Here is a 72,089-nt window from a genome sequence, read left to right on the forward strand (position 1 = left end):
TAAATAATGCCTATATAATGAATTCCCCCCCTTTTTGGAAATTGGCCTCCTGCAATTTTGTTTGACTATTGCATGTTCGCTATAATGAAGTTCAGTTGAGTTAACTTGCCTTGATCTATTATACTGTATGTGTGTTTCTGCTTTGAAAGAGCGCGAAGTTAAGACAGATGACAAACCAAGGAGGAAAGGTAACAAACATCACCGTACAATGCCTATGTACTTGTTAAAAAAACCCACCATTATTAATTCCCTACTTGATGTTTTCTAGCTATTCCCAGAATTGCGGAGCTAATGGGTGGCGAGGAGAGAGGTGTCAGGCGGGTGAGGAAAATTCCCAGCCTTCTACGAAGCCCTGTGGCTAAAGGTACGGATGTTTTTCAGTCAGTTCAGTACAATTTTAGTCTATATCATCGCGGTTCCCAATGCCATTGAATAGCATGTTGAAATGTCATGAACAAACATACACTGTTACAGTGAACTCTTTATTTCCGACTGCATGGAATCCTAAATTGCCCACGTCCAGGTTAAACTTAGTCCCAAAAGTTAAAGGATCTGGTGCTGAAGATAAAAGTGTGCAGAGACCCCAAATTTATCACATTTTCAGCCCAAACTAATATTCGGTATTCACAAAAATAGCCAGAACCGTCCTTTGTGTGGATGTGTCGCATTTATTGCTTTGGCTCTGATTCCGTTGGTTCAACCGAGTAGTTTTACAAGGGTATTTTGCCTGTGTAGATACAGGCGCAAGTAGCCAAGAAGCCACAAAAGTCTGGGACTTTGGTGAGATCAATGAGATAGTTATCCTTTCAAAATGAAATGCCTGCATTAATCTGGGCCTTTGATAAGATAGGATAACACTTTATGAATACCTGGAGGGAGAGTCAGGCGTTTTCAGGGATTAATAAAGTATGCCAAAAACAACATACATTGACGTATATTGACAAATACACACACATATAAACTCTGTGTGTATATATATATATATATATTTATATATATATGCAGTATATGGACCCTATCTATCTGCACAAAGTTAACATGGCACTCCTAACTAGTGAAGTGCCCAAGTTATTATGTACTTAGTCAACAGTAAGTACATGTTACAGTGTTGGACAGTATTAAAAAAAAAAAAAGTTTCAGTTTCAGATTTTCTTTTGTCAAATGTATAACATACAGAAAGTGTCATGTTAGCGATGAAATGCTTACTCTTCATGCCAATTCTCAACAGTACAAGATAAACATGTTCAAGTGACTTAGTGGAAGTGACTCAAATAAGGTTAAGAAGAAAACATGTAGGAAAAGTAAGCAGAGGAAAAATGACACAATTTAGGGCAAAATAAGCAAATTGGTATAAGATGAATTACTTTCAGGTCTTCGAAGTTTACTTGTTTGTAGTTTTACATGACATCATCAAACTTCATAGACTTTGCATTGACTTCAACTGTTGAATCAAACATCTTTTTTATATGAGCAAGACTGAAGACGGAAAGGTCATAACTAAATTAAATCTAATTAAATCTTTCAATTCACTGGAAAGGAATATTAGAAACACGAAAGGCCAGTTAAAACACATCTCAAAAACACAGAATTTAAATAATTTCAACAATTTAGTTATTATAATCAACAAAGAGACAGTGGGCAGAAATGTGTTCCAGAAATGTGTTTATTTTCTTTTCTTCCTTTCCTCTATAAGCAAAAGCCAAGAAAATGGAAAGAACAAAGACCCCTAAAAAAGGTAAGTCTTATACATTGTCATGTAAAAGTACTTGTACTCCTCGCTTAACAACCTACCTGTTTGACGACGGTTCGGACTTAGGACCAGCTCTCTGACCAGCCTGTATTGTACACTGTGTACAATACCGCGGCATCTCAGGGTCATATACTGTATACACTATATATACTATATGTACTATGTATACTACATACACTATATATACTATATACACTATATACACTATATACAGTATACTATGTATACTTTATAAACTATATACACTATATATACTATATACACTATATATACTATCTATACTATATACACTATATACAATATATACACTATATACACTATATATACTATATACACCATATATACTATGTATACTCTATACACTATATACACTATATATGCTATATATAGTATATACTATATACACTATATATCCTATATACACTATATATACTATATATACTATATACACTGTATACATCTCATCTCATCATTGTTCTCAGTTTGTTATCGACTCGCTTATCAACCAATTCACGTAACAACCTGGTCCTAGGAACGGAACTCGTTACGTGAGGAGTACCTGTAGTGCATCTATACAAGTTAAGGGAATTATTGGTTTTTTTTTCTCATCTTAAATGATGTATATTTTTCTTCTATAGAAACAGAGACCACAAAGCCAAAAGAAGTCCCAGAATCTGGACAAGAAGGTACACATGCTTTTATTGTCTGTAGTCTACCGTGAATAGAACCTCTTTGTGAAGGGTCAGTAAACTGTGGGTTTTTTTTGAATGCAATTAGATTCATCAGGAATAAGCGGGTAATAAAAAAGGACAAAGGCGTTAATTTCCTTTACGCATATTGTGGATGTGTTGTAGTTGGTCGCTGTCGACCTGCACCGGTCTACTGCCCATCCCCTCCTGGCTGGTATGGTAAGTATGTCCAACTAATACCAATGGCATCAATTAGTGATTGTTGAGCATAAATCAGTGCTTGCGGGGAAGGACTGTGACATATAAAGGGTTTGCCGCTGCCCTTCTCTATATGCAGATGATACCCTTCTGTGACTATGCCATTCCTTGTTGTACTTGTCCCATCTTTCATGTAGTTGAAAATGTCATTGTAACATGTGGAACTCATCATTTATTTTCCAGTTCATCACGTAGTCACAGACAATCCATATCCGCCTCCAATCATGACAGGTATTTAGCACTGACATTGTTAGCTGTTGTGAATTGTGTTGATTTTTAACAGCAAGGATTGGATTTGTTAGTTATTAAAACTCGCTTGAAATAATATGTGATGTACCGCATGCACTTGTGAGTGTGAATAATAACATACTGTATATACAGTTGAACACTGCTGTCTTACAGCATTGTTGATTTTTCCATCATATCTGGAAGAAATGCATATGTAGCCTGGCATTGCCAGCATCCAGTCTGTCTCTGGACGCAATTGGATAGACCTACAACCCAATCAGAGCGTTGGATGGACCTAAAACCAATCACAGCATTGGATAAACATACAACCAATCAGAGCACTGGATAGACCTACAACCAATCAGAGCATTGGATAGACCTACAACCAATCAGAGCATTAGATAGACCTACAACCAATCAGCGCATTGGATAGACCTACAACCAATCAGAGCATTGGACAGACCTACAACCAATCAGCGCATTGGATAGACCTACAACCAATCAGCGCATTGGACAGACCTACAACCAATCAGAGCATTGGACAGACCTACAACCAATCAGAGCCAAGAAACATGTGACGTAGCGCTGAGCGAGTGAGTTGGTAAATTAAACTTTTACCAAATCCTGTCGAAAGTACGGCAAACACATCTTTCTTATCAACAAAAGCTTTTTAGAGAAAATCTACCGTGCAGTTCGTTTGACACTGTCGGGATAGCGTATTCAACAGACCATTCCATGTCAGCGGCAGCCATCTTGGTAAGGTGCGTCAAGGGCGATAGCGGGTTCAACAGACTGTTCCACATCGGTGGAAGCCATCTTGGTAAGGTGCATAAACGGCCCTCCTCTGCATCGTCATCGTCTAAAACCCGCCCCATATTAGATAAACGGTTGCGATTGGCCCGACCCTGGCAAGGCCGGGGGGAAATCTGTTTGAATGGGAGGGTGGCCAGACGTACTTAAACATGAGCTGCAGATTCATCTGGTTCACAGGCTATATGAAATGTACAGTTTTTGAAACCCATCATTTGCTTTTCCCAGTTTTCCCCCTCTGCTGGCAAAGTAACCTGCATCACTGTATACGTATTATTTCAGCACCATCAGCTCCTGTTGTGACGGCCCACCCCATCCACCCTGCTGCTCCGCCTATGCAACCGCACTACCAACAGCCATCGCCCCAGCCCGTGCAGCAGCTTTATCCACACTACCAACCATACATGCAGCCGATGGTTCAGCCTCCGCCATCACCATCGGAACCAGCCCAGGCCGCCCAGCCAGCTGCCTCAGCTTCGACCCCGCTTGGTCAGCCCGAGGTGCCAGATCCTGCTCCTGAAGCCCAGTCTGAGGTTAAAGCTCAAGGTAGATTTGGTAAACCTCTCTTTGGGGACGCATTGAATGTTGTAAGAAATAGCATATGTTGTTTGAATCAGATAAAATGCATTTAAACAACACCAGGCTGCCGGGCTGTGGCTGCTTCTCCTACTTAGCTAGAATGGAAAAAATCCAAAGGACAAATTTGCCCACGCAGATAAATAATGCCATGGTACACCGCTATCCTGTTGACCACTAAAAATGTCAAAAACGTAAACCTGTAGAACCGAACTATTATTATGGCCCTCATTCAGTCACTCCGGGAAAAGAGCGGGCGAGCGAGTCGATTCCCAACTTAAAATATTAATAATAATACTGGGAACTGATTCAAGCCGAAGATTAATAATTTCGTCACAATTAAAGGATTCTTGTGAAAATCCCATTGACAACTCAGGGCCAAATGACTCCTCTGACTCTTGTTCATCGTTCACTGGAAGTCATCCCTCGCTCACTGTGCGTTGGTCCAACTGAATCAAGCAAACGAGTCCGAAAATTGAACAACTTATTTTACTGAGTAACCGAGTAAATTAGAACTGAATCTCGAAAAAAAAAAAGAGTCTGACCTTTCATGGCTACGAATGATGGTATTTATGATATTGATGAAATATTACAGCCTTGCAATTTTGATCTTGCAACAAGATCGCTACAAGATCTTTTTTTGGGTGTAAAAAAATCACAGCTTCCCTGGTGAGTTCTCGTGACACAGCGGTTGATGTTAACCTAATATGTTTTTACTTCATACGATGATTGGGACAGATTTGCCAAATAAACGGAAAACATACCAGTGCTCAGTATTCAATATTGGGTTTCCTGAAGTTTGGCTTTGGCCTTGACCAGATGTTTTTATTTCAGTGCATTGCCAATTTGACTTGGATTTTTAAGTGATTTAGTATTAGACAAGTCTGAATTTTCATCAAGTAGTAGAGCGCATGCTTTGCGTGTGTGTGTGTCAGCCGTAGCTGCACGGAATGCATGTGTGTGTGTGACTATAAAGACGAGCATAAACCTGGTCCAGTTTAATCTTTAATCTCAAAAACATTGCACTGATACTTGATATTTTAAAAAATCACGCATTAATTGAGGGTTTTATCACCTAAGAAAGATAATCCTAAAAAGAGGAATTAGCAAAAGGGGGAATTACTTTGGCAAGGACACATTATTGTGCTAATTACATTACAGATGTATTTTTTTTTTTTATAAAGAGCCTGACACTCTTGAGGAAACACCAGAGGTTACTACCACAGAGAAAGGTATTATGAAGTCCTTTGAGAATTAAAAATATACATACATATGCAGTGATTGACCTTGCATAATGATTTCTAGATGCCCAGGACACAGCTGGGGATGCTGCTCCAGAAAAAGGTATGACCTTTACCATTTACACAACTATAATCAACTGTATTCATTACCATTACCAATACCATTCACCTTCTTTTTCACCTTCTTTTTTCCAACATTGAGATTAAATGTGGTTAATGCTGTTGTGGTGGTATGATGTTAGAATTAACTGTTTTCTGTGGGAGATGACACTTTACTAACCTATAACCTAATACCTGAATATAACAATTTCTGTACAAAAAATATAATATATATTGTATTATATATATCTGTGCTGCTCCAAAAAATTATTATTATTATTGTAATTCACGTTATATGAAAAATACGAAGCACTAGAAACGCCTTTCTCAAGATCAGTACTGTATAGATAGATAGATAGATAGATAGATAGATAGATAGATAGATAGATAGATAGATAGATAGATAGATAGATAGATAGATAGATAGATAGATAGATAGATAGATAGATAGATAGATAGATAGATAGATAGATAGATAGATAGATAGATGGATAGATAGATAGATGGATAGATAGATGGATAGATAGATAGATAGATAGATGGATAGATAGATAGATAGATGGATAGATAGATGGATAGATAGATAGATAGGTAGATAGATAGATAGATAGATAGATAGTTAGATAGATAGATAGATAGATAGATAGATAGATAGATAGATAGATAGATAGATAGATAGATAGATAGATAGATAGATAGATAGATAGATAGATAGATAGATAGATAGATAGATAGATAGATAGATAGATAGATAGATAGATAGATAGATAGATAGGCAATAATCAAATCAAAAATAGGCCATTATAATAAAGTAATAACAAAAAGAACCCTCATTATGTTCTAAAGGTTCCTAAATCCGATTTATTTTGTAGGCTCCACATTTGCTTAAATTCTTGCCTCCAACTGTCAAGGCTTCATACATGTTTCTCAAATGAACAAATTCTGTAGTTATTTATCTGTGTTCCTAATTTCCCTAAGTTATGTTCACGCAAAATGTATTAATTTTCTAAAACGGATAAAGATTGTAAGATTGTTGTTCTTTTGCTTGTGCTTAGTTGAATCAGATTCTGCTATTTCAAAAGAAGATGCCAAACCAGCGACTGCAAAGAAAGGTGAGCCATTAGCCGTCTGTCTGCCTGTCCGTCTGTCTGTCTGTCTGTCTGTCTGTCTGTCTATCTATCTAGATTCAAGATTTTTTTATTTGTCACATACATATACATACTTTCATACATATATGCAGTGAAATGTAATAAATGTAAATCTATCTATCTATCTATCTATCTATTTACCTGTCTGTCTGTCTGTCTGGCTGTCTGGCTGTCTGGCTGTCTGGCTGTCTGTCTGTGTCCATCAACTGCATAATTTCTACATATATTTAACTGTACATACTTTATATATTTTACCATTTTGTTAACAGAGCCAGTTGCAACTAAAGTGAAAATCAAAGCTAAAAAGGGTAAGCACGTGCCAACTTTGGTGAATTTTGGTGGTAGGCTACACTATTCATTTAGATTTTACATAAATTAATTTTGCTTATACATACATAGCATATATTTTTAAAAGTTCCCCATCAGAAGGTTCCTATTTTTGAATGAAATGAGTAGGGATACAGTTTATATTCCAGACAGAGTACTACTCACTCTTGTGTGTTTATTATTCCCAGTGATTGATTTGTTTGCCTTTGTTTGAACAAGATCAGAGAAGGAGAGTTAAGCACGGCACAGTAGGAGGTGTTATTGCCAAAAGGCGACCTTTTTATTGAAAGATTTAGCTTATATTGAAAAATACTGGTACTTGGAATTCCTTTAAACTACATTGCTATCTGGTTTATCTGGAGTAGCCTACATGAGCACAATACTCAAATACTCATAGCACAATACAATATTTGTACCAACGCATCCCGAGTAATTAGAGTCAGAAAGAAAGAAATGTACGATTTTGGAAAGGTTTAAACTTAAGACTCTGTTCTGGAAGAAAACATTAAATTAAAATGTCATTATTTTTTTAAATATTGCTTGGTGTTACAGAACAAGCTGTAACTAAAGTGAAACCAAAGACGTCCACTACCAAGAAAGGTAAGAAAATGGACCCCGTCCATCTACAAAAATGTAATGTTAGTTCAATGTTTTAATCTCTTCTTCACTCATACATATTCAGTTTTATATTATTCAAAACGGCTCTGTCTATTTAGAGCTATCTGGCGTCAAAAGCAAAGCCAAGGTGTCTGCATCCAGAAAAGGTAAAAAAAAATTCACATACAGTGTAGGCAGTAAAATTGTTATTGTTTCAGCTCATTACCATTTTCCATCAGAACCAGAATCAGAATCCATTTATTTTGCCAAGTACGCACAGGGAATTTACCGCGCATTGATTGGTGCATTGCTGAACAGATGATCGGCATAAAAAGCTTAGCGGTCGGAAAAAAAATAGAGCAGGAATGCCAAAAATGCACAAAAAATAAGCACATTTCCAAAGAAAATTGTTAACAATGAGTGAGTATGTATGAATTCTTACTACGTTATTATGAAGTTATTGCCGTGTCTACAGTATAATTAAAGTATTACGTGGTGATGGTAAATGGCACACTTATACGTTAAGCTATGGGAAAGAACTGAGATATTGAACCCCCCTCCAATCATAAGTCGATGATTTGTTGATATTACCATCTTTCTAACCTCCCCTGCTGAGATGGTACACTAGCATACTGTACCAAGTGACTATGTGAATGTTTTCAGTATGCTGTAAACCACAGTATGCATCAAATAATACGCGTAAGGTACCAGGATGACATACTACCGGTGAATACAAGTTTCGGGTTTTAAGTGATCTAAATGGAAAACTCATTGACGTGCTTGTCCTACGCGTGTCTAAGGATACCATGCCTTTGACATGGTCAACAAATTTTACATTTTTCCACTTTTTCCAGGTCCAGAACCAGAAGCTCAGCCTATTAGACTGAGAGCAAGAGCCATGGGCTTTAAGAGGGGCAACGTTACAGCAACTCACCCAGCTGAGAAACAGAAGCCTGGCCGATCTCCAGCTCAACCAGGTGAGCCCAGCGCACCACTTCAGATATTGAAATAAATCTCTTTTTTTTGGTGGCTCAAAATAGAAGAGGGCTGAAGCCTGCACTGTTTTTACCATATATGTCGTCTAATCTGATCTCTTGCACGCACTGGAAGTCTGGATCCAGATGGATCCCTTTTAAATTTAGGAACATACTGACGGCCCTAATATAAATACAAACATCGTTTTCAATTCAATTAACTTCTCTTCATAGGCAAAACGGGAACAAAATCCACAGCAGAAAAGACTGGTAAGTATAATTTTACATTTCATTCTCAATACGCACGTCTCCTTATGAAAACCGTATCTTATGTCATATCACATCCTTAATGTTATAAATCCCCCCTTTCAACGGGAGGGGGAGGGTGGGTGGGTGGGTGGGTTGTTAAAATGTTGGGGAACAGCACTACCCCTGTCTCCAAGCCAGTGCAGGGTAGAGTTGAATTAAAATCCACGATCTTACCTTATTTGAGCACCAAAGAAAGTGGCGTCCACTTTCTGTGTATTTGTACATGTTTCCCTCCCATATCTGGAAAGCACAAGTACCCTTCACCCTTAGATGACCCAGTGAACACTCAACACACCACTTGTTCCCTTCTCTCTCCCTCTTTCCATCGCTTCTCCTCTCTATGCACAAATGACCATCAGACAAACTTGTTTTTTATACAGTAGTTTGATATAGTATTTGTCTGCATAATGTCTATATACTTAACTCACTTTAGCCCGTAGCTTTGATTAATACTGTTCTGCAATTATTTTCATCGTCGAACAGCCAAAGCCAAGGCCACACAGTCGGCCAAGACAGCTCAGCCTCCCAAAGCTCGTAAGTGAATTAAGTATTATTTTCCGCTGAATATTTCCACAATTTTTCAATTTCTTTTCAAGAGCTTTATGGTCAAGTTTACATTTGTTTACAATATGGGGAATTTTGAATTCATTTCTATTCTCTTTTTGCGAATAATTACCATGTGTATTTTCATCAATTAGGATTTTCCAATTAATCCGACGTGCAAAAATATGCCATATGCATCAACAATGCCCTAAAAATCACCTGGACACAGCAAAAACTGCAGGGGAACCTGTGGAGTTAGATCTTTTTCTGTTAAACATGTAACTTACATTACATTTATACATTACATCACTTTATGTAATTTAGCAGGCGCTTTTGTTGGTTTTTGGTTGTGCCGATCTAATTTGTGACAGAGGTTCAACTTGTATGTTAATATGCAAAGGGTGGCAGTCGGGGGCGACAGTCTAACAGAATAAATGGTAAAATGGTTTGGGTTTGACCAGGCGGCAACCATCACGGCGTGTGTGGAAGCCAATGCAGAACACAGTTCAGCTGTTATGGCCACCAGATGCTGTTCCAGAAAACAACTGGAGTCTCTGAAGTTAATGCAAAAAGAAGAAACGTTTCACTTTAAATACAGAGTCGATATATTTTTTCCACAAGACCGGGCTGTGTGTATGGCATTGCAGGTAATACATCACTGGATGACTGAACTACTTCTGTTGTATCCTGATGCATTGACATATGAGGTGTAAGTGGGCCTCGGTCGCATGCTTACCAGTTTTCGTATCGGGCATTAAACTTTTGAGACCTCAGAGAAGTACATTTCTAGAACGTAACAGACACATTGCAGAATAATGTACAAACAAATTATATTGTGACCCCCCCCCCCCCAAAATGGGGAAAATTACTGTAAATAACGATGTTCCTTGAAGTTACTACTCCATCAGACCTCCTCATTTTATGCATGATAAATCACTTATTACGACAATGTCAAGCTCTATTCCAGAAAGGGAAACGGAATGCTTGCCGTGCCAGTAAAGCACATTTGAGAGAGAACTAACCAAATAGCCCATGCAGATTGAAATTGCGTAGTTACACAATGCCTTGTCTTGCAGAAAAGACAAGCACGTCCGAGAACAAATCTGTCAAGGATACTAAAGGTATGAAGAATGAAATACTATGCTAACTATGCCTCAATATGGAATGCATATCATCTCTTTCACTCTCTCTCTCTCTCTCTATCTCTCTCTCTCTCTGTCTCTCTCTCTGTCTCTCTCTCTCTCTCGTTCTCTTTTTCAGTCTGTGCTTCATGCTACTCAATATAAATCTACGTGATTAGAAAGTGCCTTATCTTCAGCCTCTTATTAACGCGTTGTCAATAGTTTGCATACTGTGCTAACCTACTTGGTCAGGCAATTATTCTCTATGGCATGTGCTTTGTTGTTCGTAGAGAGTGGGAGAGGTGCATCCGTTAAGGCCTAAGGTACTGTATCTAACGTAAACAGTCAATTCTCACTTTACCTGCCCGTTTTACTCTTAACCATTTTCTGAGTTCTTCAAACAATGCCCTATGACAGGGGAGGGAAACCATGTGCCGAAGAGCGCAAAGATTATCGCTGCGCCTAAACAGCCCCCTAAAGCCCTAACTAGAAATGTGTTGCAATGAAATGTATAAGGCATTGGGATTATGTAACTCAATTTAGTTTCATTAAAATAAAGCTTTATTAATCAGCGTGTACAGTGGCATCTGGCCAATGACGATGGAGTGCCATGTCAACCGAAAATGCTTAAACTCGGGTGTCCCAAAGGTGGCAGTATTTGTATCCCCTCTGCCCTTGGCGTTAGTGGTAGTGTCCCTTCTTGGTGTCCCCTTTTCACTCAATAATTGGGTGTCTTTTAGCCTATGTTGGAAATGACATATTATTGTAGTACATTCGACATCAAGTATAAAGTGTGGCACTCATCAAAATTGTATGGTGTAGGCATGAATTTTGAAGCCTGGACACTCTTTGCACTTCACAGCACATGGTTACCTACAGTATCCCTGCCCTGATAACTTCACCGTTCTATAAGTAAGGCATTCCTAAACTGAATTAGTGTATTCATCCTCTTTTCCTTCCCACCGCTTGATTCAACTTTCCACTTTTGTCTGTGCATAAGTTCAATATGGTTTTCCTAAACTAGTGTCAACACATGTACCTATGGATTGAGGTTTCCTATGGACGAGCTGCATCCACTTTATTTATAGGCCAATGGGAACAAAACACCAGTCGTTTATCAGTGCCAGGTACTCAGGACCAGACTCTAGATTGCTGGAGACCGCTGGAGAACGCGACCTTGGAATTTATCAGGCTGAGGCGTCATTGTGAAATAATGAATGTTGGGGTAACAGAAGCCTTGGTCACACTTGACATTTCTATGCGTTTTTTTTATCATCCGATCATGCCATGAATGTATAATAAACTGTCAGGTCTGGACGGTCCCAAATTGGACTTTGCGCACACTGTGATCCAATGGGCCTGACTACATCCCTGGTCAGGTGGTCGGGCCAGCATTGTGATTGGATTTAATAGGTGTGGACCGCAATTTGAGCACCGCGTGAACAGATTACTGGCTACTCCCTTTGTGCAGCGCACACACAGCAGTGCAGAGGTGTGTGTGCGCTGGTTCTGGAAATAGCCATGTAGACGCCAACTTGCAAGCTCAAAAGTATGTTTCCCCGCCCCATCGCCCCACCCCCAAAATTGCACTTGAGTGTCTTGACGACAGGTCTGTGTTTCAATCTGGTGCATTCAATCACAGAAGTCCCACGAGTGTAACCGTGTCAAGTACGGATAGCCAAATGCCAAACCGATGCTTCCTCCATATTTTGGGTAGAGCTGGAAGGTTTTCAGGGGACGAAAACACAAGTATAGACCAGTACATATAATGATAAACGGGAATCGCCCCTCTAGTTGTGGTTGAACACTTAACTAATCCCTTAGCACAAAGTAGTGACCACTAATTCAGAAGTCTTTCAGCCGGAACAATGAAACAAAGATACCATTACATTATTACATACATATCATTACATACCATTATTACCTTCACAGGGGTGATCACCAGCCATATACTGTAAAAAGTTTAAATATTGATTTGGAACTGGTCTAGAATTGAGTGTATACGATTATTCGGGTAGCCTCGTCTTGATGTTTTTCCATTGTCTTCGAAAAAAATGAAGTGGTCTCACTCTGACGACCAAACTCACCCAGCAACCCCTAACAATCATTTCCTGTCTCCTGTCGCTCCAGAGGGGAATGCATTTATAGGTATCGAATCAAATTTTCAAATCAAAACAACGAGAAAGGGCGAGGAACCTTAAGCCGGCTCTACACTGAGTCCGACAAACAACAACAAACCGCAAGTCAATTCATTCCTATGGCGCGTCGGATTCCGCACAGTTACATCAGTCACATTTTTTTTTTGGAACTGGGCTTAAAACTACGTCAATTTGTCACGTTATCGTTGGATTGCACCGTATTCGTTATCAATACATCTCTTTACATATATGTGAAATGTATTTATTTATAAATTTTCACACAAACACTACATAAAGGGGGTTTTAAACTCTCATTCATGGAACATGGTGAATGGCCAGCTGATCCAACAACTCCCTGTTCTACTGGAAAAACAAGCTCTCCCCTTTTCCCTGACCACCGGTACTTTGTGGTGCGCAACTCAGACACAGTTTATCCGAAGGCCACTAGAGAGATGATTTGACTGTCGGATGCTTTTTCGGAATTGGTGTGAATCTAGTTTCGGAAATGGTTTTCCTTAAAAACTCCCTTTTTCGGGAGATTCAAGGTTTTCATCCGACAGTGATTACGCACTCTCGCTGTCTCACACACATAAAGAAAACACAGACACCAGCCTCTATAGCCACGCTCTCTCATACGCTTTTATTTTATTCCCCATGTCCCCCACCCTTGAAGATCCCCACACTGCAGACAGCACAGCAGAAACAAAGAAATCAGGTACAAATCAAGATTAATCATTGATACATTTTGATTTATTTGAGACGTTTCCACAATACCGGGCGGTATTTCACACAATTTCACTCGTCCATTTTGACCTCACTTTCCAAACCACCATCTCCCCTCTGCCGCCCTCCCAGGTCAGCGCTACTTCCAGTGCATCTACGTTCCCGGTAAAAACGCCCAGTACCCGCTGCGACCCTTCGCGCCGGGAATGACGCCGGCCATGTCCCCCGTCGCGATGTCCCCTGCCTTGAAGTCCATGTTGGACCAGCAGAGGGCAGCCAGGCTGGCCGGACAATAAGTCACATGACACGCGGTTGGACTCCTTTACCTCACTTCCACAAGCACAACGACCCCCCGATCCAGCACGGGGAGCTGTTTCGTTTCATTCATTATTTCATTTTTTCTATTATTATTTATGAATACTCGAGCACAACCAACGACTTGGAAGTACTGTAAGTGCAACAAATGGACAGAATTATTTTATGTAATTTATTGATTTGTTAAGCTCTCAGTGGTCGAGCCTTTCGGATTTGTCGTTGCTAAGCATTTTTCCCCCCCTCCCGTTAATGCTTTGCGACAATATTTATTTCTCTCTTTTCTTGTGCCACATTTATCCAAAGATTGGCTGGGGTTTTTTTTTTTTTTTGCATCCATTTTTAGATTTCTTACCAAGTGCAGTGTGCATATTTATTTACTTTCACTTCCACGGCAAAATTATTTGTAATTTAGCCTGACATAAATGCACCGCAGAACGTCAAGAGTCAAAGAAGAGAAGAACATTTAGAAGAAAGATTTTGCATCGAGTGATAATGTTGCTTGGTAAGATTTCTTTGCGAGCAAAATGAGCTCACATTACGGAACAGTCCGGAGAAACGGTTTTTTCTATCTTTAAACAAGGAATGTCTTCTTGTTTTCGAGTGGAGAGTTGCTGCTCGCTTTAAAAAGTTACTTATTTCACCTGGGGAAATCCCTACAATTGTTTTTTTTTAACATAGTTGAAAGCCTATTTACTAAAAGCTAACTGAATGATCATATACTAACAAGTGGAGGCCATTCAATTGATCTCAAAGGGGAAAATGTTAAGATTTCTTGTATATTTATTAAAATGTTCTACCTTGAGATTAGGCTTTTCCCCCCCGCTGTCCAGGGGTGCCGTTGCTCCTTGGGGCCGATATCATTTAGAACAAAAATTAAAAAAAAGGTTGTCCAATGGCCCGCCCGTAAAGCAGGGACAGCGGCCCATTGGTTCAAGTTCAAGTTCAAGAGATTATTTGTCACATACATATACATACGGTCATACATACGTTCCTTCTATATACTGACACTGGGCTGGCGAAATCACAGCTCTTACTCGGCCACGCCCCTCCCCCTCTGTCCTCGGTTTCTCGGGTCGGATGCGGTGGCTCAGGCAGGAGACTTTGTCAGTCACAAGCTGGGCCGCCCGGGCCGAAGATGCCAGGGCCAATTTGCTTTCCCCCGTCCATTTCGCCGCTGTCCGTTCAGCACGAACAGGTTTACGTCCTTATATTTTGTCGACTATGTTTTAAATCCATCGCGCCCAGAGCGCTCGACTTAGAAATTCATTTTGGAAGTTACATTTCAAATTTGAGAGGGGAAACCTAAAAGACATTTATCCCAGAAATTGTAGCTGAAAATTGAGCTTTTATTTGCAGAGCGACGCGCTGTGGTACCTTTTGTTTCGCTGTTTATGCAACGTTCGCAAAGCATTATGGGACGATTAAGAAAAAATGCAAGCAATGGTGCTTTCAATCCAAGAGCTCCCACTTTTGATTTAAAAAAGTCTCCCTCCCCTTGATTTTGAGTGTGTCTAAGAGTGAGTAAGTGTGTGTGTGTGTGTGTGTGTGTGTGTGTGTGCTCCCCCCCCAATTAGTGTGTTTTATCACTGTGTGAAAGCGTGTGGATCCAGTGTCACAATTGTCAATTTGCAGACAATTTACCGTACAGGTTCCAGAATAACGCTGTCATCAATCTTGATTGAACCCCCTCCACTTTTTGTTTCACCGTTGAGAAAGGCTCGTACAACCAAAATGTTAATAACATCCAATTACATCTTTCCCTTTTGAGCCAAACATAGCACGGTTTTATTTTCGACCTACGCATTAAGATTTGTAGCCGACAAACAACGGCAGTGATATTCAAAGTGAAAGACCTTATTGTGACCTTGTGCTGGTATCCGATGCCCACATCTATAACTCATTTGACCTTCAATTTGATTCTTTTTTCAATGAAGCTGCAGTACTTTGAATCTAAATTCAAAAACAGAAGGCATGATTATACACTATTCGTTATTACGACGCAGTCTTTTGTGGTGTGAATGTGTCGTAGTGAGCCATTTCCCCCACAAACTATTCTAAATAGCTTGTGGCTGTATTGTTTTACTGACAGACCTAAATGATGAACTTCTAGTAACTAAATGCTGATCGGGAGAGTGCGCATTTAATCAGGGCGTGTCGGAGAAAGGGAGTCCAGCCAACATCTGCTCCGCGCAGATGACTTTTAAATGTGACCAACTGTGATTCTCATGCGATGATCTTTTCTAACATCTGTCGCGTTCCGGCAGGGACGTGACGACATGTTCACCGGCCTGGTTCACTTTTTGCGTGGGATGCTGTGGATGGTAATGAAGCCTCCATGCCAAGTGACATCACTCTTTGACTTGACTTTAATATACTTTGATCGGAGATAAGAAAGTTACCCAAGAAGACACACCGCACCCGGAGTAAGTGCAAACTACATCCAAGACGAGTGTGTAAGATGAGGTCGAGACAGGGCGACGAGACGTCGTCTCTTTTTGTCGGCGACAGGAAGGTTGTAGATAATGAACCTTATATAAATATTTTCCACCGAGGGTTTCAACGTTTTATTCAAATATAAATTCTACGTCAAATGTACTTTTCGCATGGAGAGTCTTGAGAGAAATGAGCAGATTTAGAACGATAATTCCCTGAAATTTCAATGGCTTGGGATTTCGTGAAATTCGCCCGTTGACCCTGAACTTATTTCGTATTTGTTTACTTACTACTGGCCACGTGTAAACTGGTGTGTCTTTCCCTTGGTAACAACTTTGCCTTGCTTAGTTTTTTATATAGCAGCAAGGCAACGGCAAACAATATCTTACCGCTGCTGTCAAAAAAGCAGCTCAACAGTACCAGCCCTTTTTCCTACCAGCATTTTGTCTTAATCGAGCAAAAACCAGATGAAGACACAACGTCTCCCGTCCGTATGTGACGAGGCCATTTTTTGACCTGCTACAACAAGTGTGTGTGTCTTGAAAACACCCAAGTGCTGTGCACTGCAGTGCAGGTCACGGTTACATAACTACACTTACTACTCTGTACAACAGATGGAGTAAGGAAAGCATACATCGAATCCAAGGAACTCACTGACTGTTCCAGAGCGCCAGACCATCGTTTGTGAGAATGATTTATCTTTTTCCTTTTTCTCGAATTCTGCTTGAATTACGTTTTTTTTTTTCTTTGTTTCTGTGGAGAACCCACAACGGCCCTGCTGAGTTGTTGCCGTGTCCGCAGACCGTTCTGTCCGCTGATAAGCTGGGAACCTTCAAATCACAAGCGTTCTGTAAGAGAATCAGAATCAATCTTAAATGGAAGTCCAGCTAACGCCGCACAACAACGCCGCGTTATGTGATACAGAAATGATTGAATCGATTGTTACGTTATGAGTGATCCTCTCACAAGAAATGTTCGCCCTTTTTTTTTTTTTTGCCCTGAAAACGGCATTCATTTTCAATGCGTACGTATAATATTGAGCGTGAAAGCCACACACGTATTTATTGTACAGCCATCACACTTAACTAAGTGTTGTATTTAAGTGTTGCCTAGATGTCTTACCATTCTATTCTTCTGTCGGAATAGCTTGTTTACATTTGGTCTGCAGATTGAGTGTCGGTTTTCCTCGGAAACATCATAGAGATGATCATCTCAGAGATGATCCTATCGTGTCGTTTTACCATGCTGAAAACATGTCGTGTCTTAGCCAATCAGTGACATTTGACAATCAGCGACCGCCTAAGGAAGCCATAGAACCCACAGCAACGTTGCCAAACAGCAGGGGGTCCTTGCAACACCAGTCATTTGGTAGCTGAGGTCTGGGGGTTTGGGGCATTTCCTCCTAAACAGAATATTAAGTATTAATGACGGTGAAGCCTCACTGCAAACTATGTAGTGTGATAGAACATTAGGAAAAAGTTGTGAGAGAAGCTTAAATCGACAGGTTTTACATACGTTGCGCATTTTATATCCGCTGTCATAGGAACGTGTTAAAGCACATGTTGTAGAATTCACAAGGGGCTTCCGAATTTGAAATATGTCTGCACTTGACTGAGAGTTCATTTACCGATTTTGGAAGACTAAATAATGTCTTGAAAGCAGTAGTACCGTAGTTTTAATGTTGTTTTTGTTGTGTTTTTCTTTTTTGTTTGTTTCTGTACTGTTCATGTCACGTGTGGGCGGTTTTTGATGTCCCAGTGAAAAAAATGATCTGCAAAAGAAATTTTTGGGATTTACACTGGTCAAAAGTGTTTTGATTCCCTTGTGGATTCGTTAATCAATACATTATCGAATTAGTTTTGGGTTGTTGTCTATTTTTGGTGAGTTTCTTCTATGGAATATGTAAAATAATGATCACCAAGTGCAGCATATGAGTAATAGTTGAATAAAAAAAGGTACAAAAACGTTGTTGTGCAGCCCTGCGAGTTTCTTCATTATAGATTCGACTTTACTAGTGACACCGCCACGCCCTTGAGAAGTTCCTTGCTAAAATAACGCATTGGGAGGACCTGTTATTGCAGCACCAGACCATATTTCACAGAACACAAAAACAACTCCTGGCTGTGTTCTTCTCTTCCCAGACAGTTTACCCGCAAGTATGAAGAGGCAGGATTCTGCACCGACAAGGGAATCGATCCTTCATCCTCCTTTTTGAAATGTCTCTTTGTTTCCGTGCTGAATTATCAGCGCGTTTCTCCAGGGTCCTGCCATTACTGCTGCTGTAAGAATTTGACAGCAGGGGATGGAGAAAGATTTGCTCGCAGTGCAAAAGTGGAGCGCTTACAAGCACCGAACACCCAGTAAACTCCAGCGGACACACATGCACAGGAGCAAGAGGAATCAGAAGACCACAAGGTGCACTACATTATTCAGTGAAGAACAACATAAAACCTCACAATGTGTCACGTTGTCATCCCGATTGACTTCTTGGAGGTCGGGCTCTAAGCCCTGATTTTGAGACATTGGTAAAGCTCTTCACACATCCCTGGTTCTCCAGGACAGACCTTTTTATCAAGCACCATTTTTATTTTACTTTATTTTTTTTGCGTGAATCTGTGAATATCCACTGCCAACATAAAAGAGAATGCCATAAGTCCAAATAATAGCCCTTTCTTACCGGGCACCACTGTGTGGGTTTTAGTGGGGAAAAAGAAGACAGTAACTCCTTACTCCACATTATTTTTTTTTTAAATCACGGCAGGGGAATAACGTTGCTACAACAGTCACATATTCCACGATAAATGACCTCATTTAGCCGGTAGGAAAAAGGAGAAGAGAAAGTCCTGATGAGCCGGTAGCGCATTTATTTTCTGGGCAAGTTATGAATATTCATGAGGTACAAGTTCTGAACTCGTCCTCATTAGTCGAGTCCAAATCAGTCTCTTTGGTGGAAATGGTGTAGGAAAGAAACTGACGAACAGAATTGGTAGGTAAAGTATAAATACATTTAGAAGCTCTTCAATAATAGGCCTATTAATTTATCTTTATATAATTACATAAAGCTATAGCTATTGCTATAAGTTAAAAACATGATTGATTGATACTTTGTTTAAAACATAGAAAATCAATTATTGATCATTTGAGGCTATTTTACCTTGTACAGATAAGGGTACTTTATTAATCCCTAAAGAGAAATTCCAGAGTTGCAGCAGCAATGACATACACAGACAAAACACACATCATTTACAATAACACACGTTGTTTTTTGAATCAAATTATTATTATTATTATTACACAATACACGCACAGAATTATGTTGTGTCATTGATCAGATGCTTTTTTCCAAACCAATTTATAAAAGTACATTTTGTCCCAGAATAAAACCAACTGTGTATCACAGTCACAAACCTTCTCTGGGAACAAGCAGCACCAGGAGAGAAGAGTGAGTTTTAATTTTTTCAAATGGCAACGTAAGTTAAAAAATAAAATCGAACGAGATGCCCATGAGTGAACCATGTCCCGGAGTACGATTTGCCGACTTTTTTTCGTGCTACACATAACGAAATTTAAACCAATTCATTTGAATGGAGATCTTTTCTTCGACTTTAGAAGAGCGGGGCGCAGATACATATACAAAAACTAAACCTAACGGTGGAGCCACGGATGTTTTAAAATGTTAAATGTGTGTGGTTTAAATTTTGTTCTGACATGAAGTGGAACTGCTTTCGGTTTTTCTGTATTAAGTTGGTCTATTCAATTCAAGGTTGTGCGAGAAACAGGGTCATAGTCTCAGCATGAATTTCATTCACAGTGTAACAGGAATGGGCAGAGGAAGAGTGACTGTGACAATCAGACACTGGGAGACAGGCAACAATTCCACAGGATTTTATTCGGTGAGTAGCAAACAGAAGTGAGGATTCAAAAACAGAACAAAACCTGACTCACCTGCACTGGGTCGCTGCTCGACTTACTGGTTAACATGAGATAATACCACGCGTAGTACTCACCCTAGACTCCTGTGGTATTATACTGCAGGGCAACGTGGCCCAAATCGGATTTTTTTTTCTTATATGTGACTCGGATCTGTTATTTCATGACAGTGTGAACGGCACAAATCAGATGGAATCTGATATTTTCAATTCGGAATTGGGCCACTTTCAAATGTGAACCTAAATTACATGCAGGTCCGATTTTTTGCAACGCAACCTCAGTTTATACAATCAAACCGGAACTCATGTGACTTTTACGTCACTCTAGAGCAGGGTGACGGCCTGAGAGAGAGAGAGAGAGAGAGAGGGAGAGTGAGGTTTCTGAATTTTCTTTCTATTTTCTGAGCTTCGGTCAAACTCCTCCCCCCTCCCTCTCACTCTCTCAGTCTCACTCTTCAAGTCTGTCACTCCGTTACTTTCAGTTTCAATGTTGTGCAGTACTTTTCCACTCATTCTGTGTGCCGTCCCCACCCATGTGCCCTATAAAGACAAGACAGAAGCGCCTCTCATCTCTGATATCATGGTATCGAGACCAGAGTGCACCAATGCTGCACCTGTTGTAATAAATCTACGTAAGTACTTTACGAACTTAAGTGACTTTGTCTGCTCTTTCCTCAATCCTGTAGTGTAAATTACAGGCCGTCGAGAGAAAGCGAGAGAGCGAAGTTTGATCGATGCTCAGAAAATAGACTTCGAGGGGTTCCCAACGGACCGGAGCGCAGCACACAAAATGTTCACGGAACGGGGACATGAAAAAAAAAAAAAGGCTCCCCTGTGTTTCGAGAATAAGCTTGGAACTCTGCCCCCGATTTTGGGACCAGCGATCAGAGCGAGGTGCACCACGGCTTCCCGCCATCGTTAAGCAGCGTATACTGTACAGCACAGGGAGGGAAAATAAATAATAGTTAAATAAATAGACCGACCTGGTGAGGTGGCACCCACGCTTGCTGCGATTTATGAATATTACCGGATCTAAAGTGAGTGTGTGTGTGTGTGTGTATGTGTGTTGTTGGAGAAATTCTCCTGTGTGGTCGGTGAGGTTAATCTAGTATTAAAGATATTTATTCTGCAGAATAAAGAGAAAGATTCAGAGCTGCTCCAAAGCAGTGTTCTGACCCGTCTACTCCAACTACTGACATACTGATGACAGGTTGTGTAACATTGATTAGCTTGTCATTTACAGGATGATGCCAACTCAATCATCAATAATCAAATCAAATAAATCAAGAGCTCATACAATGGTTTAACAGACAAACTCAGGTGACAGGTACAGTCTGACTATGCCATAAACCACACACACAATGCTCTGTGAAGTTACCCTTATCTCCACACAAGGTTGAGTGAGGATTGAACGGTATCTGTTTTTGCCAATAGGACAATGGACATCGTTTAGAAAACAGCCTATTCATATAAACTCCGAGAGACTCATCTGAAAATCCCAAGGCAATGTGTTTTAAAAGTTACATAACCTATAAAATACTATTGTCCTATATAAAACATGTAAAATATCATTCACAAAACTGATCATGTGAATTTTTCTCTCACAGTGTGCGCGCACGCCCTCTGAGGGAGCAATCGGGGCGCAATTTGCGTTTAATGTTTTTATTTTATTTGACTTAATTTCCTTATTGAACAAAACAAAAAAAAGCAACGCGCCCCTGTCTGGATTTAAAGACTTCATCCGTGAGCTTGAACCGAGGTACACAGCCACCAGGCCGCCTGACAACCACCGTGCATTTGCCTGCCATGTTTACTTCCGTACGACACGCGACACGTGTGACGTCTTTGTAACTTCTGTGCATGCGGGTCAGGACCGTGAGCAGTTCACATTGGAATCTGATATTGGCCACATTTTAGAAAAATAATGTGAACGGACGAACAAAACAATCTGAACTGAGCAATAAATCCCAATTGAGGGCGAAGGCTTGTCCTCCCAGAGCTGCCTGCAATGTGACCACTAGGCAGCAGGTGGAGCCAACGTGCAGTAATGTAGAAGCCCTCCATCACCATTACCCTCAACCCCTTACAATAGAGAGGATTTAACTGGATATAAATATCAGTGTTTGCCACCTGTGTACCCATCCGCCAGTGCGGTAAACATTTCCATGGTAACAGCAAGCTCCACCAATCAGATACGTTGTCACACATACAATTATGCGTAGTGTAGTAATTCGCGATGACATTGCAAATAAAACAAATAAAATGTTTTTCTTAAAACAAGGTTGATATCATACAGACTTTTGGCTTCAACAGGAGCAAAAACAAATGATAATATACTTTAATTATTTATAAACATTTGAAACCCCCACCCCTAAACCATAACTCTACACTGCAATTCTACGCCGTTTTGTAATGCATCTTGATGCAATGGCCTCATGGGTAATGTAGTTATATTATTATAAGCCTACAAATAAAATAAATGTATGGGTGAGAAACAACATACATGTGTTACTAGAGGTTCATTTGATCAAGGAAATATGTGTTGATATATGTAAATGACAAAGTTATAAAAAGATTGTAAATGATCTTGAAATCCACACTTGACACCCCACTGCCATGGCGGGGTTGCATTTCTTCTTTCTTTCCAGTTGCATCAAGATGCAAAACAAAATGGTCCCGAATTGTAGTTTTTGTGGTTGGCTAGGGTTAGGGTTGGAAATGTTTATAAATAATTGTGCAAATATAACGATGTATATAACCATTTGTTTTAGGTCCTGTTGAAGCCACAAGTCCTTATGATATCAACCTTGTTTCAGCAAAACATGTTTTATTTGTAAACTCATGGAGAATTACTACACTACCCATCATCCTAAGTGTAACAGCGACATCTCTGATTGGTGGAGTTCGTTGTTACCATGGACATGTTTACCGCACTGGCTGATGGGTACATTGGGTACACAGCTGTGCAAACGCTTCTATTATATCCAGTTAAATTGTGTCTATGAATGAAATTTATACTGAGGGTATGACCTTATATCACTATTCTCGCACAACCTTGAATATAATAGACCATTCAATAGAGAAAAAGCAAAACCAGTATCCTACAGTATCCAGTATCCAGTATCCCCCCTTCTAAAGTTGAAGAAAATCTCCCTTGGTAGAGGTTGAAGAGATGAGTCTTCCCACACAATAATTATTTGAGAAGCCATTATTAGTCATTTGGAAATGATAGATATCTTGAATATTTTATATTTTAAAATGTTTTATAAAGTACAGGTTGAAACATTCATTACGAAGTTCATGAAAGTACATTTCTTGACTCCAATGCAGACATTTAAGTATATCATGATATTATCATTAAATCCCAGACAATATATAAAAATATTGCCAATATATTGCCAATCAAGCATTTTTTTAAACCATAAACTATTCAAAATATTCAATACAATAGACCACTATTTTCAATATAAACAGTGAAAATAAATTATTTGATGTCATTTATCTCCCGTTTGTATTTTTTAATACACTGAAAAAAGTTGTAGCTTCACCTTCGCTTCACCTTGACATAGACGGAGACATAGATAGGGAGAGAAAAAGAGCCGTCTGACAACTCTGACAAGAAGATTTTGGAGACTGCACTGTAAAGAAAATCAAAACCAAAAAGTTTCTCGTTCATTCTCAGACGGCTCTTTTTCCTCCCTCTCTATGTCCCTGTCAATGTCCATCACCCACAGGAAAGTGAGGTGGAAAAAATGCCTTCACAGTGTATAAAAAAAAAAAGCCAAAACCTGGTTGAAATGTTTCTCCCTTCACCCAAATGTGCCATACATGATCTCAAATGATTTATTTTGCTGCGTACTTATTCCTGCTGCCCTGAAATGATCTTCACTGGTTTCTCTTGACATGAGGGTTGCCATTGAAGCCGTGTCCATCTGCAGGCTGACACTCTGCTCACCCAGGACACACGACTCATGACCTCTCGACTCCGATCAGGACACTCTCTACCACAACAAGAATTTTGGTTGGATGCGTGATGTCTGGGCTTAAATCCATGGTCCAGAGCTCACTGTACATCAGCTTATCACACTGAGGTAAACCTTGTACTGGTCTCAGGGAAATTTTGTGCAATCGGGTTTAGTTCCCATGAAGGTATCATTGTATCAAAACAACTGAGCACCTGTGACAGTGGAATTTGTAGGCGTAGAAAATAGTCACACCTATGTATCAGTAAATTTGAAACTTGTAGAATATTTTTTATCTCCCACAAACCCAACACGACAGTAACACCTTCTCAAATTCTTCATTGCACGTGCAAAAATCCTTTTCTACAAATCGTAAATGAAGAAACTCATGTGCTCACATCTTTTCTGTGGTTGCTGCAGTGAATATGGTGCAAAACACATTCAAACAGCCGTATCAAAAAGCTACACACCTGTAGAATATTTTCTCACAAATACATTTTTTTTCCTGGATATCTTTTTCTCGCGCAAACACAGGTTAATAACTACAGCTGCTTGGATCTGGCGCTTACGAGTCCCAAATGCTGTTTTTACTCTCACAAACAAGACAAGTTCCGAACACTCTCACTCTCACTCTCACATATCTCAGTGAAATGTGTAACAGAAGTGATTTGTCCACCTGTAGAGCCAGGGGCAGGCACTGTTCACAGATGAGAGAACCCTTTTGGCCAGTCAAAGGAGCTCGTTTGGGCGCCTGACCCTTGGCGCCCGCACGAGAAAAACAAAACAAAAAACTCTAGCCTCCAATCTCCAGCTTCTTCCCGACTCAGCAGAGGAGCTGGCCCCTGCTGTTTAAGGTATGTCTTGTAAATTCCCCGTTCATTTTGTTATATTGGGTGATGTATTGTTATTTTAGTCAGGCACTTTGGTACAGCCCAGATAGCACCGTAGGGTTCTGGCGTCGGTAAAACCCTGTATATATACCTTTTTTGTGCTCATAAAGTAATTACGAATGTATTGAATCGTGTCCCAGAGCACGATTATCCGACTTTGGTCGCGCTACACAGAGTGAAATGTAAACCAATGGATTTCAAAGGGGAGATTTTCTTCGACTTTAGAAGGGGAGGGGGAAGGGGAAGGAGGGAAGGCACAGATACGTTCAGTGCACCCTCTAGATATTTGTATGTCAAATTTAACTGTATATAAACAAATGCAATACATGGAAAATGTGGCGTATTTATGGATATCGATTCAATATCGATTTTTCCGATTTTTGCCCCAGACCTCCTCAAAAACTTAAACTAACCTGACGAAAGTAGGCCTCTAGTTAGGCAGGGGGTGTCGGACAATCGTGCTCCAGGACACAATTCAATAGATTCATTTTCGTGAATATGAGCACGAAAACGTGTGAAAGCGGGTTGTACTCAGAGTCTTAGGGACAGAGACAGCATTGAAGAGCTGCTGTTTCAATGGAGTGTTAGGGGTCGTCTATAAATTACACAGCACAGTTTTCATAGTGCTATAACTCATTGACTCCAATACTTTCGGAGCAACAATCAAATTCCACAAGTTTGAATATAAAAGGCTTCATGTAATACAGACTTTGCTTTATAGGGGCCACCAAGCTGGGATCCACGGCCCCCTAGGGGTTCCCCTAGGAATTGCAGGGAGTCACTCACCACCAATCAACCAATCAAGTGATTAGCACTTACTTATTGTATTCATTTGTGATTTTAATTGTATTGTTTTTCATGCATTGATATAGCATTTCATGCAAACAGGCCTGTCTGTTTTACTAAATGGTTTGTTTATGGTGAAAATGCCATAGAATACATTTTGAAAAAAAAATGTTTTGTGTTTCTGTTCTCAATGATCAAATCATAGTATGGTAATTATTCAATGTTTTTTAAGTAGAAAAATCTTTCTTTCAGCTCAAATTTGAGTTAATGCAACTATTGATTGCGCAGAAAGCAGACAATTAAGCACAATTAATTATTTTAGTCGTTTGATAGCCTTAATTACAACAAGCAAAATGTACTTTTTAGTATTTTTTTCTGACTATCGTTTAAAGCTTCCATTTGGGCTCAGTAAATCCAACAGCAAATAAAAAGTGAATACTTTAACACAAATAATCACATCTCTCTTTAACAGAGAGAGGGGAAGCTGGGCTATGAATAGCCAAGCACCCGCAAGATATGAAAGACTGAAAAATGATGATTTCCCAGTCGGGATTAGGGCAGTAAAAAGAAAATGGGGCTCATTTGGTTTCCATTTCTGTCCCCCGTCTGTCCCTTGGTTCTCGTTCCGAGTGGAACCGGCTTCATTTAATTAAGAATTTTGAATGACTCAGACCTAGACTTCAGGGCACCGAATGTGAAGGAGGAACTAAACACAGATACACTCCAGGGGAACAAGAGGTTTTAGAGATGAGAGAACAGGGACAGGCACAGGGTCACAGTTACAAAATGACAGAACTACGACAGCTGGTGCTTTGTTAATCCAATCATGTTTGTTTATGAAATGTTTATAGGTACAGGTATAGGTTTAAAGGTTTCATTTCGAAAATGGGGCCAAGAAAGGAGCGTCCACGTTGCGGCCCTGGGAGCATTGAGGAGATCGACAAGATCGACTAGATCTACAAGATACTGCTAATCCTATCACCACTACAAGCAACAGGTACACGCTACAAGCTACGCTGAAAGCTGCAAGCTACAGGCCACAAAGCTACAGAACACAAGAGAAAACATCATGCCTGGAGATAGACACAAAGGTCGATGTCGGAGACGAGGAACCTCCTCAAGACCAGCATTGACAGTCATATCTGTGAACATTGAAGCGTTCTCCTCTGCAAAACAAATCATCTTAGCCGACCTTTGCAGCAAGCAACACTATGATGTTCTCTGCTTGCAAGAGGCTCACAGAGGGAGTGAAAATAACCGCCCCACCATACCAGGAATGGTCCTGACCACTGAGCGACCTCACCGGCAGTACGGCAGTGCTATATTTGTAAAAACAGGGTTAGCTATAGAAGATACAGATATGTCAGACGACCATGACATCGAAGTCCTATCTGTTGAGCTAAGCAGTGCTGTAGTAACATCTGTCTATAAACCACCACCTGTAGACTTTATATTTTCCCAGCCAATCCCCAAAGTACACAACAAACCAAAGATCATCATTGGGGACTTCAACAGCCACAGCACCCAGTGAAATGAACCCTGAAATGAACAAAGATGGAGAAGCAGTAGAGGACTGGATGGATACTAACCAACTAAGTCTTATCCATGACCCCAAGCTACCACACTCGTTTATCAGTACTCGCTGGAAACGTGACTACAATCCAGACCTCGTCATGGTCACAAATAACATCGCTGGACTGTGTAAAAAGATTGTGCTGGACCCTATTCCATCAAGCCAACACCGTCCCATTGGGATCCAAATTAATGCAGCTGTAGTCCCAACCATTGTGCCCTTTAAAAGGCGTTTAAACTACAAGAAAGCAGACTGGAAAGGCTTCACCAACAAGCTGGAAGAGAAAATCAAAAATATAATACCAGTAAGCTAGAACTACAACCAATTTGCTAACCTGGTGTTGAAAACTGCTCGGAAACACATCCCACGAGGCTGTAGAGTCAAATATACACCTGGGCTTTCAAAGGACTGTGCAGGACTCTATGACAACTATGTCAGCATGTTTGAAGCAGATCCCTTCTCAGATGAAACATCTGCCCAAGCTGAGAAGGTGATGGAAAACATTGCCCAAGAGCGAAACAAGACCTGGCATGCTCTTATTGAGTCCACAGACATGTCAAAAAACAGCAAGAAAGCATGGACACTTATTCACAAGCTAGGGGGTGATCCTAAAGCAGCTCCTCAGCACCCAAAAGTCACTACCAACCAAGTTGCCAACCAATTGCTCTTGAATGGAAAGAGGGGAAAGAGAGGGAAAAAGACCAAGCGGAACCGCAAGAAATACATCGAGGACCCTGCTTTTACAAGACAGCTTACTATGGAAGAGCTGGAAGGGGGAATCTCTACCCTCAAACCAGGAAAGGCAATCGGATTGGATAACATCGCAACCGAACAGATCAGGCACTTCGGTCACAAGTCAAAGACGTGGCTTCTACAGCTTTACAATGAGTGCTTAACAACACACAAACTCCCTAACATCTGGAAGAAAGCCCACATTATAGCACTGCTGAAACCTGGGAAAGATCCATCCGCTCCCAAGAACTTCAGACCAATCATACTTTTGAGTCATACCTACAAGCTTTTCGAATGTCTGATCTTCAACAGAATTGGCACCTTTGTTGACAAACACCTCATCCCTGAACAAGCAGGTTTCCACCCTGGCAAGTCGACAACTAGCCAAGTACTCAACCTCACTCAGTACATCGAAGACGGCTATGAGGAAGGGATGGTAACTGGTGTGGTGGTTCTCTCAGCTGCTTATGACACAGTCAACCACAGACGTCTCCTCAGCAAGATCCTGGAGACCACAAGGGACATCCGTCTGACAGAACTGATCGAAAGCATGCTTGAAAACAGGAACTTTTTTGTTGAGCTTGGAGGAAAGAAAAGCAGGTGGCGAAGACTCAAGAATGGCCTTCCACAGGGAAGTGTGCTTGCACCACTTCTCTTTAACATCTACACCAACGACCAACCAAAAAGTGCAGACACTCGCCGCTTCATCTATGCAGACGACCTTGGCAAAGGTGCACAAGCCACTGACTTCAAAGTTGTGGAAGACAGACTCTCCAATGCTCTGGCAGAGCTAACACCTTACTATGAAGAGAACCACCTACGTGCAAATCCATCTAAGACCCAGGTGTGTGCCTTCCACCTGAGAAATCGTGAAGCCAAGCGCCAGCTGAAGGTCAACTGGTCAGGAACCTCCCTCGAACACTGTGAGCACCCGATCGACCTAGGGGTAACCCTGAACAGATGCCTCTCTTTTAAGACCCACATTGAGAAGACCAAGTGAAAAGTGAGTGCGAGGAACAACATCATCCGCAAGCTCACTGGAACAACCTGGGGTGCTAACTCACAGACTCTGAAAGCAACCGCACTGGCTCTCTGCTACTCAGCTGCCGAGTATGCCTGCCCAGTATGGGAGCGAGCTGCCCATGCCAAGAAGTTGGACCCCGCCCTCAATGCTAGCTGCCGCCTTATCACTGGCTGCCTGAAACCAACACCTACAGACCGGCGATACATCCTGGCAGGCATAGCCCCACCAGAGATACGACGAAATGCAGCAAGCAAGAAAGAGCGGCAACAACAGTCCAATCATCAAAGACATCCTCTCTTCGGCCATGTGCCAGCCAAAAGCCGCCTTAAATCCAGGAAAAGTTTCCTGAAGAGCGTCCCACCTCTCAGAACACCGAGCGCAAGCAGTGAAAGAGTCACTCGGTGGGAAGAAAGACTCGACAACCTCCCACCAGAAACAACAATGGAGCTAAAGGCGAGCGAGGCACTGCCCCCTTGAGCAGACACCAACTACGCAGTGTGGAAATGCCTTAACAAACTAAGATCTGGTGTTGGACGTGCAAAAGCCACTCTTGCCAAATGGGGACACCTGAATGACGGGGACGCTGTGTGTGACTGTGGCACTGGACCACAGACCACGGAGCACCTCCTGATATGTCCGCTGCTGGAACAGCCCTGCACAGCATCGGACTTAGCAGAGTTTAATGAGAAGGGACAGCAATGTGTTCAGCTGTGGCTGAACCACATCTAGCCAAGCCTTGTAACTGACTGTTTTGTGGACACGACAAGAAGAAGATTTCGAAAATGTGTATGGATTAGCGATGAGATGACTTTCATTGGAATAACACAAAACACGCCTGTATCCAGGGTGCATCTCTATTCATCATAAGAAATCCATTTTTTATTCTGGGTACAGGATGTATCGAAAGAAACGAAAGAAACAAACGAAAGAAAGAAACAGTCTTTATTTGTCACACAACACACCACAGTGTCCATCGCTGTTCAGACGATGAAAAAGTTGAACCTCCCCGTCGGGGAATTGAACCCCGGTCTCCCGCGTGACAGGCGGGGATACTGACCACTATACTAACGAGGAGCGGTGGTTAGAGCGTTTTCTGCATGAGGACATTTCTTACCATATTCTCCAATTGAATTCTGGCTAAAAATAAAATAGGAAACAATCAATACAAACAAACTAAATACTTATAAAAGACAAAGTAACTTTTTTGTAATTTAGTCGTCTTAACTTTGACAGATCTAAATTGGAAAATGATCTAAGCAACAGAGTGGAGTAACTAGAATATCAAGAGATCGTGTTCACTAAAAACTACAGGTACTCCTCACTTAACGACCGAGTTCCGTTCCTAGGACCAGGTCGTTAAGCGAATTGGTCAATAAGCGAGGACCAGTGTTATTTCACGTAAGGGGGCGTGGCCATTGCGAACACTAGTGTAGTGAATACTGACAGACTGCAGGAACGAGACTGAGAACAGGGATGAGATGTATACAGTGTATATAGTATATACATAGTATATATAGAATATGTTACCCACCACAGCAAAACCTGCATTGTCGCACATTTCTGAAATCGCCAGGAGCAGCCAAGTAAGTTGAAAAAACCTTTCTAGAAGGAAAATGGGATTTTTCCAGATTCATGTTGCTTTGCGTTTTTTTTTTTATCTCTCAACGTTTTTTCAAAACCGAGTTTGATTTATAAATAGTAGAAACATGTTAAACTGTGGACTATTGGAGCGTGGACTGGATGTTCCGGCTGGATTACATGGGGAAACACAGTTCACTTACCAAGAAGCTGAACAGCGCCGATCAATCGTTTCCTTAAAAGCGGCCGTCCAGGTGAAGATCATCCCACAATATGCCATGTGATGTGAAGACACAATGTGAAACCGTTTTGATAGAGTTCAACCTTTAAATCGTACAACTTTAACATACACACAGAGACGTTATTGTGTAGGGGGCGTATACCAACGTATACCAACGCAGAAGTAATGCTGACGTGACTTCCGTGTCACTTGTCTGTGAAACTTTCATCTCCCTGTTGTTATGGATAACGAGAAGCGAGTGTCGGGAGCTCTAAATCATATCGCGGACCTTAACCTGACCAGTGTGATAAATCCTAGTCAGTGTAAGCAGCGCCTACTGGACTTAATTTTCCACGATGCTGAATCTGATACTGGCGTTATCCCGGACTTGGAGAACGTTTCCAACAGCGGATTTCAACCTGAATGTGACGATGAAATGGAATCATTTCAAGAACCACCGGAGGAGACCGATGATACGCCCATTGTTGTTAAAACGGCAGAAGTTGATGACGTGATGAAGTCCGTTGAGGTTGGTGATGCAGATGATGAACAAGTAGCAATGCACAAGATTCTCAAGTTTACCTGCAAATGCAGCCAGGGGCGAAAAGAAAATGAGAAGAGGCAGCCCCAAACAGGCTCTCAGCTGGGGTGGGGTTGGGGTTAGCCCACTTAATAATTTCAAGAACTTTGAAGATATTTGGCATACGTACATTTATATATTAAATGATATACAGAGACTCATATTATTAATAGACTCTACATTTTGTTGTGTTGTCCGCACTTTAAACTCCTAAATAATTCCAACTTTATTTAACATGTATATTCTTACTGTTAAATAAAAGCTTTTTTAAAAACAAAAGATGTTGTGTGATGATGATGCTGTTCAACATTCCCTCAAAACATGATAACAATGCAGAGATTGCCCCCATTCAGCATGGTGTCAAGTCACCATTCAGCAGGGTGTCACGTGGCCATGTGACAAGGTGCATTCTGGGAACTGGCTGAATGACCTTTGAAGGTCATTATCTCAGAAACACAGTTTGCCACACCCTTGTCATTAACAAGTCTTAGCTTTAAAAATATTTGCTTGATTTGCACAAGTGACACCTTGTTTTGAAGCTCTGATTCTCCACTTTCAAATGATGTGGAATAAAAGACAAAAGCCACCAAATGTACCGAAAGTCTGTCATGGTTCACATATATAGTATATATAGTACGTAAACAGAGATGCTTGACACGAGAAGCCGCGCACGCGCTGTATTGTACTCAGTGCACAATACAGACCGGTTGGAGAGCTGGTCGTAAGTCCGAATGGTCGTCAAACAGGTAGGTTGTTAAGTGAGGAATACCTGTACTCAGCAACAGGCATTATAAATGATAACCAGGCATAGAAAAGACACACCATCAGTGGGGGTGGTGTGGTTTAAAGAGTCACACCTTCTTGGGTCTAGTTAACTAGACCCGGGATCTGGGTGGCTGTACAGAGCAATCAACGAGCAACTGGTAAAACCCCCATCCCCACACACACAGACAGAGAAGCCCTTGTCATGACACGTTTCCATCTGTTCCGGGCTTGTTCCACCTTGTCCACTCAATCCCAAAGCCCAATCAACTGGTGTGTTTAAACCCCATAGCCTTTGTCTCTGTGTTGGAGGGCACTGAAAAAAGCCACACGGGTAGTGTGTGGCATTCAAAACTACCACACCATTATTTTAATTTTTATCTGTGTACGCAAAGACAATCTTCATACAATTTTGCTCTGCCATAACATAAATTGCTACAAAAGAGAGTTGTTGAGATCTGCACTTCTTTTTTCTTCCAAGGGCTCGACACAATAAAACAGACACAAGACAATTCTGAGAAGTAAGAAAACTGATGAGTGCCCATATTTATTTTTGCTGTTCAATTTCAGTTACATATGCATTTCCCCAAGTTGTCCTAACATGATTTTTTAAAATGGGTATGTTTCAACAGCCAGGGAAGTGCGTTTCGCGCTTCTATGATACTTCAATATTCAAGATCCCCTCTTGCTAAAAATATACAATCAAAGAACATTGATATGAAAAAAATAGAACACCAACTATTAAAAGTTAACAACGCATTCCTTATAAAATAAAATTGAATAAATGTAAATGTACCACCCCCCTTCCGACTCAGAAGAAAGAAAGAAAAAAAAAAAAGAAAATCTCCTTTATCCAAATAAGTTCAAAGGTCATTTTGAAGACTGCAACACACTGACAACAACTCAACGTGGTGAAAATAAGAACGGCAATCTATACATTCTTACACCAAAGAAAAAAATCATTTGATCTCTGTCACAAATATCGTACATCACATCTTGTTTACAAATGTTCGATTCAGGAAAATAAGGATCTTAAATAAATACAAATACTTTTCTTAATGGGGGTACCTTTGTAGGAGCAGGCCTCACTTCACAAATAAATTAAAGTCTCTTAGTGTATGTACATTCATCGACAAGATCTCTGAACATTAACAAATTTTGCTCGACAGTTTTGAGTGTTCAGCAACTTAAAATGGTTGTTCCAAAAAATATTGTGACGACTTTGTGTGTGTGTGTGTGTGTGTGTGTGTGTGTGTGTGTATGTGTTGTGGAGACAATCCAGAGGAAGAGATGGCAATAACATCAGACATTTACGTGAAAAAAACACCTCAAAACACACTCCGGCCCCATTGACACTGTGATATGGGGGTGGCGTGGTTTAAGCAGCCAGACCTGTCCTAGGTCTAGGTAATTGGGCCCAGGACCAGGGTGACTGCAGGCCTGTTGCTCTTGAGAGCAATCAATGAGCAACAGGTTAAACCATCCCCACACACACATGGGAGGAGCCCTTGTCATGACATGTTTTTCATCTATTCTGGGCCTGCTCCACCTAGCCCACTCTCTACAATAAAACTGGTGTGTTTTCGGTCCCATCTGCCTGTGTCTCAGAAGGCCCTGGAAACTTCTACGGAGTATATCTGGAAATGACAACAATGCACTCCATCAAACTCCCTAAGTTCCTTGACAGCCCCTAAAGACGGGAGTCAAACTTCGAATCCGGCAAAGACCACATCAGCATCCTCCGCCACTCCTTCCCCCACAAATACATAAGAGCATCAAACTATTTGACACGTTTCCAGCAGTGTTGTGAGAGACGTGACACCAACATACACAAACAAGAACATTCCAAATGATTGCTTACTAAAATAGACTCTAATTAGTAAGTCTATTAATGCAAACTGTGTATACCCTAATATATACAGACAAAAAGAAAAATAAGAAAGAAATCTTGAGCATGTGGCTACCCAAAAGTATAATATCACATAAGCACATAATAACATTCAATCTTCAATAAATAAAATTAATAAAATCTGTTTTTGTTCACCACGTGTAAATCCATACAATACTGTAGGTTTTCAATCCAAGAGAACTCCAGTTAACCTGTGATATGCTGAGTGAGGTGCTGTACTGATCCCTAAGCAAAATCCAAGCAAAGTTTCAGATTTAATACTTTCTTTCCATCACATCTGATCCAAAAAACTGAAAGCAACTTCATGACTGCATCCACACCTGTCGATGAAAATAAAAGCAACATATACTGTGAGTACACCTGAAAAACTTGTGTCACCGTCAGTAGGAAGATGCAGCCCTGATGCGAACTGACTGACTAAATCTTTATCGTCGTAAAGTTGTAAGTCAATTCAAGATTTCTCAAACAAGCTTGGCCATTTTGACTTACAGCGGAAAAATGAATTTAAAAATAATAAAACCATAGGACAGCATAAAGACAGTCCAAGACTTTTAGTGCGATTAGTGGCAATGTTTCTGCTCCGAATGGACCGGAGTGGGGATTCAACATCTACTTTGGCCAGGTTGACCAGGTTTCTGGTTGTGCTATTGTATTGGTAATCCTGGGCTCACTTAGCATTAGCATTCTCAAGAAGCTTTCCTGCTCACTGGCTAGCTTGTATGTCTTGTCCATTTGCTTGCCTGTTCTGTTGTTTTATTTGTTGCCTGGCTGTTTTCCCCCTTTTGGTTTAACTCGACGTGGCCAAATGCTCCTCAACATACAGTAGCTTTGTGATTCTGTTTTGGTGGGAAAACCCTCAATGAAACTGCTACACAACGTCACAGGACAGCGCGCAATGGTTTGTACTTGTTAGCCCAATGCTAAAGCGACACCAAACGCCTTCCGTTGGTGTTATTTTGCGATAGAATTCGATATCACTTAATGGACTCACCGGCATAAAAACACACTGCATGTGGAAAATAATAGCTATTTTTTCGAATACTATACTGTGTCTAACTAGGCATTCCAGTATTGCAACTTTGCTAGCTAGCTTTACTACTTCACTACTCACATCGATACTGGAAACGCCTCAAAACAAGCAGAATATCTTTTGTACGTATACTTTTTCTGTAAACACACTTAAGACAGAAGTGAAATTAGCTCCACTGCAACAAATACTGTAAATAATACTATTGTGACTCTTTTTGCGAACACTTTTTGGCCAAACCGACGCTTGATGCACGATGCTAGGTGTGCCACGCAAAGAGACGTCAACGTTTCGTTCCTGCTGTTTCTCAGAGCCAACCCCATTAAGGAGTCTCGCACTCCTCTTCCCTCCATCTCAAGCTGACAACCACCACGTTTTGGCGCTTTGAGGGTGGTTGTAACAGTGCAGACAGTCTCATATGCTCAATTCTTCACTGTTACAAAATATATATAATATTAGAATCATGGCGCATTGAGGACCCTTCTGTCGCCATGTAATCGCTGGTCTCATAAAATTCACACTTCTAATGGTGAGAAATAAAGGCATGGGAGAGTGCATAATTTGACTTTTGACGGTAGCGGGAGGGGGGGTCGCTCTCTCGTAACCCACCCATATTCTGTCTCATTCGGATTGCAGCTTGAACAAGCTTGTTCGCGCAGAAACTGCCAAGTCTGAGCCGTGCTCCTCAGCGCTTTTGAGGCTTTTTCTGAAGGCCGCATCAAAGCAAGGAAACCTCTTTTTACTCTGATTTTCATTCAACCAGCGCAACCCCCCCATGTACTTATACGGTGCAATAGCTTTGTTTTTTTAAACTGAAAATTATTCCAAGAATGTGTAGCACGAACGGACGGTTGCGGCTTCACTTTTAGTTGCAGTTTTTCCTTTATCCCCGAAACATCAAGGGCTAATTTAGAAAGCAAACCAATTCACACTTTCCGAAATTGGCACTTGACAACTGTATAACAAGCGGAACACCAGCGGTATTTCCCAGGGTGCCGTGCGATCTTTGGAGAAATAAAAAGCGACGACCCTCGACGTCCTTCTGTTCGTTTTGAAAGGTTGGGGCAAGCAGCCTCTGTCTGACCCGTGTGCCTTCATTTCAGCTCACGGCGGAGATTTTGCGGGGGTTCAATTCCAAACGGCGTCGCTTTAGCGGACGGCATGCGTCAATTCGAATGCCGTAAACTGGAGTGGATTTGGAAAGTTCCTACGTTGTTGTTTCTTCCCGATCGTCTGATGTGAATGTGTACAAGCGACTGTCTCGAAGCCGGCGCCGCGCGTCCATGTTAGTCCAGCGACAGCAGCGGCTGCATGTTGTCCTCCTCACTCCTGACCCTGTCCGGACGCTTCAGCATCCCGGGTTCCACCACTGATTGAGACCTGGGGGGTGGGAGGGAGAGGGAGAGAGAGGGAGAGGGAGAGAGGGAGATGCAACTTTACAGTGAATAAATGCTACTGGTCCCTGCTCCATTGTGATTTATCATCCATTAGCATTAACGTTAGATTTCCCACAAATCCTTAAATGTGCTCCTGGAAGACTTCCCGCACTGTAGTAAGCACCAGCCTTGCACGTCTAGGTCTGCGAGTGGATCCTGCCTTTGTTCAGTCGCCTCACAGTGAACGCAGCGGTGACAACACATAACATCGTATCACGCTCACACAAAGGCAACCAATATGGCCAATGCCAAAAATTACAATACTGGCATTGAAAAATGAATATTGTCCAAGTACTTTTCATACACTGCATCTACTATATTGAAGTATAAAAAAGGGTGAAAAGGTGAGAAACACAATGTCTTTTATTGCTCGTTCAAAAACGGATTCCTCCCGGATCAGGGTGAACAAAAGGTGCGAGGCTCAGGGGCTCATTGTCAGCAAATACATTTATCCTTATTTGCTTTCAATAAACGTGTCACAAAGTGATCATTTTCCATATATCACGTGAGTTAATTAAAATAACTGATCAGTTGATTAGGCAACATAACACCTGAACGCCAGAGAAACAGGATGGTTCAAAATATGAGGTTATTCAATGTCTCGCAGTGTGTTTTTGAGGCTGTACGCGTGACCCAGACAAATCAGCGAGATGCCTGAAGGAACACTTCAAAACTTCAAAAGCTCCGCTTCCGCTCCATGTGCAGTATGAAAAATTGCGTACGTTAACATGGTAGCATTTGAACTGAAAACTTTTTCCGTCTAACGGCCTTTTGTATTTTTTGGGGGGGTGGGGTGGGGTGGGGGACATGGTAGCACTTTGAAACAGGCCCCAAAATCATCAGCTCCACCCCTGCTCCCTCTGCAGCCTACCTTCAAAAACGCAGTTTTTGTAAAATATATATTTTTTTAAACTACCTTTTAAATTTTTATTTTAATTTCAAATATGTTACAGTAAAATATTACTTACCATTCTTCAAACAACAGCAAAATACATGGATCTGAAACATCTATGAGCCATGTGCAAATAGTGACAAATAGTTCACCATGGAGAAACCTATCAACCTATCAACGTACCTATCTTATTTTGGTCCAATAAAGAGCTAGTCTGTTAGTTGTACTCCTTTTTGGGAACTTGTTCCCAAACTTTAACATGGCTCCTGAAGTGATCCGTTTCCCCTCCTATGTAAGTACAGTGTATCCAATGTGTTGTTACACATTGTTTCTCAATATACTGCACAAACCTTCATGGCAGAGTTTCCTGTATATGACTTTGAAATGCAATGTGACAATAAGAGCTACCGACGAGCTGGTGGTCTCCCTGCATAGCTGACTCTGCTGTTGGTGTGTGAATGGGTGAAACATGAGATATGTAAAGTGCGATATAAATGCAATCTATTTACCATTTATGAAGTTAGTTATTCTTCCCTGTAATAGAATGTACATTTGGAAGTGTACTGTTGGTCCAACAACAAGAACACATGGAAACGTACTTAACTGAATTTCCCTGTTAGGCCAAATGACAAGTTGTTTACGTGCATCAATTAAAATAAGCAAAAAGACAATCTTTTATGTCCGCAGTGACATTCACTTTATAGCGTTCATTCTCCTTGTCCGTCTATGTAGTTATTATTAACAGACCTAGATGAATAGACTCCTCAGATGAAGTGGTGTCAGTGTCAGACTGTCGCCTATTGCCGTGCTAAGCCACGGTCGGCACATAACGTGTTGCCTTGCAGTGTACAACTAACTCAGTGTCTTTGAGCGGATGTATCACTTGACGTCTCCCAATAGCTGTTGGATTATTTAATGTCAGCGCAAGTCACGTCGCATCTCAGCCCTGTAGCAGGACGCGATACAGCGCGTCATGTCAAACATGGTTATGCGAGGTCAGCGCCGCCTTTTAAAGGAAGAGACTTCCTGTCCAGGCAATGCAAAGAAAAAAAGACAGACACATCCCACCCAGGGTAAACCAGGTTGTGGTGGTGGTGGTGGTGTGAAAATAGATTTATAAATAGTGTAACCTCTGTGTCCCCGAGCACGGCATAGAGGGTGTCATGCATGTCAGGCATGTATGGTTGCAGTCGTTTCTTGCCACAGCCTTGCTTGTGAACTGAAGTGTTCGGCTGGCTGAATAACAAATCAATATACATTGAAACTGCTTCAAATCAATCCAAAGTGGTTTGTTCAAACTCCACAGCACACATGAAATTCTTATAATATCTCCTAACGTGTGAATCATATGCCAAAAGAACAATACATTGAAACTTTGTCTGGGACAAAGCTCAAGATCCAAGACAGTCGATTTGTAACGCCGTAGCCTGTGTGTGTGTGTGAGTCCTGTCCAGGTGCTTTTAAAGGAGAACCATGATTGTATGGTAACCAACTTTGAAAGTGGAAAAAAAGCTGTTAAAACGACACAGCACCAGGAAGCTAAAAACATATAAATGCATCAGCTTGGAAATGAAAAAACAGGCAGCTAAAACTGAGGCAGGGGCTTGAACATTGTATGTTAAAATGCCGCACCTGCACATCTGTCTGCCTCCAAAACATCAATTCCAGCGGGATTAACCTGAACTTTGGAAGGTATTCAGACCCCTAGATTTTTTCAACGTTTTATTGCATTACAGCCTTGCCTTTTTTTTTTCCCCCTCACAAATCTATGCCGATGATGACCAGGCAAAAACTGTTTTTTTGAATTTGTAGGAAAAACTTGCAAATATCACACTAAAGGTCACACAAAGTCTAACATGATTTTGTGATACGAAATCCAGAAAAAAACGGATACAGATTATTATTGGCACAAAAACCCCTCACATCAAATCTGATGCGATTTACACCGATCCCAGCAGAGCTTTGCTGCCTGCCTGCTTGCTGCACTCCACTACATCCCCAGCATCCACATATAACCTCTTGCCGTACATAATCTGTCCCAATGAAAAAAGGAAGGAGTCTCACCTCTTCATGGTTTTGGGGGAAAGGCCTTTCTCCAGGTCTTTTTCCAGGTCTTGAACGGACAGCGTGTAGGATTCGGGGCAGTAGTCCGTCTCCTCGTCGTAGGCATGATCGAGCAGCGTGCGGGCCCACGTGCCCATGTCGTAGGGTGGCATCATCCCTCCCAGCTCCGAGGGCAGAATCTCTGGGTGGATAAGCTGATGCAAACTGTTGAGGTTGTTCCCGTGCATGAAGATCTGCAGAGTTTACATAACCAGAATGAGGGTAATAACAATAATAATAATCTTTATTTGCACCTTTCATACACAATATGCAACTGAAAGTGCTTTACATGAATATAAATCAATAAAATAGTAGTAATGAAAAAGCAAAGTTTCAGCTTTCCAAGTGTTGCAGAGAGTTCCTCCCTATTGGCTGTAGGGCCGACCAAAATTATTTCTTATCTTATCTTCTGTGGCAGTTTCGCCAACCACATGCCATCCGAGTGGCGTTTACAGAGACCTCCGGCACAAAAGACACAGACGACAGGGTTTCAGACACACAGTTTGTTGTAGAGAGTGGGCTAGATGGAATAAACCCAGGAACAGATGGACACGTGTCATGATAAGGGCTCCTCTCCTGAGTGTGTGTGGGGATGGTGGTTTTACCTGTGTTTGTTAGACCAACCAATGAGCAACAGGTATGCAGCCAGTCTGATCCTGGGCCCCAATTTCCTAGACCCAGGACAGGTGTGGCTGCTCATACCACACCGTCCCCACATCCATCCATCCATCCATTATCAATACCGCTTACCCTCATGGGGTCGCGGGGGGGCTGGAGCCAATCCCAGCTGTCGTTGGGCGAGGGGCAGGGTACACCCTGGACCGGTCGCCAGTCTATCACAGGGCCGACATACATAGACAAACAACCATGCACACTCACATTCACACCTACGGTCAATTTTAGAGTCACCGATTAACCTAACCTGCATGTCTTTGGAATGTGGGAGGAAACTGGAGTACCGTCCCCACACCACATCTTAATATAGTTTTGACAAATTTGTACTGCAATTTGTACTCAAATTATTGACAGCAAATAGATAAGTAGTGAGGGAGCTTACGTGCTTTCTGTAGAGTCAAGATTTGGCTCTACAGAAACATATAGTTGAGTAGGGCTGCCCCCTGAAATCCTATTCTTCTTCTTATTCTTATTCTAATATTCGGTCAGAGCACCCTCAGTCGACTGAGGGATGTGCATCACCAGAAGTTACATCATGTTTATCTACTCTTTTCCTTTCTGAAATGTAAGTTCTGAAGCAGTTCAAGAGTTGTGTCGCAAAACTTAGCCACTTACCCGCTTCCTGGTTTTGTCTTTGAGGAAGGGTCGTATGACGGTGTAGAGGGCATGGATGTACCAGGGCTGGTTCACAAAGTGAATCCCTCCAAACCTGGCCGGGAAACTGTCCTGTTTCAAACAGAAACAAGGGAGCAAGCACAAATGACCACATCGGTATTTATGTGAAATGCTACTGGGATGTATTGAAATTATAGGTTAAATGATTGGTTACTCTACTTTTTAAAGCCTGACCTCATTTAAATGTTGATATCTGTCATTTATAACTCTTCATGGCACTGTTGAGAAACTTTTAAGAGCTTAAAAGTTCACCCCATTGGAATGAAGCTTAAGCAAAGTGAGAGTGGTAAGTTTTTCAACAGTAAAGAGTTCAGCGAGGCTGTGCCATGAAGAGTTCAGAAATAATGTGAACCAACATTTTAACAAGTCGAAAAATGGCAAACCTATCCTTTAATGCACAATGTTGCCATGACAATGTCTACACTTCGACAGTGTAGTCAGATCTTTACAAAAGAAAGCACAGTGGGTTCCTGATACTGATACGACCCAAAACGAATAAAAATAAAAAAATTGCTTCCTCCATTTCTGTCAGAAGACTTCGCAACGGCTCCTCATTTTATACACAGTATGAAAATGGGGCCAGTGCTTTTCTGAAGCCCCTTGTAACGCAAGCCACAGTCTCGGCCACTGCAACAGCTTTTCCTAGGAAACCGGACAGAATTATGATAATTGCATTTGTGAATATGCGTGTGTGTGTGTGCATGTGCATTGGAGTGAGTCACGATGTGGCTGTGGGCCCGGGCGTTACAGTATATTACATTATTATATTATGACGTAACAGCTCTGTCTGGTGACTAGCGCTAGAGGCAGACATTCACACCAAATGCCGTTCCTGGAGTGCGCTTCAGTTCAGTGATGCGAACGTCTGCTTTTCCTTTTTCATCCCATGAATAGTAGTCGAGAAAGGGAGATGGACACCCAAGAGGAGAGAGAGAGAGAGAGAGAGAGAGAGAGAGAGAGAGAGAGAGAGAGAGAGAGAGAGAGAGAGAGAGAAAGCCTGTCGTCGGTCGGTTGGTTGGCTGGCAAGGCTTTGTCTGTGGGTTACCCATAATGCACTGCACTCTGAAAGGATTACTGAACCGAGGGCCAGGGCGGTTGGTCTGATTTAGTCTAGGCTCATTATGTCATTATGTCATGTGTCAAATATAGATTAAGATTTGAACCGTTCAAGTGTATTTTACAAAATGAATAGCGCAATTACCCACAATGCCTTTGTGCAATTACAATGCACACCAATAACTTGAACATGGAGAGCTTGAGTGTAGGAAGTGACAACCTGACAACCAACCGTCGACAACCTTCGATTTCATTTGACCAACGGTGATCCACTTTCGGATAGGGACCCACAGGTTAGGGCCTGGTTGACTTATCACAGTTGCTGCTAACATTTCAGGCGGAAAAAAATGGAATAAAATAATAAAATAATCAATAATAATATCAATCATTTATTGAGCTCTTACTGTTACTTGTTTGTATTTTTCCAGCTGCATATTCATTCTGGATAAATAGTATTGAGGTATATAATATTATATAGTATATTATACTGTATATTACCAGTATAAATATTTATAAATATTATTTATATTTATTTACAATAATAATATTTAGTAATGTATGTAATATATCATGTATAGTGTAATATAATGTCTTCTTCTTTTCTGACACATCTTATTGACACGGAAGTGGAAAACCATATTGCCAAAGCTTCAAAACACAGATAAAAATACATGTAGACATTGCACACATTTTTTCCCATTAAATCCACTTTTTTTTTTTCTCCTCTCCCTCCCCCTCTCTCCTTCTCCCTCTCCACCTCTCTAACCCCAGGCATCACATCTGACAGTTCTGACTTGACAGCAGACACGCAGGACGGGGGACTCATGGAGTCATCGGGGAAAGTGAGGTCAAGGGACAAAGGGTGCTGGGCTGCATTATAGATGATACATGAACACACAGAAAGCAGAGAGTATAGCGAGTCTGCATAAGGCCCCTGGGGCCCTTTGATACATTTATTTTTTTTACTGCTGTGGCTCTACTGAGAACGATAGAGAAAAAGACTGTAAAGGCAGAAAGAGGGAGCATGAGCCTTAAAAAAACCCAGAAAATCTATTAAATAAATAGGTCTTAATCAAATCGCTTTTAGGAAAATAACTTGTCTTCAACCATCTTATATTCAGCTAATTCTAGGGATTTCTTTTTTACTTTAGGGGTTACTTTTTTTAAAAAGAGAACATTGTCATTAATAAAGGGGACCTATTACGCACCTTTTTACTTAATAGGTCCCCAAAACATGCCTTTGAAGTTTGTTCCTGAAAATTCCACTCAGATTTTGCATTCTAGCCATTCTAACATGCCTCGACACCCTCCCAAGGCCCTGAGTTATGTGAGCCAATGGCGTTTTAGCATGGCTTCCGGATTCACCGGAATTAGTTTACCTCATTATTTGACACTCTGGCAACATCTAATATGAACATGCGACATTATAAAATCATATACTGTATTTGACAGGAAAAGCATAATACAGTAGGTGCCCTTTAAGATTTATTTGAGTTTATGTTCTTCATACCTCTACCTCTCATACCTTAAATTTTGTGCTGGCATATAATTTTTCTTCATTCAAGTATTTCTTTATTTTTTGGACATCAACAATCATCAACATCTATTATTTATAGATAACCTTTAATGACAGTATATTGTAGTTTTTTCAAAATTATATCGCCAAATGAAATATATGTAAATAAATGTACATGACCATTTAAACTACTGTATAAGTTGCATATTTAAAATTTGAATCAATAATTCACTTTTTCAGAATATATATGGTCCTAATTTTTACAATACATGAAAAGTCTACAGCAATTGGTTTATTATGTGATATACTGCAAATAGATGTGATATACTGCAAATATACAATACAATACAGTTAATGATAAACAATACATATATTATAACCTAAAAATAAAAATGACCTAAAAGATTAATGAGAAACATTTGGCCATATTCAATTATCCCTAAACATTAACTAGAAGATGGATACATTTCCCATGGACAATAACCCTCCAGAAGAGCCCAACACATCGACATAGATTACAAAAAGATGCAGCGTGACTCCTTCCGACAGCACCGCCCCTTACAGACTCTGGATAATTTACTGAGTGTGAGTGTGATAAGGCGTCAGATGTTCCAACGTTTGTCTGAATTAGTATCCACAGCCCTGAAAAAATGAACTATTTTTCAGAACCATCGAACGAAAGGGGAAAAAAGATTCTATACATTTACATTTTGATAGTACTTACAGTGAAGATCAAATCGAGGAAAAGCCGTTGTTTTTCTGATGTAATCCATTTTTGTACGTCATTCTCAGGTAAATCACTCAGGGGCAGAATTACCATGTATTAAAGTCTTTCTTATGTTGCTTAACCTTAAAGCCTCAAGACGAAGAAATTGTATTGCTACTTTGGACAGAGAAAGATTTAATGGTTGGCTTTTTACTTGAGGGAAAGATATAAATCTGTAATTTCAAATACAAATGGACAAAAAGCCAGTAAAGCAAGTATCAAACAAAAGTGCAATTAAATTGTGGTTGAAATTGAGCCGGGCTAAATCCGTGTCTAGTTAAACCAGGAATCATTGATAATAAATAAATAAATAAATCAATAAATGGGGAAAAAAAAACAAATAACAATAATAATAAGAATAAGAATAAGAAGAAGAAGAAGAAGAAGAAGAAACTTTAAGTTAAAAAATATGCAGAGAAAATAAATAAACAACCGCATAGATAAAAATCGAAGTGTGTTGGTCACTATATGACAGGATCCAACAGTTTAATAATGCCTGGGTTGCAAAATGGCACTTTTTTTCCCCCACATGCTTTTATTCACAAATAGGACATTTAAATATATCTGGCGAAATAAGTGGAGGGAATCTTATTTTCTGTGCACAGAAGTTGTGATCTGAAGCTGTCGAGTCGCTTGAATTTTTATTTCTATTCACATGTGAGCTATAAAGGCGCAGACTTTTCGTGTCATGGCCGGCCTCATTAATGCAAACATAGAAGGACTCTTTGCATATCTGACAGCATATGAAATTTTGAGCGTCATGATTTTGAACACTTGATTTTCTGCATTCTGGTGAACTTTAATCCACCAATTTGGGATTTTTCTGCATCAATTTATGGTGGAAATGTCTTTATTTATGTCAAGGAAAACACAACATTTTGGTTTGGTTGACCTGATCATTTGGAATACTGTATGTGGGGTTCGGATGAAGGGGGTTTCACTGCATTGATTTACTACAACAAGCCCCTTTAATTGTGGGAACTGCTCTTTGTGTTACTTGGGATAACAAGGTGTCACTGCTCGCTTGAAACAAAAGGTCTGAAATTACAATGTAGGAACACAGCTTTGACTCTTTCTGATTATTTGGTGCCTTGCATGGCTGCATTTGGCATTGGTCCCCCTGAGATTTATAAAGTGTGTAACCCATCTTGTCTGAAATCTTTACTATTGAGAAATGTACCTTAAACTTAACTTAAGACATAATGGGATAAGCCGATAGACCACTTTTAGTTCAAGTAATTACATTGAACATCCCTATCAGAGCCTAAACTATGAAAAAGTCATTAATAGTAGAGTTATTGGCCCGTCTTAGACCTGCAGATGTCCTTTCAATGCAAAAAAAAGGAAAGTTCAGTGGATCAGAACATTATGTCCCCGCCCTGAAAGCTCTTTTCTCAAAGAGTCTTCCTGTTGAGCAGAGAAACGCCACAGTCTCCACTCTAGGCTACACTTAGCGCATCATAGAAAAAGACCAGAATGGGTGGATGCTCTTGCTTTGACATTTCCACCCAAACAACTTTCAGATTTTCTATTCTTTTTTTTTTTTTTTACGCTAACTCAGGGATTTTTGAGTTTGCGGTTCCCTCGTCCTTCCCCCGATGGCAACTGACATAAGCAGTGCAGTTCCGCGCAGAGCTCATCAAACCAATGTGGCTGTGGAGAATCTGAAGCAAAGCGGGACGGAGAGACGGAGATAGAGGGAGAGCGAAAGAGGGTCGCTTGCATATGAGCAACCGTTAGCAACGTCAGATGCTGTATCGTCAGCTGCCCGGCAGCACCGCGGAGACGCAGTCTTGCAGTCCAGATAGTCGGCCAAAGCTTTCAAGGCCTGTCTGCTTGGTTTCATGTGAAAAGACAGGGAAGAGGCTTTTTATAAACGTACTGTGGCAACTTAGTGACCTGAGACCCTGAGACTCTGCGTATGATTGGTCCACTACAGCTGTGTTTCCCAACCTTTTTTCTGTCATGGCACACTGTTTTTATAATAAAACCAAACCACAGCTATACCCATAGTCGGACTGGCCATCGGGAGCGACAGGACAAATCCTGGATCGCTCTGTGGGCAGGCCTGAGCAGCCTGTTATACAAAAACAACGGCCAGAGAGATCAGAGAGATCTGTGTCGCCAGCCCACTTTGATTATGCACCGGCCCTCATAATTTAAGAGGCCGGCGACACGCTGCCCCCCCCCCCCACCAATCCCAGCAGGAGCATGTGAACAGGTGGATTCATGACCAGGTCGGTCAAACTGGACAAAGATCTAAGTAAAGGCGGTCGTAGGTAAAGGCGGGGCTGAAAAGTCACTTCAAGCTGATGCTACAACTTGCATGAGGATAAGTGCTCTGTTTGTACAGCGGCACTTCATAAATGACTTATACAATTAAAAGTGTAAGTGGTGGTGAAAAGGCGGAGAATAAGCCGCTAAATATCATTATTATTTACTTTACTTACTTTAATTCTTTTTCCCAAATAATCCAGCCACTCAACTATCCATTCTCGAAAATAAATCGCACACATTACGATCCTCCTTATCCCGGCCATATGCACCAACATTAATGTTTTGTGCCATTGTAAGGGACGCGCAGCATCTTTTTTTCCAAGTTGCAAAGGATTTTTTCCAAAGGTAGCAGGGCTGCATTCAAGGCCTGGCGGAAATGCTACCGTGATGCCATCAAGCGCCGGAAATATCAATTTTATATATTATGTATAATTTATGGACCAGCAATCCCCTAGCACTTGTGCAAATATATACAAGGTGGTGTTTGTTCATTTAAACATTATTTTATTTTTTATAGACCAGCAACACCCAGGCCAGGATTTATTCTCTGTACCTAAGCAGTGGGCAGAAAATGTTCAGTAATACATTTTTGTTCATATTTAGAGTTTCTTTGTTTATTGTTTAACTGTACTTTAGAAGTACGAATGTGTCAGTCAGTCAGTACCTGGTGTTTGTAATTATTTATTGTTTATAGACCTGCCCTGAAGCGTAAGCCCTTCAAGTTTCAAGGTTAAAGTGTTCAAATTGGCAATGGCATTATCAGACTTGTTTCCCGTGTTGGAATAGATTGTACAGCCTGTTCAAACATAGATATTCATGAAACACTGACTGCCTGAATCTATTATCCATCTCACAGTGGCGACCTGCTGGCAACAAATTTTTCACTTGCTCTTAAAATAGCTCTGTTTTAGTGTTTCAGTTGCCTAGTATCCATCCATTATGCTTCAGTGGGGCGGGGGCGGAGGAGTATCTGCAGGCTGATTTTGGTGGGCTGGTCTGGGTAAAAAAGTCCAGGGCAATTTTATACTCCCAGTCCATCCCTGGCTACACACTGAACTGTGCTTGTTATTATGGCCTTCTCATAGTTAGCGATGCAAGACTCGTCAACAATTTGTTCACATAACAAATGTTTTAAATGACTCAGGAGTCTGAATGAATAGTTGTGAATGACTCACAAACTGAAACCATTACCGAGCAATAAATTAAAGTCCGAGGCAAAAGAGGTCTAGGTATTTTTCATTTTCACAGTGAAAGTGAATGATTTACACTTCGCTTTCCACCAAAATAAATCATCTTGACTGAACTAGGAGTTGTAAGAACTCCATTCGCAACTCAGAGCCATCTGACTCTCATTCATCGTTCACCGGAAGTCCTCCCTCGCTCACCGTGCATTACACCAAACTAAATCAATCAATCTTTACTGGGTGACTCATCATTTACCGAATCTCAAAAAGAATCCAACCTTACATCAAAACAAATAGTTCTCACTTGCAGACTGAAACTGGGTGTTGTGTTGATGAAAGCAGGACTGGTATTTTGGCTGGAACTCACGAATTGGCAAAGCCTTTTGATAGCAATTTTGATATTGCAACACACAAGCTCTCATGGCACACCTGGTGGAAACCTGAACCGCCAGCAATATGATAAACAGTTCACGATAAATGTTTTCCGCGTACATAAATGTACTACGGTCGGGTCATTTGGATTTGTGTTCCACTCAAGCACTTCCGCTTACAACATGATTGATATTCAAATGGGTTCCTCGTTTTGCATCACTTCAAAGGTGGCATCCTGAACTCGCTGTCCATTGTTGATGGTTGATGGAATTCTGCACGTCAAACCAGATGCTTTCACATGACTGGAGCGGTGAGAGCAGAGTGACAAAGCAGATTTTTAATTACTAAAATGGCAATGAGTACAAAATGTATATGAGTGTTTAAGTGGCAATAATTTAGTAAAAAAGTCCCATATTTATTTAGCTGGGTCTTATACGAAACAGCCTTTCAATGTATTTCGATTATGTATGTGCTCCTCTATAGAGGAGCACATACATAATGGAAATACATAACAATGAATGAACAATGAAATACACAAAACCATAACAATGAAAACAGCATATTATCAAAACAGCCTATTATGGAAACAGCATATTACGCTGTTTCCATTGTTATGGTTTTCACCTTTAAACACATTCAAGTCAGCCAATCAAACACAAAAACCACATAATTAAGAGCTAGGGTGTAAACCTTCATTAACTTCAGGTTAGTTATAGATTTATAGTGATCCATGTGGCCGAATGTTTGGCAATAGAGCCACTATAGAATGATGCACTTTGATTTCTCCATGATTTGATTATGGGACAGCACCACTGCCGCTGCCGCTGGAGGCCCAGGGGCCAAATGTGGGCCTCATATAAAGCCAGACTGGCCCTTGAATACACAAGGTTAGCAGTGAACTGTAGAGATTGATAACATGAGAAATACACAGGAGATAACAAACAAAACCAAGGTATTACTGTGCAGATTGCAGTTGAATATATGAAAACATATAAAACCTAGGAAAATATTAAAAAACGTTTATTGTTTATTTAATGCTTGTCATGAATTATATTTTAACGTTCGTTTTTTGGAAACTGATGAAGATATTTTGAAGAATAAGGAATGCATTTTCTTTCTTTTATTAATATACAATGCTCAAAATGACTGGTAGCTTGCAAAGCTAGTTCTGTCTTGACTTGACGATGCCACACGCTTCCACGCCCTTATGGGCCGGTTTATTTAAGCAGCCAATCCCTCCTGCCCTACCTGCTTTGATGCCTGCTTGCTGTAATGCTGCACTCCCTTCGCCTCCCCTGCATTCACCTTTTGGGTTCTACTCTTCCATCCAATGGGGGACTCAACCTCGTCACTCCTTTATATCTAGTTCACTAAGTATGACTATGTTTGCTGTACACCTCGTCGGCACCGATGATTCAGTAGGGCCCCGACGCCAACATCAACAATGTATAACAAATAAAGATGATTTAAGTAAATCGAATCCGTATGGCCCCTTATCTAGTAACAAGTTGAAGATCTGTCCGCAAACAGACTGTACTAGCCCTGCTCCACAACAACTGGAAGACAAGGCTGGAAAAGAGTGAAAGCACAAAGTGGTCAAATCCCACCCAGGAGTGCCATAGGGGGCATACAATCAAGAAAGAAGAATGTGTTGAGGATCTTCCAGCCCGATCCTTCAATCACCACTTTGAGAAGGCTGAAGTCTTTTCCCTTTAAAAACAACACGCTCCCCGCCAACTTCTGTGAGGTTTCTGAGCGGCACAGCTCGGTGCTAGCAGCAAGGACTACTGCAACTTTCCTGTATGGAAACAATAAAGTCATTTGATTCTATTCTATTTATTGAACGCTGCCTTAAAGGGCTGTCTAAGCTTGCTGGTGCGGATGACAAGCCGGTGCATTTATCACCAACATATGGCTGACAGATCAACAAATGCAGTCCACCGAAGCAGCCGTGGGAGAAATTCACTTAGAAATGTCTCCAAATTATGGATGCCACAATTATCATCTTCCTGTTTGTAAGCCCAGCTGCCGCGACGCGCCCTACTTAGATGTGACACTGCAGACGTTGAATACATTTCACTGTGCAGCCCAACCCACACAGAACAAAGGGTTGCGTTCCATGTGAAATGTTCATCTTTGCAATTGAGCCAGAGCTCCTGGCTACTCTCTGCTTCAGTGACGAGACATCACCAGCGACCCAGCCGGTGAACATAATAGCTCCACTTGATGGAGCGGGTCAAATGGCTGCCAATTCAAAACAGTGCAATTCAGATTCAGAGGGGAGTGAACCGCTATTTCAGCGACCCGGATAGGTCATCATTTGACGCACGAACGTAGCACAGAAGTCAAAACTGATGTACCGTCACTTTAGAAGGTGATTAGAACCAGCACATTTATCCGTTTATCGTCCATCTGTTTTATCCCCCCCCGCCAGTCGCCGTTTTGTCCCAAATTTATCGACCCGTGCGGATTAATCCTGGAGGGCGTTTTGCGTAACAATGCTAATCTGGAGTCAATCTGCGAGGATTCCACTGTCTGGAATTATAAATGTTAATGTAACATCATTAGACAGATTGAGTCAACACGATGCAGAGATGGGAGAGAGAGAGAGAGAGAGAGAGAGAGAGAAACAGAAAGGGTGAGCGGAAGAGAGAGGGAAATTTGTTGAATAATTTACCAGTTGTTGAGCTGTTTTAGAGAAAACGGCCATGCACCCCCCCTTCACCACCCACACCCTTCATCTTAAGGCGAATGGGCATAAATCAAAATAAATTTGAGAAGTTCATGTACAGTATGTGCAGAAATGTGCACGCGCAAAGACACACACACACACACACACACACACACACACACACACACACACACACACACACACACACACACACACACATATTAAGAGAGGGAGAGTGAGAGAGAGCAAATTGTGAAGCAGTCGAAACGCGTTGCCACGGTAACTGGGGGGCCGGTGTGTATGTGTCTGTGAGGGGTGGGCATGGAGAAGAGAGAGGATGGTGGTTGGGGGGGGTGGAAAAAAAGTATGGAGGAAGGCCCAGTAAGAGGCTGGGGGTGGTCAAGGCAAGAGCGGAGCAGGATACATATTTGGAGAGTCAGGGAACAGAGGGGGCAGAGGGCGCCTTCTAATAAAAAACAAAAGTAAACACAGGCTCAGTAATTCTTTTTAAGACCTGTTTTTACTTACGTGAGCTACTTTCCTTCATGATTTTTTTTCTAGATAACTGCATGTTATGCATTTTATGCATGTGACTGCATGCATAAAATATTTATAAAGATTTATATTTATATAATATAGTGTATATTTACATCCATGCGTCCACAACCGAGGGATGACCAAAAAGCAATATACAGTACAGTAAAGTATATATATATCTACATGGAAAATATTAAACATGTATTAGTTTCACAGTTGATGAACCAGGGATAAACAAAGCTGCTTCTCACCAACACTAGGGAGAGTGAAAATGAACATAGCAACTACTGAAACAAAAGTATAGAGGTGGATGACTTTTCTAGATATGTGACTTGCTCAATAGTCGTTCAGTCGAATAGATCTGATTTCATCCCCAAACTATATTCATGGAATGACCGTGTGGATATTATCACCACGCATGTGCAGCACTAAATTGGAATAACTCAGAACAGTCTACAAAGTTCAGAATATTTCACTGTACTGTAATGCAACCTGTGAGATGTGGAATGACCAGGAAAAGACATTTCATTATATTACAATATTAAAATTGCCGAAATCCCAGACGCTATCTCTGTCTCGTAGTCTCACATCATCTCATTAGCGTGAGCGATATTTTGACCAGCCCTATCGACTACATCTAAAATGTCCCAAGATTATTGTGGTGAGACATTCTCCCAAATCTCAGCCCTAGATAAGGGCCCAAAGCAAAGGTGGGGGAGGGAAAGTCTAACTGAAGGGTGGAGAGGGAGAGAGAGAGAGAGAGAGAGAGAGGGAGAGAGAGAGACAATAAAGAGCAGAAACCCAGTTTGAACAGGCTTCAGCATTGACAAATCGAGACAAAAGGCGTCCAGCAAACATGCCTTTGCAAAATCCATGACAGCAGAGACATTACAGTTACTTGTTTCTCTTCTAACGATTTGACCAGAATAGCCATTCTATTAAAAGGGGCACACACACACATACACACACAAACAAAACCCATACCCTATTAAAACGATTTAAAAGACAACAGCGCGGTCGGAGCACAGATCCCCGGGGCACATTACAAGCAAGCGGCCGCCCATCCCCTGGGTCTCTTTTTTTGTGAGGGAGACGGCATGAGGTGGGGGTAGGGGTGGGGGAGGTGGCGGAACACAGAGATGGCAGGAGACGTGCGCTCACATCCCAGTGCCCGGAAAATATCCCTATTCCAAATGTCTAAAATTCAACGCCGATTTGCCACCACGAGAAGACAAGGTACTACACAATGAGAGAAGGCCCTGAGGCTCGGAGACCAGGAAATATGAGATGCATCCCGTCAAGACGCGTCTCCATTGAAATCCCTGGTGAGCTTCCTGCCAGCAAACCTGATGCCCACCCCGTCCTCCCACCAGCCATGAGACAAATCCATATTGACAAGGCTTCGGCGAAAGTTACTTTTCTCAAGCCCGCGCCCGTTTGTACCCTACTTAGCTAGAACCAGCTCACCCGGAAGGCTAGGTTGATACCTCGTGGGCTAAATCCAGGACAAAATACATCAATCGAATATTTATGCAGATGGACTAATGTTTTGTTAAAGGATTCTGACAGTTATACTACTGTAACGTGTTCATATAAACATATCCTTCTCTATTCTAGTCTGTCTTATGATGTGCCGCGCTGTTCTGTTCTATTCTAATGTCCGCTCTGCTGTAATGACTAGGAGCGCCAGTACTCAATGAGTCTTTTTCCTTTCTGTTGAAAAATGTCTAATGAAATAGGGAAAAATCTACATTTGAGATAACTATTATTATTTAAATCATTTTTATATACATTCTTGAGGTAAGTCCATTTCATTATGTGATTTTTTTTTTTTACATGATTAAAGGATTATGTGATATGTATAAGAAAAAAAAGAATTTCAATACCCCTGGATTTATGAAATCCCTTCAAAGCCCATTGTATAATAATTTGAAAAAGGCATGTTTTTCGAAAAAAACACACTTCACGGGTCTCTTTCTGGCCTCCTAGTTGTCATTGTCATTGTCCTGTCATTGTTCACGTAAACTACGTGAACGGGATTTTCTGGCACCACGAAACTACAAAACCCTCCCGATCCATCCAGCAGCTCTACATAGGTTGAGGTAGAAAGTGACTAAATATGTAAGTAAGTCGTTTAGGATGTTAGTAAGTAGGCAAAAAGTAAGCATATACGTACACCAGTCAGTAGGTAATCAAATAAGTATGAATGTAGGTAAGTCAGTTAGTCAGTAAATAAGAAAAGAAGAAAGTAAGTAAGCAGGTAGGTTGGTAAAGTCACTCAGTACATGAGTGAGTGAGTGAGTGAGTGAGTGAGTGAGTGAGTGAGTGAGTAAGCATGTGACAAAATAAGTATGTAAATAAATAAATAATTAAGTAGATAAATCATCCAGTAAGTAAAGAGGAAAGTTTGTAAGAAAGTAAGTAAGTAGGTAGGCTGGCTGGCTATTTATTTATTTATTTATTTACATATTTATTTATTTATTTATTTATTTATTTACATATTTATTTATTTATTTATTTAATTATTTATTTGTGTATTTGTTTGTTTGTTTGTTTGTTTGTTTGTTAGTTAGTTAGTTTGCTAGTTTGCAAACATGAAATAAGTACATAACTAAATAAGTAAGTAGGTAAGCAAATAATAAAGTAAGTAAGTAAGTAAGTAAGTAAGTAAGTAAGTAAGTAAGTAAGTAAGTAAGTAAGTAAGTAAGTAAGCAAGCAAGCAAGTAAGTAAGTAAGTTAGTTAGTTAGTTAGTAAGTGTGAGCTGCTTTCACACATGCACTGCAACCTTGAAGAGCTGTATGTGTGAACGAAAATGTCTGAACCATTTGGACCGGACATTAAATAGACCGCGGGAGTTAGGTCGGTGGTAAGGTAAGTAGTTAGGTCGTTTTTTTTGTACACAATTATCTAAATAAATATGTAACTCAAAAATGAAGTACGGATATACTGTATAGTGACTCCCTCACGATATTCCTCACTCCTAATATTGTTATTACCCAATGCATGTGCTGTCAAACTTTTGGGTAACTCTCTGAGAAGCTTTCAGAGTCAGTTGAATACGTTCTGGTATCTGGTTTCTGCCCACACACATTATTGGTTTTTGAGCTCCACAGGCAGTGGAATTGCAATGGAGATGAGTCACTGCTGTTTTTCAGTGTTCAAATCACTTTATTGGGCAAGGAGGGCAAGGATGATCAAACGGCATCCAACCAATCTAAAAGTGAACTGCTGAATTCATTTTCTGGTGCCAATCGCTTTATTATCTACAATGAGTATTGAAAAACCCTTTCCCTAACATCATGTTGAAAAATATTTTCAATGAATTTACTGTCATGATCCTACTCAATCTTTCAATTTACATATGTTTACAAATACATTTTTGGTGATTTTTATGTCACATCTATTAACGTGAGCCACGACTGGGGATGGCTTGAGGATAAGATCATAACGTCCGTGTCAATGGATGATACCAGCTTTCAAATATTCAGGGTGTCATTTGTGTCACAAGAGGCAAAAGAATGTCTTAGATTTGGGCCAGTCAAAGACAACTGCTAGCCTTGTCCAAATGATTGAGCCATTGTCTTTACCACTGTAAAAACCACAATGTTTGGATGGAACTCATCTTATAGTCTAATTTTATGGACAAAAGGAAGATGCCTTCAAATGTCTTCCGGTAGAATGACAACCATCTAAAGTCTTCTGTCCTCTTTAAAAAGTCACCAATTGAAATCAAATAAATGTCATACAAATGGTTATTCCTTTCTCAGTAAGATAGCGGAAGACATATTTTAACGAATCTCACGCCATCATTGTAGACCGGGCAACTCGTCTCAAAGGGAGTTATCCCAAGTTGTCCTACTAAACTGCAATTTGAAATAGACGACTGTTGCAGTTCCAGTCACTCATGTTTTCTGCCCTTCTTAACCCCATCGGAAACTTTTCTTTTCACCCGAACCCAAACTCAAATCATTGTCCTTCCATCGTCTACCTACCAAGGTTTGAAATTATCACCTGGTTGTCTGTAAATCAATTATTCCCTACTTTTTCCATGTGAGCTCTGCTTTGACACAGCTCTTGTCTTCCTATGTGGGGCGGTTTCAAGATAGCTAAATAAATGTTGTGGGGCGCTTTTTTTTTAGCTTCTTTTTTTGGCACCACTGTCAATGAATGATAAATTACTCTAATTACTGATAAAGTAAAACGTCAGATGTAGCTTTTCCCTTGGGCCACACCGCGAACATAACATAACTGCCTTGAAGTTATTTCTGTCTTCTGGTTAATGAACTTTGAAAATGGATCATGGAATATAAACTCACTAAACGCTTTATGAGGAGCACTATACTTATACTGGGTAGTTGCTCTCAAAACAGCCTCAATTCTTCTTGGCATGGATCCCACAAGATGTTGAAAAAAATCCTTTGAGATTCTGGTCCATGTTGACATGATTGCGTCACCAGATTCCTGCAGATTTCTCAGCTGCACGTTCATGCTGCCAACCACCCGTTCGATCACCTCCCAAATGTATTCTATTGTATTCAGATACGGTGACTGGGAAGGCCACGGAAGACCACTGAACTCATTGTCATGTTCATGAAACCACTTTAAGACGACTTTTGCTTTGTGACATGGTGCATTACATGCGTCATGCATTATCATCAGAATGGTTATCTGAGTTACCGTAGCCTTTCTGTCAACTTGAACCAGTCTGGCCGTTCTCCGCCGACCTCTCCAATCAACAAGGTGTTTCCGTCCGCAGAACGGCCGCTCACTGGATGTTTTCTGTTGTTCTCGCTATTCTGAATAAACTCTAGAGATCGTCGTGCGTGAAAATCCCAGGAGATCAGCAGCTACAGAAATACTCAAGCCAGCCCGTCTGGCACCAACAATCATGCCACGGTCGAAAAAACTACGATCACATTTGTTCCCCGTTCCGATGGTTGAGGTGAACATTAGCTGAAGCTGCATGATTTTATGCATTGCACTGCTGCCGCGTGATGGGCTGATTCGATATTTGCATGAATATGTAAGTGTACAGGTGATCCTAATAAAGTGCTCAGTGAGTGTATAATTAACAAATGAGATGAGACTCATGTTTGCACAATTTCCCTAAAGTCATGAGAGCGGGTGCGGGGGTTGTTGTTGTTTGTTAATGATGTCCACTTTGATGACAATGAAAGGGGAGAAACACTAATTGCGCTTCACGATAGGTCATGCAATGGACTTGTAATAACTTAGACGATGGGATTTATTTGAAATCCATGCGTACAGACCATTCTCGCTTCTCGGAAAATAATTATAGAATTTTGAGTTTGGGTCAGTACCCTTGAGCTAATGGCTTAAGAAGGTTCATCAAGTCTCCACTTTATTAAACGTACAGGGTTCTTGTATGTAGACGAGAGACCGAGTGAAATACCTTATTGACCACATCAGGTTTTCAGATACTGCTCTGAAAATGCTGCCAGGCAAGACGTGATTCCAATGTCTTGCCTTTCCTGCCAAGACAGGTATATAATCACTTGGCAGCTCAGTGACGGCGAAATTATTGATAAGGCACTTAACTCTCTCTAGTCAAAATCCAATGACAGCAAATGGCATCCTTGAACTCAATAACCTCAAGACCAAGTGTTTCCACCCTCAGCTCCAAACTCAGTAACATTATTGAGTTTTGAGCATTTCTTCAGTTGGAGAAATTATACATTCATGTCTTTTCTTTTCACTTTTCAAATTTTTAAACTGCAGCTTAGTTTAAGAGTTCTGATTGGGTTTTGAGTTTGGGTGCATCTATGTTCACTCTCCTCTTCTCAATAACGTGTGAGGATTATTTCGTTTGATTATGCAACATTTATAGAGATGTTTATTGTGATGTATCGTGCTGGATCTGGAATCGGGTATGAGACAGATGAGAAGATAAGATAAATAAATAAATATATAGAAGATAAATATTTATACAGCTCATTCATTCAATTTCTCTGTGGCAGGATGGTCTAAAATTGTAAAGTCATGGTATTGATTTGTCGTCGGCGTACTTTTTGAAGAATAGCTTTTTTTTACAAGGTTAAATTTTTTGGGTGTAAGCATTTAGCTCCTACCTGTAGTCCTTCAATGGCCAATCGCAGCATGCTGGGGGTTAGCTTGGAGGCCTGCTTGAAGGTGAAGTTGCTCCAGTCGATGATGAGGATGAAGCCGTTCACCTGGAGCTCTGGGTCCTCAATCATGGATTCCAGTGATAGGAGGATGGCCCTCAGTATGTCCACAAATGTGTATCTAAAGAAATAGTGAAAGGAGAGGCAAAGGTTTTTTTTGTTGGGAAGTAGTTAAGAGAGCGAGATCCGCATGAGACCGCAGAGCCGACTGGATGCTTGGTGCTGAACGGATAGCTCCAGAAGTCAGTGCCTGACCGATTACAGAAGATCAGTGGTTCTCAATGTGGGGTTCTGGGATCCCCAGGGGTCCTTCTAGAGGTTTAAGTGGGTCCCCAGCCAAATAGTTAATAGTTCAATTTCACAATTTCACCATTATTTCATGTACATTAGCACCATTAGAGAATGTGCAATTATGACTTTGTTTTTGGTTCACTGTTATCTCTGTAACTATAGTACATACTGTACACAGGTGTGGAATTTTGGACAAAGTCATATCCAACCATAGAAATCTTCTCAGATTTCCGTTCCTAAATCTACTCCAATGGCCTAATGCGTATCAAATTGAGAGTATTTGATATAAAAAGGGTTTAGAATAACTACACCAGATCACACATGGATGCTCTGTATTCCCAGTAAATATATTTATACAGTAAGATATTCCAAAAGCCATGCACGGCCAAAGGTTACCTGCTCTGATCCCAGTTGGCTGCGAACAGAACCAGAATCTTCCTGCCGTATCTGTCCAAATTGGACAGCACACCGGGGAAGCCATCCTTCAGCGCCTGCTTGATGCCCGGGTCCGTCGCCTTCAGGTTCTTGAACATATCCAAGTTCTGCTGCCTGTACTCAAAATACTGGGCCAAGAGGCGGAACGCCTCGAAGTGGTTGAACTTCCTGGCCCGGAGAAACCTCAGGATGAACGCGTCGTCCGTCCTGAGGAACCCGATGTCGGGTCGAGTGATGATCATGTCCCGGACCTCTTGGATGTCCTGGTGCAAAGTGTCGGGGTTCTCCTTGAGCTCCACCCTGGCCTTCTCCAGAGTTTCCGGGGAGAGACCGGCTTGCAGGTGGGTCATGGTGCCGGGCCGGTGTCCCTGCTTGCCGGCACCCAACCGAATCCCTTCCCAATAGCAAGTGCAGAACGTTCTTGTCACCACACAGCCGAGAGAGGGAGGGAGACGGACACTTGATGCGTCATCCACCCACAAGCTGGAGATTCTCTGGAGTTTTCCTCCGATTTACACCTGCGATGCCCTGGACCTCACACCAGAGTGCATTCGATGGATGATGAGCAACAGCATAAGAAAAAAAATCAGCCCCGCTCAAAAAAAGAGAAAAGAACTGGGCGTCGTTTCAAGCTCCCGGAGGCTCCACGCACGGCGTCCTACATCTGCTTCTTTAAATTATTATTATTATTATTATTATTATTAATATTACTATTATTTTATTATACCAGCGGTAATAAATCCGACAGATCTCAACGGTGTAGAACCTCACAGCTGGGAGACTGAAGCTTTCACCCACATTTCACCACCCAAACCCACCCTCCATCCATCGATCCATCCACCCATCCTCTTCCCCCCCCTGCCTCCCGCTCCTCCGCTGCACAACAACGACCAAAAAAAAAAAAACCGCAACACTTATCCCGGCGTCAGAGCCGCCGGGCAATGCGGCACCACCCTGCAGCTCCGTCCCCTCTCCTGGTTCCTTCCCATCCAGAGGCGGATGGGGCGACGTGACGCGGGTGCCGTGTGCCAACGATCGCTCCACGGGAAAATCAGCGCGCAGGCGGCGGCGTATCCTCGCCTCTATCCCCGCCTCCACCCACCCGTGCGCCGTGGAGTTTTTTTTTTTTTTTGTTTTATTTCGGGTGGGGTGGTGGTGGTGGTGGTGGTGGTGGGGGGGGGGGGGGGGGGGTTACGTCAGCCTGCCGCCTCAGCCGCTCTTGCTGCTGCCGCTTTGTGTGTGTGTGTGTGTGTGTGTGTGTGTGTGTGTGTGTGTGTGTGTGTGTGTGTGTGTGTGTGTGTGTGTGTGTGTGTGTGTGTTTGCTCGCGAAAGTGACTTAAAAAAAAAAAAAAAAAAAAAGATCCTGTCTGGTCTGGAGGGGGTGGAGGCTGGTGGGCGGTGGGGGTGGGGGTGGGGGTGGGGGTGGGGGTGGTCTGGAGAGCTGGCAGCCGCTTCTATTCACCGCGTCCCCGTCCGGCGGACACCTGCTCGCAGACGGGCTGGACCACGCGGCTGCTACGGAGCGGAGAGATGGAGATGGTGCTGTAAAGGCCCAAAAAATACTATAAATAATGAATAATAGTGCGAGGAGCAGTAAATCTATACTAGAATAAAATAAAACAAATGCAAATACAATAGCAGCAGTAAACATATAAAATAATAATAATAATAATAATAATAACAACAACAACAACAACAACAACAAAAATATTAATAATACAAATATATAATAATAATAATATAAATAATAATAATAATAATAATAATAATAATAATGCAGGTGCAGGTGAATAGTCTGTGGTGTGAAACGCTCTGAATCAGTCGGATTGTTTGAAAGGGGTCTGCAAGCGCCCGCCTTTGTTTGTGAGGGCGCCCCAGGAGCCCCAGCCGATCCCATCCTCTCCTTTATGCAGCTCCACCCGTCTCCTGGTGGCTTTGAGAATGGGGGTTTTGAGGGACCGCATAATAAGGGATTGTGGCCCCCTTATTATTTTTAACCCATGCAGGGCCTTCCCCCCGGGAAAGTCATGCATCACGGCTGAACTAGTATTCTTCTACTGATTGATGCTCTTTACATACCTATGCACTTTAAACAAGTAGACCTGGATCAAGTGAGGCCCCCACCCTTATAGAGGCCAGTGATTCTCAGCCTTTTTACCACATCAAGGACCCTGAATTTGATACGCATTAGGGCAGGACCCCATTTGACAAGATGTTGTTTCTGTTTATTTTAGTCCAAACCTCCAGTCAAACCAGTCCATACTATAGTTATAGAGATAACAGTGAAACAGTCATCAAAACAGTCATTATTGTACATTCTCTAATGGTGCATCTTGTAAATTAAATAATGGAAAAAAAGTGTTTATCATTTTGCTGGGGACCCCCAGGAACCTTTTGAAGAACCACTGCTTTAGGCCATAGCGACCACAACAACATTTAACAGTGCAAAGCATCTTTGAGTACCTATAAATCTGTTGTACAAGTCTAAATGATGGTTGTTATGTTTATTTCTATTATATTAAACTTAAAAAGGGAGGCTATTACAAAAATGGGCCAAAATTAATGATAGCATATAGATGGATCTCCTCCTCTCTTCTCTCCCCTCCTCCTTTCTCCCTTCCTCTCCTTTGCTCCTCCTCTCCTGTCCTCTCCACCCATACTGGCCCATTTTCTTGAATGGTTGAAGGATAGCTGACTAATGAGATATGATGATAAGATAAGATAAGAACATCTTATCAACCCCCGGGGGAAATTCAGAGTGTGGGAGTTGGGGATGATGGTGTGGGGTACCAGCCTCCCAAGGGAGAAGGGGTGGGAGTAGGGGGTGGACGAGAAGCAGATAATTGCACTCCCATTGAACCAGCCTCTGTTCAAGAAAACTCAATAAATGATGGCCCTGCTTTGGAAATTACCTCTGGTTTTCCCGTGATGGTAAAACTGTCATGGGGCTTTTTTTTATGGGTCTTGGCCTCTAAATCAGGAAGACCTCGCTTATCACAAAAAGACAACTTATAATGTAAAAACCTAGGCCTATCGTCCCACACATTACACTATATAGCAACACATGATGACATAAACCTACTCCATACCTTCAATGGATTTCTTATAAGTCAAGTTTTGAGTGTTTTCAGGCTTCAGCGTAATAGAGACAGATTTCAGCACTACAGACTAGAGGACAGCACCCTTGTGGCTCCATGGTCAGATGGCTCTCTCTGGGAGTACATTAGCTGTGTCTGACATGGCATACGAGCATTAGCATTATCTTTAGTATGTCAGAAACCATAGTAAGCGCTATAGTATGTGAAAAGTACGAGGATGACATTCCACATTCTCTGAAATATTGTACCGCGCAAACAATTCACACTATTCTAGCGAGAGTATCCCACAAAGCATTGTGAGGGCAAGACGCCAGTGAAAGTTTCTATGCAGTGTCATCATCAACCCAAATCCAAAAATACAATCCAAAAAAAACATAATTATTTTGAATCACAGACAAGGGTACGGTGGACGACAGTAAGAACATGTAATATGTAGTACACCAATTGGGATGCGGGGATGGTTTATAGGCATCAGGCACAAAATGAGGCACATGTATAATTGCTAAGAACAAATAAAATGTCTTAATAACTCTTTATTCCATATCTAAATTCAATTTTTTATGAAATTGATTATTGTCTATTGTCTATCAAGGGATGGACATAAGTGGGAGGATGTTCATCCAAAAGTTTAAAATCCCATCCACTGTATCTGTGTCAATCCTGCCTAAGTGATTAATTCTCATGCTGGCAGATTCACGAACGCCGCTGTGCCTGGTCTATGCAGACTGACATGACTTACAGTACATTAGCACTGGGGACCAGCTAGTCCCATCAGCCTAATGAATGGAACTGCGACATTATTCATGTGCCTTAGACCTTTAGACCTTAACTGGCCAATCCAATCCAATCCAAATTTATTAGAGCACATTTAAAAAACAACAGTTGACCAAAGTGCTGTACAATCAGACACAGCAACGAAACATAAAACAACACGATAAAAACACCAAGACCAGTTTAGAAGACAAGGACAATAAAATAATAAAAGCAATGAGACTATAAGAAAGGCAACACTAGAGTTAAAAGCCTAGGCATAAAGATGTGTTTTAAGGCAGGATTTTAAAACAGGCAGTGTAGGGGCCAGCTTAACCCACAAGGCAACTTGTCCCAGAGTTTGGGGGCTACGACTGCAAAGGCACGATCTCCCCTGTGCTTCAGCCTTCAACCGTCTTGGGACAACCAGAAGCACCTGATTGTACTGAAAAAGGTCAGAGAGATAGGTTGGAGCTAGCCAATTTAATGATTTGTAGGCATCTTAAAATCAAACCTAAAATGTACAGGGAGCCAGTGAAGGGAGGCCGGTATGGGGGGGAATGTGCTCTCACTTTCATTTCTCTCTTAAAAGACAAGCTGCAGCGTTCTGGACAAACTGCGAGCATGAGAGGGAGGCCTGGCATCACACCAACATAGAGGGCATTACAGCAGTCAAGCCGGGCCAAAACTGACTGATTCAATATAGTTCTTCATTGTCATCTTATGACACAGCATGACATATTTATATATATATATATATATATATATAAGTCCAGAATGCTGCATGGCCTCCCTTCACTGGCTCCCTGTACGTTTTAGGTTTCATTTCAAAATTTTATTGTTTGCCCACAAATCATTAAATGGCTAGCTCCATATATATATATACAGTATATATATATATATATATATATATATATATATATATATATATATATATATATATATATGGGTGTCACAAAGTCATTTACATAAATGACATAGTGACACGCCCTTGTCTGATCTGAAATGCATTGGGGATGAATTTATTCAGCCTATTGACTTAAAAAATGGGAGTAGCCGTTGGAGCAGAATGCTGAGTTGTGATGAAAAGTTTGGCTCTGAATCGATGAGTCGAGAGTTTGACTCAGTGACTGCCTGTGTCTGAGTCGTCTGTTTTGATTCATTCACTGTGAACGAGTCGTTTGTGAGTATTGCACCACTAACGCTGAGCACAGTGGACGATAAGCCACGGCGATGAGTGGCTAGCATTGCCAGCCGATATGAACAAGGCGGAATACTTATTGGGAATGGCATCCAACTTTCTATATATCGCTTGCCAGCTTGACAAAGGTTACCGCATCTCTATACACAGGAGAAACAGGCATTCTTTCTTTAGCTTTGTGGGACTCTGATGAATCTGCAACATTTCAGAACCAAATATAGAAAAAATGGTCATAGAGCTGTAACCCTGTGGACCAGGCTGTTTCTAGCTTTTTGGGGGCCCTATGCTCAATGTTGTTTGGCAGCCTCTATTTTGTGAGACTATGGTGGGGGGATTCTAAACCCTCTAAGGCCGTCCGTTTAACATTTAAATGCATCAATCTGGTGCATTTTAAGAGGGAAAGTGGTTCGATCTGTGAAAAAACTCTTAACCCTTTTTTTTTTTCCTCTCAAATTCAAATCAAATCCATCTCTATCCAAGTTGACCCCAGCAATTTAAATCTACAAAAAATGATCATGAATGGGAAAAACTGGGGATTTTCCGAATCTGCATTATAACATCTCCCAAATGCTCAATAATGAGAAAGATGCTGCATTTTCCTTTAAAAAACTGTTATTTGAAATGTTAGGAACAAATTTGTTAAGGAAACGGAATGAATGCAAACAATGCAACCGATAATACTAAACATATAATTGGCCATTACTCAGAATGAACATAAAATAAGTTAGGCCATTGCACAGAATAAGAGGGCACTTTGCTAACAAGAGAGACTGGTCATTTTAATTTCTAAAAACAAAGAAAGAAAAAAAAAAAGCCTAGAACGGCAGCTTGGGGCTTCCCTGGTGGCTTCTGGGGCCCTATACAACCACATAGTCCTCATAGAAACGGCCCTACTTGTGGAGGCTCTGAAATGTGATTCCGCAATGTGAGTTATTGACAGCTATTAGATCTGGATTTAGCCCTACCATTCAATATCACCACCAGCCGTCAGTGTATTTATAGTGTGTGTGTGTATATGTATGTATATATATTTTTAGATATATATGTATATATATATATATATATAGTGGTTAATTTAATTGGAAATCAATTTCAAAATATTACTGTGGACTCGAATAACTAAGGATTTTGAATTTTTCTTCTGACCTCAGTGATATTAATTTGAACTCAAAATGCATGCGTTATGAATGAATCACGCCGCACGTCTCCAGTGGTGAACTGGTCATCAACTCAAAAGCATGGCCTTGTAAATGGCTTAACAACATTCTGAGGCCACCACAGCAAAGAGTTGTGTTGCCACCTCAATGTAGAGGTTGTGGCTGAACAGGAGATGGCAGCATTGGCTAAGCCTCCGCTAAACGTGGGACAGCACAATGAAGGGGGAAAGGAAAGCTGTATGGATGGATGGATGGACAGCTGTATGGTTGGGCAGTTGTATTGTTGGATGGATGGTTGGACGATTGTATGGTTGTATGGTTGGATGGATGGTGGACGGTTGTATGGTTGTATGGTTGGATGGATCGTTGGATGGTTGTATGGCTGGATGGATGGTTGTATGGTTGTATGGTTGGATGGATCGTTGAATGGTTGCATGGTTGGATCGTTGGATGGATGGTTGGACGGTTGGATGGTTGGATGGTTGGATGGTTGGATGGATCGTTGGATGGTTGTATGGTTGGATGGATGGTTGGACGGCTGGATGGTTGGATGGTTGGATGGTTGGATGGTTGGATGGATCGTTGGATGGTTGTATGGTTGGATCATTGGATGGATGGTTGGATGGTTGTATGGTTGGACAGTTGTATGGTTGGGTGGATGGGTGCATGTTGGATGGATGGTTGGACTCTTGTAAAGATTGATGGACACAAATTTACTGTGACCCGAAATGGTCGTATTTGAACAAAAACCCTAGGTTCCTGTACCCCAGCGGGTCCCTGGACCCCACATTACGAACCACAGGTATAGGCTACAGCTTGTATAATGTTATAAGGCACTACCTAAATATAGTACATCATTGAATATTAAAGACTGCGCTTGTTACTATTTTGTTTTTCTTTCCAACTTCTTTGTGTACACCTATGTCTTTGCTGCCGTGTAGTCGCCCTAATGTCATCCAACCTAATCCAATGGGGTCTAAGACTCCGTTTACTTAGGCTTTGTCCGCGTTGTTCCACAACAAGTGACATTCATTACACAACCTCCAAGCGCAGGGTTCAGAAATGACTGATCTAATGAGGGGGTGCGCCACTGTGAATCACCCCTCGACTAACGGCGATACCCCCCGGTAGGTTGTTTTGCTGCCATTGGTGGGTAAATAAAAGAAGTAAATCAAGAGCAACGTATAAGAAACACGTCATATTTAATGTGAATCTATATGCATACCAAGGAGAACACTGGGACGGGGAAGAGGAAAGAGTTACCCCTCCTGAAACGCTCCCCCCGTTGGCCCCCTTTTACTGAGCCCCAGACAAAGTAGTTTGTTCCTCTGCAGGGGGCTTGTGGGGGGTTCGGCTACAAGGTCAGTACAGTGTCTATCAGGTGGAATGAAAAGGGGTGCGCCCCCCCGCCCCAACACTTGTGTATTGGGTGCTGTGGAGATCAAAGACATAAGCAGACGTGTCACGCCCCTCCGCATGCCCCCCACCCCCACCCCCCTCACCGAGGGAGGAAGGGGAGGGGGGCAAACTCAGTGACCCTGTAAAAAGGGGCAGTCAGGGTAAAAGGAGAGAAGGTGGGGGCCGGAGGAGGGGACAGACGTGGGTGGTGGGGTGGAGTGAGGTGGGGTGGGGGGGTCCTGGAGGAGCTGCCGTGGTTACTGTACTGCTGGAGCACTGGGGAGGACGGGTGGATGGGCGATGGGCGATTATCCATCGCCCATCCACCCGTTCTCTCCGGTCATCCGCCCTCATCCATCCAGCCATAGAAAGAAAGGAAGGAGAGAAGGCAGGAAGATAGAAAGGACGGTTGGATGGGTGGATGGAAGGATGGATGAATTATAATAAGGAACTTATAGATGGAAGGAAGGAAGCGAACAAGGGTGGGTGGGCGGATGGATGGCTAGAAACAAGGGAAGGAAAGAAGTTATGGGTGGAAGGATGGAGGGAACGAATGAAGGATGCTTCGCTGTACGGATGGAGGGGAAGAAGCGAGGAACAAAGGGAGGAAAAAAAGGCCACGGCGCTAATGATCAGGTCTCCTCTCTCGCTACGTTGAGATAATCATCTTTAAAAGTTTTGTGTTGTTTTGTCCTGCTTCCGTCCTTTGCGTCCATTCATAAATTCCTCACTTCCACAACGAGGGCTCTGTGCTCGGACACAATAGCTTTTTACTCCAGCGACACATGGGAAGTGCGTTGACAGAAACCTCCATCGGCATTGGACCCAGGTCGCCTGAGCGTCAGGCGGCTGGCCCGCTTCCAGAGCTGCTCATTAATAGTAAATGCGCTCGAGATGGAGAAGCTGCGCTCATAAAAACACACACAAACTAACTCGGGGTCCACAAAGTGTTCCGATAAATGGTTTAGGCGCTTCATTCTTTTTTTTAACTCTCCTTTTTCAAAAGTGAAAAATGGTTTTGTGCTGCATTGATTTTTTTTTATTTTTTCTGGTGGGAAAATGAATTATTTTTTTCTATAAGAAAAACCTTTTGCTCAAAGGTGCCATCGGTAACTTCTCTATTAAAAAAACGGATCGAATGCATCAGAAGATTGACAAGCGGCGCGTGGCGACGCCAGCTAACGTTTCACCTTTATAAATCACACACAATCAGCCTGTGAAAACAGTCTGATTGTTTATTTGAAATGACTGATTAAGGCTTTTAGGTTTGATGGGCTCATGTGGCTGTTTCCGACACTGGTGGAAAAATCTAAATTCAGTATTTTCACCACCCATATTTAACACCTTACTTTTTTTTTAATTTTGTTTTATTTTTTATTATTTCTGTTGGCATGGCAAATACAAGGCAATAGCATGACACAAAAAGAAAGGGAACTTGCATTTGCATTTTATTCAACCTCGTGGCAAGATGAAAATGCATTTCCCTGGGTGCTTTCTTTCGCTGATCTTAAAGCACAAGAGAGTTTTTTTCCCCCCCTTTTTTTCCACCTCAGTGTTGGGTGCTCTTTTTTTGGGGTGGGTCCAGGTTGCCAGCAGTCTTTGTCAGAGCGGTGAGGTAGTCGGTTTGGTGGAATCTGATTGGCTTCTTGGGAACGGCCTATGGTGGGCCCACACACACAAAAAAAGAGCGATCTGGGGTACAAGAGGCTTAGTGCAGACTCAAATCTGCACACACACGCACACACACACACACACACACACACACACACACACACACACACACACACACACACACACACACACACACACACACACACACACACACACACACACACTGCTGTCTCCTACTTTAGGGCCACTGATGAAGGAGTCCATTCATACTGGCTGACAAATTACCACTGAAGCATGAGACCAAAAAGACCCTCACCATGCACCCCCTCTTTCCTCTCTCTCTCTTTCTCCGCCTGTCTCATTCTCTTCATTGCAAAGGGTACGAGAGGGGGACTTGGGTGTGAGAGCGAACCTAAAATAATGAATAAAGGCATTATGCTCAGCCTGACAACGGAATGTTGGCAAGGACCAGACTTATTATTTGGAGATGTAAGAAATGGAGGCTTGGCTATTTTACCCCCCCAAACAAGAGCCTATCTATAGGTAACCATAGCTACTGTAGGTATCTATAGCTAAAACTGGGGTAAATTTGGTAAAAATTGAAAATATAGAGGTAAGCCCAGGTAGTAAACTGACCACCCTTTCAATACATCTCCAATGACTGTATTTCACTGTTGTTAATGTTTTGGCAGCTTGGACTATGATTGAAATGTTAAATTCATTAGATCAGTTTGGACTACACTGAATAAACAACAGTTTTCTTTGCACTGACATAGTATATCGATGTTGGAAAAGAGGGGGGAAAAAACATTTCATTGGGGAGTGATGTCCCATCACGTCTCGTCTGATGTTGTACCTGTTGCTGAGGTTACCTTTGCATTTGCATTACAGCACAGGGAGAAGCTGCAGAACAGTGAGAGGCTGCAGAACAGTGAGAGGCTGCAGAACAGTGAGAGGCTGCAGAACAGTGAGAAGCTGCAGCAGAGTGCTTTCTCAATACACCAGCGTTCAGCGAGGTTGTGCCGTGAACAAAGTCATAAATGATGGGAACCAACAGGCCTGGGGTGAAAAATAGCGAACCTCTCTGTTAAAATGGAACTCACTACACAAAAAGGCAGTGCATAGATAAGCAACAAACAAACAAATAAACACATAGATAAATAAATAAATAAATAAACATAGATACTGGAAACAAGCCGATAATTAATTCTGGTCTGCGAGAGATTGGCTTAATTACATTCTCAGTGTCACCCCCCTACAGGCTTGAAACAACGATTACTTGCTACAAACACAAAGCTAGCGGTCAGAAAATGACTGTAATGGCCACTCGGCAAAAAAAATAAAATAAAAATTGATTTTGACAGCTGAACGGGGAGAACTTTTAATACGGGCCAGACCGGGGGTGTGCTCAGCACAGAAGGATTAGCTGGAGGAAAGGGGTTACTGCACGTCGAGCTCCACCGCTGACCTCTGCATTGTTGCAACTCACGTGCCTCAAACGCGTAACAATGCATCAAACTCCTGGACGTTCACCGCATGGAGGCCGGGGAAAGTGCGACCGCTATGGAGATGATTGGCCCCGTTTGTGTAAATGTAACATTGCATTGTTGAGGCCGGACACATCCAGCGCTTCACGGGGAAGGACGGACAGAGGCAGATGACTGAAATCGAATGGCCGCGCACCAAGCATAATCTCGGCTTTTCAAAAGACGCAGTTCGTTTGAGTTGACTTCCAGAAACATGCCTATGTCGTTTAATTTGGCCCATCTTATTTGATAGATAATCCCAATTAATCTCAATTTTAGCTTTGTTTACTTGAGTTTATCATAATTTAACTTTATTTTCATTTTCGGTCAATCCTCAGTGAGTTTGTTTAGTTGGATATCTTAACGTCATTTAGTTTAACTTAGCTTCGTTGAATTGATCTCTCAGACCCGATTCATTTACTTTAGTTAATTGAATCAAATCAAGCTCATTTTAATTTGTGAACTTTGGCGTTGATCATTTATTGGCCTTCTATTGGAGCAGGATGATGCAACGAGCAAGATGACTGCCAGGACCTTTGCTCATTAGAGGTGGGAACTGAAGCCGAGGAAAGAGAAAGAGCCAAATAAACAGAGAGAATAAATACACACACACGCACACGCGCACACACACACACACACACACACACACACACACACACACACGCACACACACAGACACACACACACACACACCACATGCAAGCACCCCATGCCCTCTTAGTTCCCCGTTCTGTTTTAATATCCTTACTAAGGGGGGTTCTCCTGCCTCCCAGATAGCCTGCAGAGTCTTTTTGAGACCCCTCTGTCTCACACACACACACCCACACACACACACCATGGGTACCATGGTAACGAACAAACAAACACGTGGGGGGGGCTGTCTGGGAGAGAAATGTGAGTGGAACATGAAGCGATGAGGGGATGAGGTTGGGAAACTACACCTTCAGATTATTCTCTGCACCTAACTTTGCCTTGGCTGTTCTGTCTGTGGAAGGCTGTTTCCTGTTTGGGCAGTGTTAGAGTGCCTGTCCGCCCTTGCTTTCACAAACTAAAATGAAGCCAATTCCTGGGTATAGGTAACGTGGGGCGAGGATCGAGACGAGATTGACGGGTCCTGAGGGCGAAGCGTATTTCCTCCTAAATGGACAGTCTGGTACGGACTGCCTGTTAGAGAACTTGAAATCTCCGCCCTGGAGGTAACAGTGGACTGCGAGAAGAAATGCAGGTGATTCACGCTTTGAATGATGTTTCATAGGTCTTATATCAGACAATAATCCTTTTTCGCATCTTACGTAGCTTTTTGAAAACACATTGTCTTGGGTTTTTCAACGGCTCGCTCAGGGCCCCTGAGGACGAGACGCTGTCCTTTGAGATAAGGATTTCATTGTTCCAATACTGATCACATTGCGATCTGATCAAAGACCAGAACACATTGGTTCTCTACTCAACCTTGCGTAGAGATAAAGATAATCCCACTAGGATGCTGAACGGACTATTGTGTTTTTGTTGACCATAGCAAGATTGTAACTGTGACCGGAGTTTGACTGTTTAATCATTGTATGAGGGAAACAGCAGGGGGTTGTGAGTGTCAGCATAGTCTTGTGAATGACACCTAATCAATGCCACACAGCCCCTCACGGTATAAAGCCCTCTTCGGCAGAAGCAAGGGCAGAGGTAACAGCAACTGAGTGCTTTTAAAGTGTATCTGTGCATCTCTCTTTACTCTGCAGAGTAAACAATGTTAATAAACTCTCAAACAGGACTGACTGCCCTTGATCAACAACTTTTACAAGCCCTTGCTATCATTGCGGTCAATTTGCAGAAGGAGCGAATAGAATATCACATATTGTACCTTGTGCCGTTAAATCGGTTTGGCCCCATGATTGCTAGCCTCCACCGCACTGAACACCCTTGGGTTGAATTGGAACAATGAACGCAAGAGAGGCCTAATCGGCCCATGTTGGTGCCCGACCTCACTAATGCTCTTGTGGCTGAATGGAAGCAAATCCCCGCAACAATGTACCAACATCTTATGGAAATCCTTCCCTGAAGAGTGGAAGCTGTTATAGCAGAAGAAGGGTTGAACAGAGGCCAAATGAAAGCCTGTGACTCTTCAAGGAGGGGTTGAATGAAAATGTGCTCTCATAAATATACTCTTTGGCCATATTTGACTGATACCAGCTCTCTCTGTCTATCTCTGAGAATAACAGATGTATGGTCCTGGAGGTAATCCTGGGATCATATGGTGGTTGGGCGCAACTACAGTAGCCGGCAAACCAGACAGCCAGACATTTGGTTAAACCCCAGTGGTGATCCAGACAGTCTGTAAGCTGGAACCTACACATGCGTGCCGGTCAGCCACCTCAGCCAATTGGTCGGTTCAGCCAGTCAAGACCGACCACCAGCATTGAACATTTCAGCTCAACAAGCATTAATACAATGGATTCCTTCTCTTTCATTGTTCTGTTGTTCTTTTCAGCAACAGGACCCCTTTCATCGAACTACTTACATCGTAAGAGATGTCACACTGTATTCAGGACACTGTATATTTGCCTCATTTTGACAGAAATGCACATTTCAGCAATGACCTTTCTGGGATGAAACGGCTGCTTGAAGTTGGCTCTTCATGACTTTCTTAGTTTTACTTTGTAGAACCTGTCCAAAAAATATATATTACAAAAATCCACAAAAAGAGCATTCAAGATAATACGCAATGTTATGTCTTCTTTTAGAATCCATTGCATCCATTACATACATTCAAGTTTTAGAAGTCACATGCGTTTTCGGCATCTTGAAATCTAATTATACAGCATACAGCAACATACAGTTATACAGCAACCTTGAAAATGACGCCATTGGTTAATTACAAGCTAGAACGTACACCAGGCCTCAAACTGCCTCTTTGAGGAGCTTTTGTTCATTTCAACCTGTTTTCTAGAAGTATATAATTACCTGTTAGATATCTCTATTAAACTCTGATGATGAAGGATAAACTAAATCATCGTGCACTGATGTTGGGTACAGGACAAGCTTAGCTTAGCTCATCTTTATGGTCACAAACACACCA

At 41.6% G+C, this 72,089-nt stretch overlaps 2 protein-coding genes across 2 annotated transcripts in view; one reads left to right on the forward strand and one right to left on the reverse strand.

The window, feature by feature from the left end:
* LOC307247578 (uncharacterized protein) overlaps positions 1 to 18,237 on the forward strand; it is a 38,848-nt gene extending 20,611 nt beyond the window's left edge. The window contains exons 13-31 of the mRNA XM_080023752.1: positions 150 to 188; positions 269 to 364; positions 1,694 to 1,735; positions 2,389 to 2,436; positions 2,605 to 2,658; positions 2,881 to 2,928; positions 4,018 to 4,281; positions 5,496 to 5,543; positions 5,617 to 5,655; positions 6,707 to 6,763; positions 7,069 to 7,107; positions 7,679 to 7,726; positions 7,843 to 7,890; positions 8,578 to 8,700; positions 8,932 to 8,967; positions 9,490 to 9,540; positions 10,626 to 10,670; positions 13,482 to 13,523; positions 13,664 to 18,237. Coding sequence (XP_079879878.1) covers positions 150 to 188; positions 269 to 364; positions 1,694 to 1,735; positions 2,389 to 2,436; positions 2,605 to 2,658; positions 2,881 to 2,928; positions 4,018 to 4,281; positions 5,496 to 5,543; positions 5,617 to 5,655; positions 6,707 to 6,763; positions 7,069 to 7,107; positions 7,679 to 7,726; positions 7,843 to 7,890; positions 8,578 to 8,700; positions 8,932 to 8,967; positions 9,490 to 9,540; positions 10,626 to 10,670; positions 13,482 to 13,523; positions 13,664 to 13,827 — 1,331 coding nt within the window. The 3' untranslated portion in view covers positions 13,828 to 18,237. The remainder of the gene's footprint in view (positions 1 to 149; positions 189 to 268; positions 365 to 1,693; positions 1,736 to 2,388; positions 2,437 to 2,604; positions 2,659 to 2,880; positions 2,929 to 4,017; positions 4,282 to 5,495; positions 5,544 to 5,616; positions 5,656 to 6,706; positions 6,764 to 7,068; positions 7,108 to 7,678; positions 7,727 to 7,842; positions 7,891 to 8,577; positions 8,701 to 8,931; positions 8,968 to 9,489; positions 9,541 to 10,625; positions 10,671 to 13,481; positions 13,524 to 13,663) is intronic.
* An 18,300-nt stretch (positions 18,238 to 36,537) lies between these two features.
* Positions 36,538 to 58,631, reverse strand: clvs2 (clavesin 2; the record flags this gene model as incomplete). The annotated part of the gene is made up of 5 exons (XM_080022367.1): positions 36,538 to 36,631; positions 39,644 to 39,876; positions 40,973 to 41,083; positions 57,502 to 57,676; positions 58,243 to 58,631. 5 exons carry the CDS (start codon positions 58,629 to 58,631, stop codon positions 36,538 to 36,540), a joined length of 1,002 nt encoding a protein of 333 aa, XP_079878493.1.
* Between the last annotated feature and the right edge of the window lie 13,458 nt (positions 58,632 to 72,089).

The sequence above is a fragment of the Zeus faber genome, assembly GCF_960531495.2.
Source record: "Zeus faber genome assembly, chromosome: 2".
NCBI lineage: Eukaryota > Metazoa > Chordata > Actinopteri > Zeiformes > Zeidae > Zeus > Zeus faber.